This window comes from Lipotes vexillifer, unplaced genomic scaffold (genome assembly GCF_000442215.2).
Source record: "Lipotes vexillifer unplaced genomic scaffold, Lipotes_vexillifer_v1.1 scaffold102, whole genome shotgun sequence".
NCBI lineage: Eukaryota > Metazoa > Chordata > Mammalia > Artiodactyla > Lipotidae > Lipotes > Lipotes vexillifer.
The window spans coordinates 3,318,963-3,391,051 of record NW_006786541.1 but is presented as its reverse complement, the minus strand read 5'-3'; the positions used below and the strand labels follow the sequence as shown (position 1 = coordinate 3,391,051).

General features: G+C 38.8%; 2 protein-coding genes across 2 annotated transcripts; both read right to left on the bottom strand.

Annotated features, from left to right (window-relative positions):
* Positions 1–12,369: 12,369 nt before the first annotated feature.
* On the bottom strand, positions 12,370–19,868 carry GTF2A2 (general transcription factor IIA subunit 2). Its single transcript, XM_007458887.1, has 4 exons — positions 19,748–19,868; positions 18,729–18,833; positions 15,194–15,320; positions 12,370–12,673 (listed from the first exon to the last, which is right to left on the bottom strand). Exons 1-4 carry the CDS (start codon positions 19,817–19,819, stop codon positions 12,648–12,650), a joined length of 330 nt encoding a protein of 109 aa, XP_007458949.1. The 5' UTR covers positions 19,820–19,868; the 3' UTR covers positions 12,370–12,647.
* Positions 19,869–46,172: 26,304 nt separating this feature from the next.
* On the bottom strand, positions 46,173–67,820 carry BNIP2 (BCL2 interacting protein 2). Its single transcript, XM_007458886.1, has 10 exons — positions 67,572–67,820; positions 60,953–61,059; positions 59,763–59,830; positions 59,100–59,276; positions 57,103–57,279; positions 53,254–53,356; positions 52,450–52,581; positions 50,998–51,084; positions 50,782–50,880; positions 46,173–47,391 (listed from the first exon to the last, which is right to left on the bottom strand). The coding sequence occupies exons 1-10, from the start codon at positions 67,764–67,766 to the stop codon at positions 47,340–47,342; spliced, it is 1,197 nt and encodes a 398-aa protein (XP_007458948.1). The 5' UTR covers positions 67,767–67,820; the 3' UTR covers positions 46,173–47,339.
* Between the last annotated feature and the right edge of the window lie 4,269 nt (positions 67,821–72,089).

The following is a 72,089-nucleotide window of genomic DNA, read 5'->3' as shown; positions in this document are numbered from 1 at the left end:
TGAATTAAGACACGTTGTGTTGATATATCTCTTAAATCTCTTAATTGTAGATTCCTCCCTCTACCTTTATTGTATTGGCAGTTTATTTGTTGAACAAACTCGGTCTTTTTCCTCAACAGTTCCCCATATTTTGGATTCTGCTGATAGGATCTCAGCAATATTATTTAATATATTCCTGTCCCCAATATTTCTTGTAAACTGGTATTTAGATTTAGAAGCTTGAAGGGATTCAGGTTTGAATTTTTGTCAAGAAAATTTCATTTTGGTATTTTGTATTTCCTATTCCATCACATCAGGAGGTACATATGTCTGTTTGGTCTGTTTTTTCTTCTTTTTTTTTGCGGTACGCGGGCCTCTCACTGTTGTGGCCTCTCCCGTTGCGGAGCACAGGCTCCGGACGCACAGGCCCAGCGGCCATGGCTCACGGGCCCAGTCGCTCCGCGGCATGTGGGATCCTCCCGGACCGGGGCACGAACCCGTGTCTCCTGCATCGGCAGGCGGACTCTCAACCACTGCGCCACCAGGGAAGCCCTTCTTCTTCTTTTTTAATGTTGGGATTGAACTTTGGGGTTTGGAAGTTGTCAGCCTGATTATACATTTCCCATAACCTTTTTACCTACTCGTTTTAGTAGCCATTGATGATCATCGTTTAGTTCTTTTATTTCATAACAAATTGCAAAATGGTGGTATCCTAATTCTACAAATCCTTTTTTTTTTTTTTTTTTTTTTTTGCGATACGCGGGCCTCTCACTGTTGTGGCCTCTCCCGTTGCGGAGCACAGGCTCCGGACGCACAGGCCCAGCGGCCATGGCTCACGGGCCCAGTCGCTCCGCGGCATGTGGGATCCTCCCGGACCGGGGCACGAACCCGTGTCTCCTGCATCGGCAGGCGGACTCTCAACCACTGCGCCACCAGGGAAGCCCTACAAATCCTTATTTAAAAATTTTTTTAAAGCAAAACTTTTCCTTATCAACAGTATTGCTACTCTGAAGAACAATTATTTCCCATTACCAGTTTTCAGAACAATGAATTGGTTACCTAATGACAAACAAATTTATGTGTATTCATTTAGCACTCAAGAATTGTTAAAAAAAAAAACAAACACAAAACACCACATACTTTATATGCTGTGATTCACTGCAATTATTTGATGAAGCTCAAAATGCTCCATCTTTGGCTAGTGTATTTTTCTATGGCTACAGTACCAAATTATCACAAACATAGTGGCTTAAAACCATGGAAACTTATTCACAGTTCTGGATGCCAGAAGTTCAAAATCGGTTTCACTGGGCCAAGTCAAGGTGTTGGCATGGCCACACTCCCTTTGGAGGCTTTAGGGGAGAATCTGTTCCTTGTCTCTTCCAGCTTCTGGTGGTTGCCAGCATTCCTTGGCTTGTAGCCACATCACTCTAATCTCTACCTCCACGGTCATACTGCTTTCTTCTCTCCTGTATGTCAAATCTCCTTCTGCATCTCTCTTGTAAAAATACATGTGATTACACTTAGGACCTATCCTGATTATCCTATACTTTCCCCACCTCAAGATCCTTAGTAACATTTGCAAAATTTTTACCATATAAGGAAACATTTACACATTCTAGGGATTAGGACCTGATATCTTTGGGGACCATTATTCAGCATATGAAAACTAGTGAGAACCCTTTAAAGATGGCTCCTGTTTCCTTGTGACATGACTCCAGTAATCTTGGTTAACTTCCTTATTTTCTGTTACAAGAAGACTTTCGAAGCTTATTATATTTCCTATCCCTTACCTTTAATCAGCCATTCTCATAGTTTTTTTTTTTTTTTTTTTTAAGTGTGAATGGTATTTATAAACCACAATTTGGGCATTAGGGATGCTCTTTGCTAATGGGTTGTCATTGAATCAAAAGGTCCAGGAATCAAGGGGGTAAGTGAGAATGACACTTGGCAATGTTACATCTAATAACCCACTCAAAGAATTTTTGCTTCCTGTACCTGTAATTTTGGGCTCTGCTGGTTGGGTCCCAAAGGAAGAATACATCCACTAGGAAACCAACAATGCTCCCAGTGAACTGGAAATTGAGACTCCCATTTGAGCATTTAGCGTTCTTGTGCCACTGGACCAATGGGAAAAGAAGGGGGTCATTATATTGACTGGGGTGCTTGATCCTAATTATCAAGGAACATATGGCTGCTGCTCAACAATGTGACTCTCTGGAGTGCCTCCTTAGTGCCCCCATATTCAGTTGTAAAAGTTAAGGAAGGCTATAGCAATTCACTAAAGGAAAATTCACTAAGAACTTAAATACTTCAGGAATGAAGTTTAGGTTCTCCCCACCAGGTAAAGAACCCCAGTCAGCTAAGGTGCTGACTGAAGGCAACTGGAAAATGATATGGGCTATGAAAAGAAAGATCAGTCTGATGGCTATGTAATTTATAAAAATGGGGACTATGCTGTCTGTTCCGTGTGTGTGTGTGTGTGTGTGTGTATAAACATTATATGTTAATCATTTCCCTCTCTCTTCTGTTGTTACATATAAAAGTTTCAGTGGTGACTAATTTTTATAAGTCTTAACAGTACAAAATATCTGCAGAGTGGGTATGTGTGTTGAATTAACTAGGAAAGGAATTAACATCTCTAGCAGATGTTCATAGTGGTAGGAATTTGTGTCTTTCTTGTGGGGGACAGATTAAGCATATTTTGTAGAAGAGATAGTTTGTTGTTGTATGTAAATCTCAAAACAGGCAAAAGGATGGGAATATATGCTGAATATATATATATCCAGCACCTCTCAAAGGAGGGTGCTGGATATTCTCTTTTCTTTCAGATGCATATCAACTCTTCTGTATTTCCCTTTGCACTGCTGTGGCCGGAGATCCACAAGCTACATTTCCCAGACTCCCTGCAGCTGGATTTCTGTTTAGTTCTGCCTTTGAGAGGCACTACTGAGATACTGGAAGGTGAGAAGAAGGGAGAAACTACCTTTCTTAGACATTCTGGTAGTGTCACAAGCAACGGCAGTGACAGCGGCAGTGACAGTAGATGCAGTGGCAGCTGTGGCTGGTTAGTGTAGGACGATTAGTTTCTGATCAGGCACGTGGTTCAACAGTAGCAGCCTCAGTGGCATAGTGACTGTGGGCTCCGAGTCATACTGTTTTCCTTTTTCCTTCCTCCAGCACTAGGGATGTTAGCTGCTTCCTCAGTTCCTATTCTTTAGACACATTTACATTTCATCTGTTGCTCAAGCTGTTTGAACACCTTTGTAACAAACTCCTTCCGTTTGAAATACTTAATGTGGTTTCTTCCGTTTGAAATACTTAATGTGGTTTCTTTTTCCGAGTGGACAGTGACTGATACATTTCCTCTAAAGTAGGCACAGGCTTCCCCGGTGGCGCAGTGGTTGAGAATCCGCCTGCCAATGCAGGGGACACGGGTTCGAGCCCTGGTCCGGGAAGATCCCACATGCTGCAGAGCAGCTGAGCCCGTGCATCACAACTACTGAGCCTGGGCTCTAGAGCCCATGCGCCACAACTACTGAAGCCCACGCATTTAGAGCTGCAACGAAGAGTAGCCCCCACTCGCTGCAACTAGAGAAAACCCGCACGCAGCAACGAAAGACTCAGCACAGCCAAAAATAATAAATAAATTTATTTAAAAAAATAAAGTAGGCGCTAGAGGGGCCCCCAAACAAGCTGAAGACTTGGTCTTTTTCAAGGCTCCTACAGGTTAAGTTTCAAGACAGGTAGATTACATAACACTATGTATGGTGATCTGGGAGTTCAGGGGAGGTTAAGAAACGTGTGAAGCAGAATGGTGAGGAAATCTTAGAAGTGGTGAGGCTTGAGTAGAGCAAACAGATCTGTGATAGGCAGGGAGGAGACAGATTTTTCCCTCAGCATTTTTTATAAGTTTAATAACAGTTGTAAAATAGACATAAAATTTACCATCTTAATCATTTTTACGTGTACAGTTCATTCATGTTGTTGAGCAACCAATCTCCAGAACTTTTTCATTTTGCAAAACCAAAACTTTACACCCATTACACAACTCAATCGGGGCTTCCCTGGTGGCACAGTGGTCCGCCTGCCGATGCAGGGGACGCGGGTTCGTGCCCTGGTCCGGGAAGATCCCACATGCCGCGGAGCGGCTAAGCCCGTGAGCCATGGCCGCTGAGCCTGCGCGTCCGGAGCCTGTGCTCTGCAACAGGAGAGGCCACAACAGTGAGAGGCCCCCGTACCGCAAAAAAAAAACCAAAAAAAAAAAAACCAAAAACTCAATCCTCCAGCCCTCACAGCCTGACAACCACCATTCTTTTCTCCTCTAAAAATTTGACTGCTCTCTATATAAGTGGAATTATATAATGCTTGTCTTTTTTTGACTGGCTTATTTCATTTAGCATAATGTCCTCAAGGTCCATCCATTTTAGCATGCGTCAGGATTTCTTTTTAAGGCCGAATGATATTTCATTGTATATGTATACACAATTTTGTTTATCCATTCAATTGCTGATAGACACTTGGGTTGCTTCCCCCTTTTGGCTATTGTGAATAGTGCTGCTATGAACATGGGTGTACGATATTTCTGAGTCTTTGCTTTCAATTCTTTTGGGTATAAATGCAGAAGTAGAGTTGCTGAATTATATCAAAATTCTATTTTTAACTTGTTTAGGAACTGTCATGCTGTTTTCCATAGCAGCTGCAACATTTTACATTCACACCAACGGTGTACAAAAGTTCCAAGTTCTCTACATCCTCACCAACACATATTTTGTGTTTCTGTTTTTGATAGTGGCCATTTTAATGGATGTGAGGTGGCCCTTTTTAAGCACTTATAAGATTTTGTTGTATTGTTTTCTAAGTACGTAGTTTTTAACAAGAAACCCATGGGTTTGTTACCTTCGTCTCTGTGGTTACAAAGTGACTTTTACCTCTGATTACTTAAAAAAATTTTCTCTTTATCACTGGTTTTTAGCAATGGTATTATGAGGAATGTGGTTATCCTGTTTAGAGTTTATTAAGCCTTCTTTTCTCTGTCGATTTATCATTTTCATCAAATTGGAAACATTTGACTATTTCCTAAAAATTGTTCCTTTCCTTCTTGTGGGGGGAGGGGGGTTGGCACACAATATGTAGAAATCTCCACTTGATATGATCTCGCACATCACTGAGGCTCTTCATTTTCTCCAGTCTTTTTTGTCTCTGTGCTGTATTTTTTAAAAATTGGAGTATAATTGCTTTACAATGTTGTGTTAGTTTCTGTTGTACGATGCAGTGAATCAGCTATATGTATACCTATATCCCCTCCCTCTTGGACCTCCCTCCTACCCACCTCCACCGCATCGCCGTCACAGAGCACTGAGCTGAGCTTCCTGTGCTTTATAGCTTGTTCCCACTAGCTAGCTATTTTACTCAGGGCAGTGTACATATGTCCATCCTCATCTCCCAATTCATCCCCCCCCTCTCTTCCCCCCCCCCCCCCCACCCCGTCTCCACATGTCCATTCTCTACATCTATGTCTCTATTCCTGCCCTATTCATTTGTACCATTTTTTCTTCTCGGTTCCACATACATGCGTTAATATATGGTATTTGTTTTTCTTTCTGGCCCACTTCACTCTGTATGACAGACTCTAGGTCCATCCACATCTCTACAAATGACCCAGTTTCATTCCTTTTTATGGCTGAGTAATATTCCATTGTATATACGTACCACACCTTTATCCAGTCCTCTGTCGTTGGACATTTAGATTCTCCATAGCAGCTGTATCAATTTACATTCCCACCAACAGTACAAGAGGGTCCCCTTTTCTCCACACCCTCTCCAGCATTTATTGTTTGTAAATTTTTTGATGATGGCCATTCTGACTTGCGTGAGTTGATACCTCATTGTAGTTTTGACTTGCATTTCTCTAATAATCAGTGACGTTGAGCATCTTTTTCACGTGCCTCTTGGCCATCTGTATGTCTTCTTTGGAGAAATGTCTATTTAGGTCTTCTGCCCATTTTTGGCTTGGGTTGTTTGCTTTTCTGATATTGAGTTCCATGAGCTGTTTGCATGTTTTGGAGATTAATCCTTTGTCGCTTCGGTTGCAAATATTTTCTCCCATTCTGAGGGTTATCTTTTCCTCATGGTTTCCCTTTGCTGTGCAAAAGCTTTTAAGTTTAATTAGGTCCCATTTGTTTATTTTTGTTCTTATTTTCATTATTCTAGGAGGTGGGTCAAAAAAAGAGCTTGCTGTGGTTTATGTCAAAGAGTATTTTTCCTGTTTTCCTCTAAGAGTTTTAGAGTGTCTAGTCTTACATTTAGGCCTTTAATCCATCTGGAGTTTATTTTTGTGTATGGTGTTAGGTAGTGTTCTAATTTCATTTTTACATGTAGCTGTCCAGTTTTCCCAGCACCACTTATCAAAGAGGCTGTCTTTTCTCCATTGTATGTTCTTACCTCCTTTGTCAGAGATTAGGTGACCATATGTGCGTGGGTTTATCTCTGGGCATTCTGTCCTGTAGCATTGATCTGTATTTCTGTTTTTGTGCCAGTATCGTACTGCCTTGGTTTACTGTAGTTTTGTAGTATGGTTTGAAGTTGGGGAGCCTGATTCCCCCAGCTCCATTTTTCTTTCTGAAGATTGCTTTGGCTATTCAGGGTCTTTTGTGTTCCCACACAAATTGTGAAATTTTTTGTCCTAACTCTGTGAAAAATGCTATATATATAAATATTTTGACAATTATTTATTAATCAGTTTGATTCCCTCAAATCCTGTTTTTCACCTTAGCTAGGGTGGTTCTAAGCTAGAGTAGCTTTTACTCCATTTTAGCCTACTATTGAGGCATGACCCTCTGGGGTCGCACTCTATTTGATGCCTTAGGTGACTACTGAGAACTGTTTACTCTGGTTCCCCACCCTATGTGAGCTTTGGGAATTGCTGTTTATAACTAACTCCCTAGCTACTCTGCTTGGGTTTGTAGGGCGTCATTCTACTTGTGTGCAACCCAAGTACACAGCAAACACTCTAGGGGACCACTGTTTTGATTCCTTTCTAGAATGCTGCATCTTTCAATCACCTCAGCTTTCCTAAACTCTGATCTCAGTGTCTTCTCAACTCAGCAAGGTTGTCAGGCTCTGTTTAGGTTCCCCCCTTCCTGTGTCTATAGTCTGGGTATTTAAAAAGAAATACATATATATATTTATTTGGCTGCATCAGGTCTTAGTTGTGGCATGCAGGATCTTTGTTGTGGCATGTGGGATCTTTAGTTGTGGCATGCAGACTGTTAGTTGTGGCATGTGGGACCTAGTTCCCTGACTAGGGGTTGAACCTGGGCCCCCTGTACTGGGACCCAGTCTTAGCCACTGAACCACCAGGGAAGTTCCTATAGTCTGGGAATTGCCTCCATGCAGTGAGATGGAAGGTTGCAGACCTCAACTATTTCTTTGCCCCCTTTCTCAGTGATTACAGCCTTGTGCTGCCTGTTTTCCAGTGTCTGGAAAACACTTTCATATATTTTGTCTACTTTTCTAGTTGTTGATGGAAGGAAGTTAAGTCCTGTCCTTGTTATTCTGGAATGACTAGAAGTCTCTGAAGATGGGAACTTAAAAAAAAAAAAAAAATTGAGATTAAAACTGACATGTAACATTAGTTTTAGGTGTACAAAATGGTGATTTTATATACATGTATACTGCAAAATTATTATCATAATGTTAATATCCATCACCATACAGTTAGAAATCTTTTTTCTTATGATGAGAACTCTTAAGATCTACTCTCAGCAACTTTTAAATATACACAGTTGACCCTTGAACAATGAGGGGGTTAGGGTTGATCCTCTGCAGTCGAAAATTCATGTATAACTTATAGTTGGCCTTCTGTATATGTGGTTCTTTTGCATCTGTGGTGCCACGTTTGTGGATTCAACCTACTGTGGATGGTGTAGCATTGTAGTATTTACTATTAAAAAAATCCCTGTATAAGTAAGTGGACTCGCACAGTTCCAAGTGGTGGTGTACAACACAGTATTGTTAACTATAGTCACTGTGCTGTACATTACATTCCCTGGACTTATTTATAACTGCAAGTTTGTATCTTATGACCACTTTCACTCATTTTGCTCACCCCGTCACCATCTGCCTCTGGCAACAACCAACCTGTTCTCTGTATCCATGAGTGCAATTTATTTGAGATTCCACATATGAGGTCATACAGTATCTGTCTTTCTTCTCTAACTTATTTCACTTGGCATAATGCCCTCAGGATCCATCTGTTTTGTTGCAAATGACAGGATTTCCTTTTTTAAACGGCTGAATAATCTGGTTCTTGTGGGCCATAGATGACACATTTTCCTTATGCATTCATCCATCAATGGACACGTATTTTCCTGTCTTGGCTATTGTAAATAATGCTGCTTTGAACACAGATGCAGATATCTTTTCAAGATAGTGATTTCATTCCCTTCACATAAATACCCAGAAGTGGAATTGCTGGATCATAAGGTAAATTTTAGTTTTAATTTTCTGAGGAATCTCCATACTTTTCCATACCGCTTGCACTAATTTACATTCTTCCCAGCAGTGCACGAGGGTTCCCTTTTCTCCTCCTCTTCACCAGTGCTTGTTGTTTTTTGCCAGTAGCCATTCTAACAGGTGTGAGGTGATGTCTTACTGTGGTTTTGATTTGCATTTCCCTGGTTAATGATGAGTATAGTTTCATGTACCTGTTGGCTGTATTTATGTCTTCTTTGGGAAAATGTCTATTCAGAACTGTTTTTTAGCTATTGTCTGAATTCTTTATATTTGGGATATAAATCTATCAGGTATATAATTTGCAAATATTTTCTCCTCTTCTGTAGGCTGCCTGCTCATTTTATTGATGGCTTTTCCTTTGCTGTGCAGAGCTTTTTAGTTTGGTGTAGTTCCACTTAATTTTACTTTTGTTGCCTTCGCTTTTGGTATCAAATACAAGAAATTCACTGCCAAGACTGATGTCAGGGAGCTTTACACATGTTTTCTTCTAGTTTTATGGCTTCAGGTCTTAGGTTCAAGTCTAATTTAGTCCATTTTGGTTAATTTTTTGTGTGTAGTGTAAGAGAGTGGTCCAGTTTTCCCAGCACCATTTATGGACAAGACTGTCCTTTCCCCATTGTACATTCTTGCCTCCTTTGTCATAAATTAATTGACCATCTATGTGTGGGTTTATTTCTGGGCTCTCTATTCTGTTCCACTGATCTATGTGTCTGTTTTTATGCCAATATTATCATGCTGTTTTGATTACTACAGATTTGTAATATAGTCAGAAAGCAGGAAGCGTGATGTCTTCTTCAGCTTTGTTGTTGCTTTGGCTATTCAAGGTGTTTTGTGGCTCACTTTGGTAAACAGAATGCGGAAAAGCAGAGGAAGAAAGTAGCAGAGAATAAGAGTTGGGACATTCACGAGAGAATACTGTTGACAGTTTTCTTGCACAATGCTCTCTTGAACTAATGCTGCTAAATCCTTTGCTGTATGTTGCAAAGTTCTTATACCTCTTACAAGGTAGAATGCCTTGCCCCAAACCCCAAGCACGTTCTACCTACCTATGTACTACAAAAATAAGATTCTATTATTACTACAGCATATAAAAAAATAGCTGGATGAATTTTCACCAAATTAGGGGGCATTTTTAGAATGGATTGACAAAACAAATGTTGCAAATTCTTATGGAGAATTTGCACTTTCCCTTACTGTGCATTGTTTTATTGATTCCAAATTTTATAACTATGCTACAAATAATTGCTTCTCCAGTTGCGTGAAAACACACACATATATTCCAATATATGTACGTATCTTACATATTTTACTATTAGTGATTCGATTATGACCCACTCAAAACTGATGATAACATACCTTATGACACTGGGATTGATGTCAACCAAGAGAGAAAATACTTTTTTCCCCCTTACCATCAGCTGAAGACAGATCACTATAAACAAACCAAACAATGACCAGTCAGGCATCAAACCCAAAGAAGCTATTCTTTGTCCACTATTTGGGTGTTAAAGTAGTACTCAGTAATACACTGAGACAGGACCAACTGTACGTTACCACACAAAGCCCAGATTTTACGTTTAGTTCTACTAATAGATGAATTAATGGACTTTTTTTCTTCTTCCACATTAACAGGCAAGTAAGCTTATTATCACTGGAGTCTGTGGCCAGGTGGGAGAGCTTACACCAAAGTGGTGTAAGCTCTGGCCGTGTCTCTCCTGTAATTTCCAGTGAAGTCCAAGTACTGCTGTGGGAAGATTAGAACACCTATATCACTATGCAGATGTTAGCCATGTGTATGCAAGTAATTAGACCTGAGAGGAGGAAATGTCAGGCTATGACTTCTGTACTCCTGCCCAGGCGAAAAGAGAGGTGTGTACATGGTGGCTGTCTACGTACAAGAATTGGTTTCAACTGGTGGAATGTGGTATAATCCCTAGGGTTTACACCTCGGTACACTATAAACCCTAGGTATTCCACACCAGTTACCTGGATGAGTATGAGTGAGTACTGAGAGTGATGTAAGTTCTTCCTGTCCTTTGCTATGTTTTCTCATGACTCCTTTGTTAAGAGCTCACAAGGGAAGAGCTCAATATGGGTTGTACTCAGATACAAGCGGGTTCAAGTTTTGAATGATGGATAGGATCTTGACTCTGAAAGGAAAGTCATGAGAAATGAAGGAAACAGCATAACCAAGACAAAAGAGAAACCTGAGATCTGACTTGTTCCTTTCTCAAATTTAATTGGAGGAGACTATGTGCTCATTGGTAGGGAAGGTCATGAAGAGAACACTGGAATAGACTGTGCACAATGGGCTACAAGGATGAAAGTTAGGTCTAATTTAAGAATCAAGGACTACACTGACATGCTGAGGTAATACTAGGAGCACGAAGGCATCAGTCCAATTAGTAGGTCATGGCAGTCAAGCATTTCCTGTAAGAAACTCATCATCTAGGTCAATGTTACTTTTGTATGTTTGAAAGCACAATCTAGTGACGACATTTATAGGATTTAAAAATCCCCCAAAGTATACACCTCCAGCCCTATACTTTTCTTAAGATCTCAGTGACTGTTAATAACATGAAAAAAGTTTAAACCATAATTTACTCCTTACGAAACAGAAATTTCTACAACCATTGTAAGTTTACTATCAACATAACCTGTCTCCTAACCATTATGTTGAACCTCCAAAATAAAAAGGTATTGATCTTGACTCACTGCAATTAAGAAAAATCCTAATTAGGTAACCTTTGGTAATTAAGCTTCTAAATCTGTAAAAGGGGAACAAAGTTCTTCCAGGGCCGTTGTGAGGATTATCCGGAAGAATATATGTAACACAGCACTGATAATGAAGTTAGTGATGCTGGCCATTGTCTTACATAGATCAGCCCTGAGCACTGATTACTTAAAAATGATGAAACCTATTATATAACATGCTTCTACAACTAAAAAATAGGGGGATGGTGTGCAATATAAGGATCTTTTTTAGTACTTTAATAGGTTTATGAAAAGCTATTTTGCTGACGATTACTGCCAACTCTATTATCTCTCAGCAGAGTGAGAGTGAAAGGACGGCTTCACATTGAAAAGGGTTGAACTGGGAATGACCGCAGGATGGGGCTGTAAAAGCCTAATTCTACTAAATGATAAACATTCTCCCTCTGTGACATTTTAGAAATGCCACTTTCTTCATCATATATTCCTAGATTGACAAAGGAAACGTTTTCCTTCAAGTACACAAAGATATGGGATACATTTAATAGGACTTTTTTTTTTTTTTTTTGCAGTACGTGGGCCTCTCTCTCACCATTGTGGCCTCTCCCGTTGCGGAGCACAGGCTCCGGACGCACAGGCTCAGCGGCCACCGGCTCACGGGCCCAGCCGCTCGCTCCGCAGCATGTGGGATCTTCCCGGACCGGGGCACGAACCCGTGTCCCCTGCATCGGCAGGCGGACTCTCAACCACTGCGCCACCAGGGAAGCCCTTAAGAGGACTTTTTATTGAAAGTCTAGTAACTGGTAAGATGTAGAATAGTCTAAAAATGAAACCTGACTCACATGGACAATTTAAGAAATAATTTACATGTAAAGACTACATGTTGTTGTTTAATATTTCCTAGTTGAGTTCTACTTAGATTTTTCACACCAATAATTACCCTTGGTTTTGTACTTAAAAAAAAATTTTTGTAAGGAAAGTTCTAGTCTGGAATTTTGGTCTTGCCCCTGCTATTGCTTTCATCAGTTAAACTAACAAACAACTGATAAAAACTAACTAACTTTACTGAAATGAATGCATTTTCTAATTTCCTTTGCAAGGAACACGGTGCTCTGTCAAAATGCTTATCTAATATCTCCATATTGCTCAGTAGCTCACATTGAGTTTTAAAATGAATTTATTAAAGAATGGTCTTAGGAAGGCCACAATGTTTGATTTGTCATTAAAAAAAAGTTCTGTTTCTTCATGCTGTATAATAAGGTAATGTAACAAGGTACAGAATTATAAGCTTCTTTCTACTGGAATTCTCTGATAGTACGGCACAGTGTAGTCATTTCTGCAATGCTAGAATAAATTTAAAAAAAAAGTCTCTTCTATGCTTCTCTTCAAAAAGCGATGAACAAAAACAGGATGGCATTAAAAAGCCATTTTTTTCCTATTCATTCTGTAGTATTGGAGCCAGTATCTAGGAAACAGAGGAGAGACACAGTAAATTCAAGCAGCAACTTAAATTTAAATATGTTGAGAAAAGCTTTCTTTCAAAAGTAAAACAGGAACTAATGGTGGTGAAGAAGGGGAGACAAGGGTGGAAAGGAAAAGCTGACCACAGTAATATCTTGTGCACGTAAGTGTCTTTTTACCTCTGCCTTAAAAGGAAAGTTAACACTTAGTCTCCACATTTATGTTGAGAAATCAAGTTATACTACATTTGGTTCATACAGCTGCCATACTTTTTTTCAAGTCCTCTACTGTCCACAGATTTAAAACCACAAAGGACTATAACATAGAATTGTTTTAATTCCTGGCGAGAAAAAGGAATTTTCTCTGCTATCTATCAATCAATCACTTTCTCTGCTATCTATCAATCACTTCTCTGCTTCTCTATTTGGAATTGAACTTTTATTTCAGAAAGCTGACTTTTAGAAGAAATGGGCTTATTTCGCAGTAGTACTGCATTTATCTGGTTACTAAGGAATGGTATTAATTATTACTTAAGCTTCTACCTCTAAATGCCACAACTATTTATACTTTGATTGTATTATTTTCTGCTGACACGAGTGCATGGAACACAATCCAAGCTTTTTTTCTTTGAAGAACAATTACTGTACTGTGCTGTAAGTGGGGCAAGTTCCTCAGAAGCCACTGCAGTAGGTAAGGCTGATTTGTATTTTATATACACTGAAGTGTGAAAAAAACAGATAATCTTATATCTTTAAGAAGCAAGAGAAATATACTCTAAGCAAAATACATATGTTTACACGGACTCTTTGATATTATTAAGTTTGCTCAGGGGCCTTCATACTGACTTTTTGGTTCTTAGCTATGTTTCAGATGATTGATTGACACTCTACTAGTCTACATCTGTGCTGTCCAATGTGGTAGCTACTGGCTAACCGTTACATGTGGCTATTTAAAGTTAAGAAAATTAAATAAAAATTAAAACATTAAATTTCTCAGTTGCCCTAATCCATTTCAAGTGCTTAACGGTCAGATGTGGCTATTGGAGAGTACAGACAGGAAACATTTCCACCAGCATGCAAGTTTTATAAACAGTACTGATCCATATCATTAACTCATCTGGATAGCGGTCTAGAAATTATACATTAATGCTCAAATTCTATAGTCTAGTAAAAATTTGAAAACCTAAGGGTTATAAGGGTACTATTAGCCTATATTATAAGAAAGACATGAAAAAAAGTATACATTATCTGACATACAGAAATGTTATCTGTGATCCAGAAACTATAAAATTATAAACATAGATTTTTTTGCTGTTACAGCAAAGAACAAAGTATTTGGCAATTATATAAAAAAGTCATCTTAAAGTTCTTAGAGTGATTATCCCTAGTTAACCTTCCGAAATGAAATGTATGAGCCACTGTAACATTGCTAGTTTCAGAGACTCTGACATCTGGAAGATACGATTTCTTTAAAAAGGGATAAAGGTATCTAATACTAGGCAGCTATCAAAAATCAGGTTTAAGAGAACAGTTAATGACTTATGTGTGAAAAATGATAGATTTGCACATAAGTACGTGCACACGTATATTACTGTAAAGATATGTATAAAGACTAGAAGGTTATACATTAAGTGATATGTTATCTCCAGATGATGTTACAAATGACGTTTTTCTTCTGTGTGGTTTTCTGTCTTTATATCTTTTCAGTGATTGATAGGGCATTTCTTTGAAACCCAAAACATAAAAACAAAAGAAACCTAACGTACAACCTGAGAAACGGAGGGTTCTGCTTTCTACATTTCTCTTTCTCTTGCTTTTCAAAATTCCCCTTCTTGGAAAGTGACAGTATTGTCTATTTAATTTCAGGAATAGCTGCTTTAAACACAAATTGTTCAGCTTACAAAGTAAAAGTAAGTATAATTTATATATTTAAAATTCAATTAGCAAAAAGAAAATAATCATGGAACAGAAAGCAGAGATGTATCGTTTTTGAAACATTTAAGGACCCGAAGAAGTTCCTAGGTCTGCTGTAAAAATATCTGCATGTAACAGATCAGAGGACTAGATATGTACCATTATGACTGGTAAGGCTCTTACGGTTATTTAAAGTCTTTTAAATAATCATTTTTAAAATGTATAGGTATCCAACTAAAACAGAAACCATAGGATAAATTGTTGAAATTCAACACTTCCTTAAAGAAAAAGAAAAGCTTTAGAAACACTTCAAATCTGCAACTGAAATAGGGAAGAAAAGCTTATTAACATGCTTCCCCCCCCCCCCGCCCCCGCACACAAAGTCAACCTGCGGAAGTAGTCTATGTGTCCTATGAAATGTTTAAAGTTAGTAAGAGGACTATGTGAGATCTGGAATCCAGAATCTAGCTGAGAAAGAAGCCTGGTCTCTCTATCTGGGAGTGGATCACTGGCCATTTTCTCCCTTAATTTCAGATGAAAATTTTCTCAAGACTCATGAAAACAAGATTTCAAGTAGCTTTGCTTTCACAGTAATTAGGGCAAACACTTACTTTTACCATCACAGGCTACAATTTTCACTTTATCCACTTTAATAAGTTCTGTCACCTCTCTGAATTCAACATCATTCAATACAAAAGTCCACACATTATCGCAGAATCTGTATGTATTTAGAGAGCCCTTTAAAACAAAACATTTAGACAAACCATGAAAAGTCATGTTTTCCCCCTCACATTTTTCTCCAGACAATTTAAGAAAACCTAGCTACAAGTACATAATTCTCCAAATAGGATGAAAATTAAGGAAAATCTTAAAAAATATTTTAGTTAGCAGACTATTTTCAGCACTGGAAAAGCCTGCAAATTACTTACCTGAAATATTGAATGGAAATTTGAATCTGTATTTCTACTGCCCTCATGTGGCTAAATTATGAAAATGCATTTGAATTTTTTATATAAATACTTAAAAAAAATACTTTTTAAAAGCAACCGATTTTACTGTGTATGTTGATTCTCTGAATTTGTACAAAAGCAGGGAATTCCTAGAAGCATTCATTTTCACCCTGTGACTTAGCTCAGACGAATTACTGTATTAGCCACTAAAATTACAACATTATTGTCCTGTGCAACTCACATTCTTCTAATTAATACATATTTCTCCTAAAAAAATTTTATCTGAACATTAAAAGGAACTTTTTGAAAAGTGTGATGAAGGTGCAAGGGTGGACACCAATGGAATATAATCAAAACCTGAGAGATAGATATATACATGCACAAGTATTTACATATGAAATTTAGTATTCAATGAGACATTTATATGCCTTCAGAAAAAAAAATTCAGCACAAAACTGTTCCCTGCAGTGTTACTTGTAGTATCAAACACTGAGTTCTCATTAATGGCTTAAGTTAGAATGATTACGGGAATGATAATGGCTATGAATGAATGAATGTAATAAATATGAATAATTACTATTTGTTAGACTATACTAGGCACTGAGGATACAACGGTAAGCAATACACCTATGACCCCTGCCATCCAAGAAGCTTAGGTTAGCAGGGGAGATCACTAAAACAAGTAAATACATAGTGTAACAGTGCTAAGAAAGATTGTTACTGGGTACAATGGGAGTAGAGTAGAGGCATCGAAGTAGGACAGGGAAAGCTTGAGTCCCAAAGAATGAAAAAGAGTCAAGGGAAAGGTGGGACAGCAGAAAGGAAGACAAACACTTGGAATGGGATAGTAAGTTCCTGAAAGGAGAATATGACAGGAGGTCCTAAGGTGAAAGAGAGCATGGAGAACCTTGGGAAAGCTTCTCCCTATTGTGAGGGCATTAGGACGGCAACGAAGGATTTCAAGCAGAGGAGTAACATGATGAGATTTGCATTTTGCATTTTTGGTGATAACATGAACAGACTAGAGGGGAGTCTGACTGGAGGAAGGAGAGAAGCTAAGAAGCCGATAGCTTTTAGCTGGCTGAATCAGACAGGTGAAAGTGGCTGGGCGATAACAGAGGCAAGGGGGTCCAGGGAAGTGGAGAGATTTTAAAAGGTAGATCTGTCAACGCTTGATAACCAACTGGATACGGTAGGGTGGGGAACAGAGAAATCTTTGTTATTCCCAAGTTTCTGGCTTGCTTGTGTAACAATGCATTCATAGAAAAAACTGGTTTGGGAGGAAAGTTAAATTTGAGTTTCAGCTACATCTTACCATATCCAGTAAGCAGCTGGAGTGTAGAAGCAAGCATGGGAGCCTATCAATTTTAAAGCCAAGGACTGGATGACATCATCCAAAGAGAATATGTGGAGCCCTAGATAACCCTTAAGGAAAACCAGCAATTAAGTGATACAAAGTAGCCTGAGAGAGGGGCCAGAGAATAGACCAAAAAAGCCAAAATAGTAAGATTTCAAGGGAAGTATGCGTTTCAAAAGAGACTAATCAATAGTATCACTAATTATGCATTAGATTTGGCAATAAATAACTTGGCACAAGAGAAGTTTCAGTGGAGAGGTGGGAGTAATGCATAGAAAATCACTCAGGACATATTAAGTAAAAAGATGCAGAGTTGTAAATGTTAAAAAAAAATTTTTTTTTCTTTTAAATTAGATCTGTTCCTTGACTAGAGTTTGAGCCGTTGGAAGGCTGAACGACCAAATGCCAACCTCAATGTTCATTTCTGGCTTGTGTATAATCAGTGATCCTGTAAGTGTGTAGGTTACTGTCATATCCAGTTGGTGGCAGATGTGTCAATGATTTGAACCAGGCAAGTCACTGCTATTTATGATTAGCATATGAACATTCAACTATGCTGAAATTCTGTTCTTTATGTTAAAAATTTCCTTCTATATGATAGATAACATGTGGCTAAACTGTATCTTTAATGCACCTCTAATAAATACATATATTTTTAACATATATCTACCGAATAACACTTTTTTAAAGTTAATTTACCTTTAGCTAAAGAGATCCAAACTAGAAACCTACAGTAATACAACTAGAAGACCACTCAGGCCTTGTGAACCCTACGACTCTGATAAGCAGTCAAGCAAATTTTCTACGTGGGCAAGTATGTATCAACATGGATCAATTTAGAATGAAAGGATCATGTTCGGAATGACAAACTAGGCACATTTGTAAGTATGGTTGTACAAAAAGGAAACTTTGCCAGCATTATTACTGTTAAAAATTCAAGAATCCACTGATAAAATTTTATAAAGCCACGTTTTACTCCAGCTAATTGTTAGGCATGTGAAAATCATGTGACTTATTTCTATGAATATAAAATACATGCAGATTTTACCCCTTCACTAAAATAAGTCAAACGGGGCCTGTCTTCTTTTGCCCTGTATACCCAATATCCAGAACAATGCCTCGTATTTAATAGGCATTGAATGTTCGTTGAATAAATGATAAATTTTTCTTTTGTGCTTTTCATCACAAACTAAAACCAAAAACCCCGAACAGTGATGTTCTCTTAAATGCAAATTAACATCTATATTCTTTTCATTTGTTGATTTTCATATCCTGTAATCTGAATTTACCATCGAATTGAGAAAGACAGTTTGTTCAGTTTGGGATTACTGTGCAAAGTACAAATGATTCAAATGAGACCAAGCTACCAGAAGAGACCATTATCTGCCAACAGGTCAGGTCTTTATAAGCCATGTTATCTAAGAGTAGGTGGGAGGCAACGTGAAGTTTCTAGAAGTAACTAACTAACTCTGAACCTCCCTGGTCAGAGTTTAAAAAACACAACTGATCCTTAGAGATTACTCTCACTTACCTTTAATCCTGCAGATAATGTTTCAGACATTTGAAATCTCATAACTCTTCAGCGAAGGTAGCCAAACATACATAGGCTGACTTGTGAAAAACAATGGAATAAGAATCTAAAAACAACTCTGTATCTCACATTAAGTGGATGAACTTAGTATACAGATTTAAACATCAAGCAGGATTTAGTTGTTATCAAACAAGTTCTGAAGTTTGATTAAGCCATCTCTCTTTATGATTACTAAATATGTAGGTGTCCTAAAAAGCACCGTTGTAACAACCATGGTGCAGCTTCTAGATTTAAGAAAATATCCTTACCCTGAAATTGACTCTGTTCCTGACCCTCTGTGCCAACGCTGAATTTATAGCCTTATCAAACTGAAGTAGAACTTGAAGGGCAAGCTGGGGGGTAATCTGTTGAGACTGAGAAAAAATAAAGGTCATGAATCTTCTTAGAGAAGAACCTTGAAGAAAAAATAAAACAAAAATACATGAATTACAGGGCTTCCCTGGTGGCGCAGTGGTTGAGAATCTGCCTGCCAATGCAGGGGACACGGGTTCGAGCCCTGGTCTGGGAAGATCCCACATCCCGCAGAGCAACTAAGCCCGTGAGCCACAACTACTGAGCCTGCGCGTCTGGAGCTTCTGCTCCACAACGAGAGGCCCGCGCACCGCGATGAAGAGTGGCCCCCGCTTGCCGCAACTAGAGAAAGCCCTCGCACAGAAACGAAGACCCAACACAGCCAAAAATAAACTTTTTTAAAAAGCCAAAAAAACAAAAAATCATGAATTATCATCTAAAATTTAACTGAGGTTAACCAGAGCCTCTAAACTAGAATCCCTTATTCTTTTTTGCCATAACTGACAACGAAGAAGCAAAGGCTGACAATATTTTCTTGCATTATCTTGACACAAACATAATTTTGAAAAGAAAACATGCAGTGATGTTACAACACCAGGACAAAACTTTGTCTACCACTCCTTCACAGTATCTGGAAAGAAGTGTTCGATAAATTGAAGGAACCAAGTTTCTTTTAAATAAAAAACTTGGGACCAATAATACGTTAAAAAAAAAAAAAGTCTAATCTTATCAAAGCTCAAAATATATGAAAATAAATGGGAATATGTAATATGTTCTTGGATGAGAGGTTTACATAAAAAGGTTAATTTTCCTAAAATTAAAATATAAATTCAAAATTCTAATTTAAATCTCAAGACTTGTATTAACTTATCCAAAGTTATCTTAAAGCTACGTAGACTAAGCCATTCTCATAAGTATGAGAACAAGAATTATTATCGATCCACCAAAATAAAAATGTTGACTTTTAGTCCCTCACCTGTATAAGCTCATCGAGGCTCTCCTGAAGACTGTTTCCCAAAGTGGTATTTCTGTACAACTGATATGCCATGGCTTAGGAGGGAGAAATTCTTTTTCTTATTCAGGCTTGCATTGATATCCTAAAAATTTAATATGAAAGTATTAAAAAAATTATAAATTACATATGTAACACAGTCTACTTCATATTTTCTAATATATACTATGAGCATACTATATAATAACTGAGGAATTGCAAGGAATAGTTAAAAATAGTTTTTCCATTTATTTTTTCTATTATTTCGACATAGGCATTTATACTCCTTTGTACAAAGTATAGATATATATATTAAAATGTACACCTTTACCGTTTCTTTCAAATATCTACCTTTTGACCTAGTCTAGAATTTACCATGTACCATTCTTTTCTACTTACTGTCAAGTCACTGATCCAGACAATCTTCAGCTCACATTTGAATGCCTTCCCCTTCATTTTCCTGTTCTCTTAAAATTCAGTATTTATAGAGTGCCTACCCAGAAGATAATAGCACTGTGATGGGTACCATGGAGAGGAAGATAAATAAAGATTACACTTCTGACCCTAAAAAATTTATACTTTAGAAAAGGTAACAGACACATAAAAAAGTTAAATAGAGAATAAGAACTGTGATAGAGATTATATACAGTTATTATGGAGGCTGCCTGTGGACTGAATAAGTTGGCTCACAAAAGCTTCCTGATTCTTCACGTTAGACTTTAGCCAAGCAAAGCAGGAAAGTCATCTTAGGCTGAAAAAATAAATAGAATGAGTAAAGCCATAGAAGGATGAAATAATACAGTCTGTAGATAGAACTATAAATTGTTCCATATTAAGGTATAGGTATGAATAGGAAGTGGTAGGAGATGAGGCTGAAAAAGATGACATGGATGGATTTGTCAGATGTGCCAGGATTTTATAATGGAGGTAATGGGGAGCCCCTGAAAGCTTTCTAGACAGGAAAGGTCAGACAAATGGGCAGCAATGTAAACAATGTACTCAAGTGCAAGATTAGAAAGAGATGAGGGATGAGGGCTCGAAGAGGGTGCCAGTAGCACATACTCAGCAAATACTGAGCTTTTACCTACATGTCATGTATTAGATACCCGACCTCATGGCACTTTCAGTTTAGAGATGGACAGAAGGAGACAGGTATATTCAGGAGTAAACATCAGGTAAAAACTCAGCAAAAATAACAGTTATCAGTCTTCACATTACACACCTAGTGAGCATTTGACACACCTGATCACGTCTGCCTTCTTGAAGTCTTGTCTTTGGCTTCTGGGACCCCACACTCAGTTTTCTCCTCCCACCTCACTGGATAGTACTGTTTCTTGTTTCCTTCTGTTGGTTGCTCCTCAGCAATCTAACTTCTAACTACTTGAGTGCCCCAAGGCTTCTCATGTCTTCTCTATATGCTTTACTCCCTTAGTTACCTCATCTAGGCTTATGGCTTTAAATATGTTCTATTTATCTGCTGATGATGTGCAAACTTACATTGCCAGTCCTGACCTTTTTTTTTCTTTTTGCAGTATGAGGGCCTCTCACTGTTGTGGCCTCTCCCATTGCGGGGCACAGGCTCCGGACGCGCAGGCCCAGCGGCCATGGCTCACGGGCCCAGCCGCTCCGCGGCATGTGGGATCTTCCCGGACTGGGGGACGAACCCGTGTTCCCTGCATCGGCAGGTGGACTCTCAACCACTGCGCCACCAGGGACGCCCAGTCCTGACCTTTTATATGCCCCTGTTGCCATATATAAAACTGCCTACTTGACACACTGGATGGAAACACAAAGTGGTAGATCAAATTAAATTTGTTACAAACCATATTCTGGATACTCCTCCAAACCTTTTAGGCCCTCGGTTTGTCCACCTCAATGAACAGTAAATCTAGTCTTCCAGTAAGACGGCCCCAAAACCTTATAGTCAAATTCTCTCTCACCCTGCGTGCAATCTGTCAGCCAATCCTTTCAGTTCTTCCTTCTGAATATAACCAGAATCCAACAACTTTGACCATCTCCACTGCTAGCACTAGCTCACCATCAATCTGTCACTTAGATTTATGGTGATAGCCAAGTAAGGCGTTTCCTTCTTTCTACCCTTGTCTATCCCACCCCTGCCCCCAGAGAAGCCATGCTGAGCCTCTTAAAACACAAATAAAATCACATCACTCATCTGTTCGAAACCTCCCAAGGCAGCATCCTATCTCAGAGTAAAAACCAAGGTCCTCCTAATGGTTTACAAGGCCTGCATGATCTGGGCACCCCCGCCTCACTACCTCTCTGAACTTGACTTCTTCCACCTACTCCCTCATTCACTCTGCTTCAGCCATACTAATCCCTTGCTCCAATATGGCAAGATGTTCTTGCTTTAGGGCCTTTGGACTGGCTGTTCTTTCTGTTTCAAATGTACTGCGCAGACACCTGCAGGGTTTACCTCTCATCCGATTCAGATCTCTGCTCAGATGTCACTTCATCAGAAATGACTTGTGACCAACCTGTAAGAAAGAACTACCTCCCTTCCCCTTTACACTGCTTTATTTTCATTTATGTCACGAATCGAAGCTGACATATATATGCTTATTCTATTTCCATCCACTAAAACAGACGTTCCCTCAAGATAGGACTTTTGCTCAGTTATATATTTACCATCTAGAACAATGCCTAGTATGAATTCAATAAGTATTTGTTAGTGAATAAATAACCTGGTGATATGTCAAAATGCTAATATCAAACTGTATTGCACTTAGATACATTTAGAATAGGTTTTCTACTTTACTGAGGAAAGTGAAGCAATGAAAACTTCAACTCTCAAAACTACATCTAACCACCTACCAATATCTACACCCACATACTCTGCCTGTCACTGTAGTCAAACTATCCATGCTGTTACCTAAATACAATCCTTCTAACTGTGGATCTGGTCCTATCCCCCCTGTTACGGACAGGATATTTTTCCAACAATTCAATTATTCCTTCCATCCCTATCCTATTTCCCATCTCTACGGATCCTTCCCATCAGCAAACAAACAGGCAGCACTTCTCCCATCTTAAAAGAAAGTCTCAACTCGCTCCTCTGGCCAGCTACACTCTATTTCTCTATTCGTCTTTGCAGCAAAAACTCCTGAGTTGTCTGTACTCACTGTCTCTCTTTCCTTTTCTCAAATTTTCTCTTCAACTCACTCCTTACACAGTTTTGCCTCAAGCACTCAAATGAAACGGTGAAAGTCACCAGTGGCAATGCTAAAACTAATAATCCTCAATTCTTAGTTCTCACCAGACTTAATCATTTGACATGGCTGATTACTCCCTCCTCTTTGATAAAGGATCTTGGCTTAGCTTCTGGGACAGTATACACTTTTTGGGTTGTTCTCTTAAACGCACTGGTTCATCCTTCTCAATATTGTTTGTTGGTTGAGGCTCTTCTCCCTTAACTCTTAATGTCACAAGACACCTCTTCGGTTCTCTGCTTTCTGTCTACACTTGTTCCTTGGTGATATCGCTTTGTGTCATGGTTTTACACACCACTGCTGATGATTCCCAAATTCATATACTAGAACCGACCTTGCCCTGAACTCTCACTCCTGGATCCAACTGCCTACTCAACATCTCTATGTGTTGTCCTTCCCATCTCCGTTCATATAACTCCATACCTCTATGGGCTTAGGCAAAAACCTTCGAAGTTATTCCCGACCACCCCTCCCTACCCCCAGTCTGGCCATCTTACCTCCACATCCAATCCCTAGCATAACCTGTAAACTCTACCTTCAATATGGATTCAGAATCCAACCATTTCTCACCATGTCCATTGTTATCACCCTGCTATGTGCCACCATCACCTGTCATTGGGATTCCTGAAATAGCTTCCTAACTGCTTTCCCTGCTTCCATGCTTGCCCCCAAGATTCTAATCCCAATTCAGCAGTCAGGTAATCTTTCAAAACACAGGTTAGAACATATCTCTTCTCTGTGCAAACCTCCCATGGTTCCCATTTCATTCAGTCCTTCTAATAATCTGGCTACCCATTATCTCACTGACCTCATTTGCCATCTCCCCCTTGTTCTTGCCCTTCTCCAGACAAACTGGCTTCTCGTTGTTTTTCTTAGAACATGACAGACATGTTCCTGCCTATGTAAGCCTTTGTAAAGGCTGTCCTTTTCACCTGGAATGCTCTTCTCCCAGATATCCTCTTGTTTTTCTTAATTCCTTCAAGTATAGCACATACTTAATGAGGCCTAAACAGACCACCATATTTAAAACCCCAACTCCCACCTCCGCTCTGGAACTGCCCAATCCCCCTCACCCTGCTGTCTCTTTGATGGCACCATCACCTTCTAACATGTTATATAGTTTCCTTAGTTTATGTTTATTTTCTGCATCCTTCAATAGACTGTACAACCTACCAGGACAGGGACTTTTGTCTGTTTTTGTTCGCTGAAGTAAACCAGGCATCTAGAACAAACACTACCTGGGACGTAATAGGAGACAATGAAATATTTGTTCAATAAATAAATGAACACAAAAAAATCAGTTAGTAAAATGTATGTGGGTAGCTGAGGGGGGATAAAAAGGGCAAGAAGGGGTCCCAGTAAGAAGATATAAATTTGACAAAGTGAGAGTACAGAATCTTGTGTCCTGCCCATTTAACAAAAGTCTAAGAGTCACCAGAAAATAGCTGTAAGTTAATATTGAACTATCAGAAAGAGAAATAATCCCATTTACGATTGCATCAAAAAGAACAAGATACTTAGAAATAAATTTAGCCAAACAGAAATAAATTTAGCCAAAGAGATGAAAGACCTGGACATTGAAAACTATAAGACGATGAAAGAAACTGAATATGACACAAATAAACAGAAGGAAATTCCATGCCCGTGGACTGGAAGAATCAATATTATTAAAATATCCATACTACCTAGAGCAATCTACAGATTCAACACAATTCCTATCAAAATTCCAATGGCATTTTTCAAACAAATAGAACAAACAGTCCTAAAATATACATGAAACCACAAAGACGCCAAAATGCCAAAGCAATCTTGAGAAAGAAGGACAAAGCTCGAGGCATCATGTTTGCTGATATCTAATTCTATCACAAAGCTATAGTAATCAAAATAGTACTTTACTGCCATAAAAACAGATGTTAGGTGAATGGAATAGAATAAAGAGCCCAGAAATAAACTTACACATGTACGGTCAAGTAATTAACAACAAAGGAGGTGAGAATGTACAATTGGGAGGGCTTCCCTGATGGTGCAGTGGTTAAGAATCTGCCTGCCGATGCGGGGGACGCGGGTTCGTGCCCCGGCCCGGGAGGATCCCACATGCCGCGGAGCAACTAAGCCCGTGCGCCACAGCTACTGAGCCTGCGCTCTACGTAGAGCCCCCGCACCACAACTACTGAGCCCGTGTGCCGCAACTACTGAAGCCTGTGCACCTAGAGCCTGTACTCTGCAAGAGAAGACACCGTAATGAGAAGCCCTCGCACTGCAACGAAGAGCAGCTCCGTCTCGACACAACTAAAGAAAGCCTGTGTGCAGCAACGGGAGGGAGGGAGGGAGGGAGGGAAGGAAGAACAATGGGGAAAGGACAGTCTCTTCAATAAAGGGTGCTAGGAAAACTGGGCATCCACATCCAAGAAAAAAGACACTGGACCATTATCATACACTGTACACAAAACTGAACTCAAAATGGATTAAAGGCTTGAAATGTAAGACCTAATACCATAAAACCCCTACAACTCCTAGAAGAAAACATAGGTGGTAAGCTCCTTGACACAGGTCTTGGTGATGATTTTTTGAATCTGACACCAAAAGCAAAAGCAGTAAAAGCAAAAATAAATAAGTGGGACAGGATCATACTAAAAAGCTTATGCACAGCAAAGGAAACCATAAAAAAAATAGGCTACCTACTAAATGGGGGAAAATATTTGCAAATCATGTATCTCATATGGCCCTGATATCCAAAATATATAAAGAATACATAAAACTCAATAGCAGGGCTTCCCTGGTGGCGCAGTGGTTGAGAGTCCGCCTGCCGATGCAGGGGACATGGGTTCGTGCCCCGGTCCGGGAAGATCCCACATGCTGCGGAGCGGCTGGGCCCGTGAGCCATGGCCGCTGGGCCTGCGCGTCCGGAGCCTGTGCCCCGCAACGGGAGAGGCCACAACAGTGAGAGGCCCGCGTACCACAAAAAAAAAAAAAAAACCAAAAAACAAAAGAACTCAATAGCAAAAAACCAAACAATCCAATTAAAAATTGGACAGAACATTTGCAGCAACATGGATGAACCTAGAGATGATCATATTAAGTGAAGTCAGACAGAGTAAGACAAAATATCATACGATATCACTTACATGTGGAATCTAAAAAATGATATAAACTTATTGACAAAACAGAAATCAACTCACAGACAGAAAACAAACTTATGGTTACCAAAGGAATTGGGGAGGGGAGGGGGCAGGGGATGAATTAGGAGTTTGGGATTAACATATACACAATACTACATATAAAATAGGTAAGCAACAAGGACCTACTGTATAGCAAAGGAAATTATACTCAATATCTTGTAATAACCTATAAGGGAAAAGAACTTGAAAAAACATATATATTTATAATATATGTATAAATGAATCACTTTGCTGTACACTTGAAACTAACACAACGTTGTAAATTAACTATACTTCTATAAAAAAAAAATTGGGTAAAAGATGTGAACACTTTTCCAAAGAACATACACAGGTGGCCAACAGGTACATGAAAAGCTGCTCAACATCACTAATTATCAGGGAAATGCAAATCAAAACCACAGTGAAATATCACCTCACACGTTAAAATAACTTATCAAAATGACAATTAATAGCAAGTGTTGGTGAAGATGTGGATTAAAGGGAACCCTTGTGCATTGTTGGCAGGCATGCAAAATGTGGTGCAGCCACTATGGAAAAGTATGGACGTTTCTCAAAAAGTAAAAGAGAACTCCCAAATGATCCAACAATTCCACTTTGGAGTACTTATCGGAAGAAAAGGAAAACACTAACTGGAAAAGATATGTGCACCCACATGTTCACTGTAGCACTATTCACAATAGCCAAGATATGAAAACAACTTAAGTGTCCATCAAAGGATGAATGGATAAAGAAATTGTGGGATGGGAGACAAGATGGCAGAGTAGAAGGACATGGGTTCACCTCCTCTCACAAAAACACTGAAATCACAACTAACTGCTGAACAACTATTGACAGAAAAAGACTGGAACCTACCGAAAAAGATATCCTATATCCAAAGACAAAGAAGAAGCCACATTGAGATGGCAGGATGGGCACAATCGCAATAAAATCAAGTCCCATACCCAATGGGTGGGCGATCCACAAACTGGAAAATAATGATTACCACAGAGGTTATCTCATAGGAGTGAAAGTTCTGAGCCCCACATCAGGCTCCCCAGCCTGGGGGTCTGGCAATGGGAGAAGGAGCCCCCAGAGCATCTGGTTTTGAGCGTCTGTGGCGTTTGATTGCAGGAATTCCACAGGACTGGGGGAGACAGAAACTCCACTCTTAGCACACACAAGGTCTTGTGCACACCAGGACCCAGGAGAAAAAGCAGTGAACTCAAGGGATCCTGGGCCAGACCTACCTGCTGCTATTGGAGGGTCTCCTGTAGAGGCAGGGAGCAGCCGTGGCTCACTGCTACAAAAACACAGGTGGAGGTAGTTCTGGGGAGTACTCATTGGTGTGGGCCCTCCTAGAGGCCGCCATATTCTCACCAACAGTCGGCCCCACCCAACATCCTCTAGGCTCCAGTGCAGGGACACCTCTGGCCAAAGATCTGACAGGGTGGGAACACATCCCACCCATCAGCAGACAGGCTGCCAAAGGTCATCCTGAGCCCACAGCTGCCTGCTAAACACACCTCTTTTTTTTTTGCGGTACGCAGGCCTCTCACTGTTGTGGCCTCTCCCGTTGCGGAGCACAGGCTCCGGATGCACAGTCTCAGCAGCCATGGCTCAAGGGCCTAGCCGCTCTGTGGCACGTGGGATCTTCCCGGACTGGGGCACGAACCCGTGTCCCGTGCATCGGCAGGCGGACTCTCAACCACTGCGCCACCAGGGAAGCCCTAAAAACACCTCTTGACACAGCCCTGCCCACCAGAGGGACAAGACCCAGCTGCACCCATCAGTGGGCAGGAACCAGTCCCTCCCACCAGGAAACCTGCAAAAGCCTCTTAGATCAGCCTCATCCACAAGGGGGCAGAAGCAGAAGCAAGAAGAACTACAACTCTGTAGCCTGTGGAACAGGACCACAATACAGAAAGTTAGACAAAATGAGATATTGGAGAAATATGTCCCAGACGAAAAAACAAAATAAAGCCCCAGAAGAACAACTAAATGAAGTGGAGATAGGCAATCTACCCAAAAAAGAATTCAGAGTAACTATGGTAAAGACAATCCAAGATCTCGGAAAAAGAATGGAAGCACAGACCTAAAAGATGCAAGAAATGTTTAAGGGCAAGCTAGAAGATCTAAAGAAGTTAACAAACAGAAATGAACAATAAAATAACTGAAATGAAACTACACTAGAAGGAATAAATAGCAGAATAAATGAGGCAGAAGAACGGATAAGGGAGCTGGAAGACAGAATGGCAGAAATGACTGCCACAGAACAGAGAAAAAAGAATGAAAAAAAATAGGACAGTTTAAGAGACCTCTGGGACTTTGTTAGATGCACCAACATTCACATTATATGAGTCCCAGAAGGATAAGAGACAGAAAACACCTGAGAAGATATTTGAAGAGATTAATAGCTGAAAACTTCCCTAACATGGGAAAGGAAAAAGTCACCCAAGTCCAGGAAGCACAGAGTCCCATAAAGGATTAAACCCAAGGAGGAACACACCAAGACACATAGTAATGAAACTGACAAAAATTAAACACACACAAAAAATATTAAAAGCAACAAGGGAAAAGCAACAAATAACATACAAGAGAATTCCCATAAGGTTATCAGCTAATTTTTCAGCAGAAACTGCAGACTAGAAGGGAATGGCAAAATATATTTAAAGTGATGAAAGGAAAGAACCTACAACCAACAATACTCTACCCAGCAAGACTCTCATTCACATTCGACAACAAAATCAAAAGCTTCACACAGGCAACAGCTAAGAGAATTCAGCACCACCAGACCAGCTTTGCAAAAAATGCTAAAGAAAGTTCTCTAGGTAGACAAGAAAAGGCCACAATGAGAAACAGGAAAATTACAAATGGAAAAGCTCACTGTTAAAGGCAAACATACAGTAAAGGTAGGAAATCATCCACACACAAATATGATATCGAAACCAGCAATTGTGAGGAGAGCACAAATACAGGATATGGGAAATACATTTGAAATTAAGACCCGCAACAAAAAACAATCTTGTTTATATATAGACCGCTATATCAAAACCTCATGGTAATCACAAACTGAAAATCTACAACAGATACACACACAAAAAAGAAAAAAGATCCAAACACAACACTAAAGTTGGTCATCAAAAGAGAAGAGAACAAAAGAGGAATGGGAGAAAAAAGACCTAAAAAAAAAAATCCAAAACGATTAAGAAAATGGCAATGAGAACATACATAAAGATAATTACCTTAAATGTAAGTGGAATAAATGCTCCAACCAAAAGACAAAGACTGGATGAATGAATACAAAAACAAGACCCCGTATACACACAGTCTACAAGAAATCCACTTCGGACCCAGGGGCACATACAGACAGAAAGTGAAGGGATGGAAAAAGATACTCCATGCAAATGGAAATTAAAAGAAATCTGGAGTAGCAATACTCATATCAGATAAAACAGACTTTAAAATAAAGAATGTTATAAGAAACAAGGAAGGACACTACATAATGATCAATCCACGATATGACAATTGTAAATATATGTGCACCCAACACAGGAGCTCCTCAATATATGAGGCAAATGCTAACAGCCATAAAAGGGGAAATCAATAGTAACACAGTAATAGTGGGGGACTTTAACACCCCAGTTTCATCAGTGAACAGATCATCCAGACAGAAAGTCAATGAGGAAACACAGGCCTTAAATGACACATTAGACTTAACTAATATTTATAGAGCATTCCATCCAAAAGCAGCAGAATATGCATTCTTTTCAAGTGCACATGGTACACTGTCCAGGATTGATCACATCTTGGGCCACAAAGTGAACCTCGGTAAATTTAGGAAAACTGAAATCATATCAAGCATCTTTTCTGACTACAACGCTATGAGATTAGAAATCAACTATAAGAAAAAAACTGTAAAAAACACAAACACATGGAGGCTAAACAATATGCTACTAAACAACCAATGGATCACTAAAGAAATCAAAGAGAAAATCAAAAAATACCTAGAGACAACTGAAAATGAAAGCACGATGATCCAAAACCTATGGCACGTAGCAAAAGCAGTTCTAAGAGGGGAGTTTATAGCACTACAATTTTACCTCAGGAAATAAGAAACATCTCAAACAACCTAACCTTACACCTAAAGCAACTAGAGAAAGAAGAACAAACAAAACTGCAGGTCAGTATAAGGAAAGAAATCATAAAGATGAGAGCATAAGTAAGTGAAATACAGATGAAGAAAATGACAGAAAAGATCAATGAAACTAAAAGCTGGTTCTTTGAAAAGATGAACCTGATAAACCTTTAGCCAGACTCATCAAGAAAAAAAGGGAGAGGGCTCAAATCAGTAAAATTAGAAATGGACATAGTGAGAGAGTGGCATGGACATATATACACTATCAAGAGAACCTAGGGTTGAAACAGGAATAAAGATACAGACTTACTAGAGAATGGAATTGAGGATATGGGGAGGGAGGAGGGTAAACTGTGACAAAGCGAGAGAGGCATGGACATATATACACTACCAAATGTAAAATAGATAGCTAGTGGGAAGCAGCCGCACAGCACGGGGAGATCAGCTCAGTGCTTTGTGACCACCTAGAGGGGTGGGATAGGGAGGGTGGGAGGGAGGGAGACGCAAGAGGGAAGAGATAGGGGTACATATGTATATGTGTAACTGATTCACTTAGTTATAAAGCAGAAACTAACACACCATTGTAATGCAATTATACTCCAATAAAGATGTTAAAAAAAAAAAAAGAAATGAAAACCGAGAAGTTACAATGGACACCACAGAAATACAAAGGACTGTAAGAGACTACTACAAGCAACTATATGCCAATAAACTGGACAACTATATGCCAATAAACTGGACAAGTTCTTGGAAAGGTACAACTTTCCAAGACTGAACCAGGAAGAATTAGAAAATATAAACAGACCAATCACAAGTAGCGAAATTGAAACTGTAATTAAAAACTTCTAACAAACAAAAGTCCAAGACCAGATGGCTTCAGAGGAAAATTCTATCAACCACTTAGAGAAGAGTTAACACCTATCCTTCTGAAACTATTCCCCAAAATTGCAGAGGAACACTCCCAAACACATTCTATGAGGCCACCATCACCCTGATAACCCAAACCAGATAAAGATACCACAAAAAAAGAAAATTACAGGCCAATACGACAGATGAACATAGATACAAAATTCCTCAAGAAAACACTAGCAAACCAAATCCAACAACACATTAGAAGGATCATACATCATGATCAAGTGGGATTGATGCCAGGGATGCAAGGATTCTTCAATATCCACACATCAATCAGTGTGATACACCACACCAATAAATTGAAGAATAAAAACCATATGATCATCTCAACAGATACAGAAAACACTTTTAACAAAATTCAACACCCATTTATGATAAAAACCCTCCAGAAAGTGGGCATAGAGGGAACCTACCTCAACATAATAAAGGCAATATATGACAAACCCACAGCAAACATCATTCTCAATGGTGAAAAAGAAAGTGGGCAAAGAGGAAACCTACCTCAACATAATAAAGGCCACATATAACAAACCTACAGTTAACAACATACTGAATGGTGAAAAGCTGAAAGCATTTCCTCTAAGATAGGAACAAAACAAGGATGTCCACTCCCCCCCTTTTTTTTTTTTTTTTTTTTTTGCAGTACGCGGGCCTCTCACTGTCACGGCCTCTCCCGTTGCAGAGCACAGGCTCCGGACACGCAGGCTCAGCGGCCATGGCTCATGCGCCCAGCCGCTCCGCGGCATGTGGGATCCTCCCGGACAAGGGAACGAACCCGTGTCCCCTGCATCGGCAGGCAGACTCTAAACCACTGCGCCACCAGGGAAACCCAATATATTCAGTTTTTTAAGGAACCTCCACACTGTTCTCCATAATGGGTGCACCATCAGTGTAGGAGGGCTCCCTTTTCCCCTCTCCAGCATTTATTGTTTGTCGATTTTTTTGATGATGCCCATTCTGACCGGTGTGAGGTGATACCTTATTGCAGCTTTGATCTGCATTTCTCCAATAACCAGTGATCTTGAGCATCTTTTCATGTGCTTCTTGGCAATCTGTATGTCCTCTCTGGAGAAACATCCATTTTGATTTTCTGCCCATTGTTTGGTTGTTTTCTTTGTTTTGTATATTGAGCTGCATGAGCTGTTTGTATATTTTGGAGATTAATCCTTTGTAGATCGCCTCGTTTGCAAATATTTTCTCCTATTCTCTGGGTTATTTTCGTTTTGTTTATGGTTTCCTTTGCGCAAAAGCTTTTAAGTTTAATTAGGTCCCACCTGTTCATTTTTGTCTTTATTTTCATTACTCTAAAAGGTGGGTCAAAAAAGATATTGCTATGATTTATGTCAGAGAGTGTTCTGCCTATGTTTTCCTCTAAGAGTTTTATAATATCCGGTCTTATATTCAGGTCTTTAATCCATGTCAGGTTTACTTTTGTGTATGGTGTTAGAGAGTGTTCTAATTTCATTCTTTTACATGTAGCTGTGTAGTTTTCCCAGCACCACTTACTGAAGAGACAGTCTTTTCTCCATTGTATATTCTTGCCACAACAGTGAGAGGCCCGCATACTGCAAAACAAAACAAAACTGAATATAGAGCTGCCACATGATCCAGCAATCCCACTCCTGGGCATATAATTAGAGAAAACTGTAATTTGAAAAGATACATGCACCCCAGTGTTCATTACAGAATTATTTACAATAGCCAGGACACAGAAGCAACCTAAACGTCCACTGACAGAGGAGTGGTTAAAAAAGATGTGGCATATATACAATGGAATATTACTCAGCCATAAAAATAGAATGAAATAGGGAGAGAGGGGGAAGATGGTGGAGGAGTAGGACGTGGAGATCACCTTCCTCCCCACAGACACATCAGAAATACATCTACACGTGGAACAACTCCTACAGAACACCTACTGAACGCTGGCAGAAGACCTCTGACCTCGCAAAAGGCAAGAAACTCCCCACGTACCTGAGTAGGGCAAAAGAAAAAAGAATACACAGAGACAAAAGAATAGGGACGGGACCTGCACCAGTGGGGAGGGATCCGTGAAGGACGAAAGGTTTCCACACATTAGAAGCCCCTTCGCGGGCAGAGACTGCGGGAGGCGGAGGGGGAAGCTTCGGCGCCGCGGAGGCGAGCGCAGCAACAGGGGAGCGGGGGGCAAAGCGGAGAGATTCCCGCACAGAGGATCGGGGCCGACCGGCACTCACCAGGCCGAGAGGCTTGTCTGCTCCCCCGCCAGGACGGGCGAGGCTGGGAGCTGAGGCTCAGGCTTTGGTCGGAGCGCAGGGAGCGGACTGGGGTTGGCGGCGTGAACGCAGCCTGCAGGGGGTTAGTGCGCCACGGCTAGCCGGGAGGGAGTCCGGGAAAAAGTCTGGACCTGCCGAAGAGGCGAGAGACTTTTTCTTCCTTCTTTGTTTCCTGGTGCTCGAGGAGAGGGGATTAAGAGAGCTGCTTAAAGGAGCTCCAGAGACGGGCGCCAGCCGCGGCTGAAAGCGCGGACCCCAGAGACGGGCAGGAAACGCGAATGCTGCTGCTGCCGCCACCAAGAAGCCTGTGTGCGAGCACAGGTCACTCTCCACACCCCACTTCCGGGGAGCCTGTGCAGCCCGCCACTGCCAGGGTCCCGGGATCCAGGAACAACTTCCCTGGGAAAACGCACGGCGCGCCTCTGGCTGCTGCTGCGTCACACCGGCCTCTGCCGCTGCAGGCTCGCCCCGCACTCCGTACCCCTCCCTCCCCCCGGCCTGAGTGAGCCGGAGCCGCCGAATCAGCGGCTCCTGTAACCCCGTCCTGTCTGAGCGAAGAACAGACGCCCTCTGGCAACCTACACACAAAGACGGAGCCAAATCCAAAGCTGAACCCCGGGAGCTGTGAGAAAAAGAAGAGAAAGGGAAATCTCTCCCGGCAGGCTCAGGAGCAGCGGATTAAATCTCCACAATCAACTTGATGTACCCTGCATCTGTGGAATACCTGAATAGACAACGATACCTCAATCATGCCAAATTGAGGAGGTGGACTTTGAGAGCAAGATTTATTATTTTTTCCTCTTTTTGTGAGTGTGTATGTGTATGCTTCTCTGTGAGATTTTGTCTGTATAGCTTTGCTTTCACCATTTGTCCTAGGGTTCTATCTGTCCGTTTTTTTTACTTAAAAAAATTTTTTTTCTTCTCTTTCTACTTCTACTAATTCTTTCTTTCTACTTTTTCTCCCTTTTATTCTGAGCCGTGTGGATGAAAGGCTCTTGGTGCTGCAGCCAGGAGTCAGTGCTGTGCCTCTGAGGTGGGAGAGCCAATTTCACGACACTGGTCCACAAGACACCTCCCAGCTCCACGTAATATCAAACGGCGAAAATCTCCCAGAGATCTCCATCTCAACACCAGCACCCAGCTTCACTCAACGACCAGCAAGCTACAGTGCTGGACACCCTATACCAAACAACTAGCAAGACAGGAACACAACCCCACCCATTAGCAGAGAGGCTGCCTAAAATCATAATAAGTCCACAGACACCCCAAAACACACCACCAGACGTGGACCTGCCCACCAGAAAGACAAGATCCAGCCTCATCCACCAGAACACAGGCACTAGTCCCCTCCACCAGGAAGCCTACACAACCCACTGAACCAACTTTAGCCACTGGGGACAGACACCAAAAACAACGGGAACTACGAACCTGCAGCCTGCAAAAAGGAGACCCCAAACACAGTAAGATACGAAAAATGAGAAGACAGAAAAACACACAGCAGATGAAGGAGCCAGATAAAAACCCACCAGACCTAACAAACGAAGAGGAAATAGGCAGTCTACCTGAAAAAGAATTCAGAATAATGATAGTAAAGATGATCCAAAATCTTGGAAATGGAATAGACAAAATGCAAGAAACATTTAACAAGGACCTAGAAGGACTAAAGATGAAACAAACAATGATGAACAATGCAATAAATGAAATTTAAAATACTCCAGATGGGATCAACAGCAGAATAACTGAGGCAGAAGAACGGATAAGTAACCTGGAAGATAAAACAGTGGAAATAACTACTGCAGAGCAGAGTAAAGAAAAAAGAATGAAAAGAACTGAGGACAGTCTCAGAGACCTCTGGGACAACATTAAACGCACCAACATTCGAATTATAGAGGTTCCAGAAGAAGAAGAGAAAAAGAAAGGGCCTGAGAAAATATTTGAAGAGATTATAGTTGAAAACTTCCCTAATATGGGAAAGGAAATAATCAAGTCCAGGAAGCACAGAGGGTCCCATACAGGATAAATCCAAGGAGAAACGCGCCAAAACACTTATTAATCAAACTGTCAAAAATTAAATACAAAGAAAACATATTAAAAACAACAAGGGAAAAACAACAAATAGCACACAAGGGAATCCCCATAAGGTTAACAGCTGATCTTTCAGCAGAAACTCTGCAAGCCAGAAGAGAGTGGCAGGATATATTTAAAGTAATGAAGGAGAAAACCCTACAACCAAGATTACTCTACCCAGCAGGGATCTCACGCAGATTTGATGGAGAAATTAAAATCTTTACAGAAAAGCAAAAACTGAGAGAGTTCAGCACCACCAAACCAGCTTTACAGCAACTGCTAAAGGATCTTCTCTAGGAAAGAAACACAAGAGAAGGAAAAGACCTATAATAACGAACCGAAAACAATTAAGAAAATGGGAATAGGAACACACATATAGATAATTACCTTAAATGTAAATGGATTAAATGCTCCCACCAAAAGACACAAACTGGCTGAATGGATACAAAAACAAGACCCGAATATATGCTGTCTATAAAAGACCCACTTCAGACCTAGAGACACATACAGACTGAAAGTGAGGGGATGGGAAAAGATATTCCATGCAAATGGAAACCAAAAGAAAGCCGGAGTAGCAATTCTCATATCAGACAAAATAGACTTTAAAATAAAGACTATTCAAAGAGACAAAGAAGGACACTACATAATGATCAAGGGATCGATCCAAGAACAAGATATAACAATTGTAAATATTTATGCACCCAACGGAGGAGCACTTCAATACATAAGGCAAATACTAACAGCCATAAAAGGGGAAACTGACAGTAACACATTCATAGTAGAGGACTTTAACACCCCACTTTCACCAATGGACAGATCATCCAAAAGGAAAATAAATAAGGAAACACAAGCTTTAAATGATACAATAAACAAGATGGACTTAATATTTATAGGACATTCCATCCAAAAACAACAGAATACACATTTTTCTCAAATGCTCATGGAACATTCTCCAGAACAGATCATATCTTGGGTCACAAATCAAGCCTTGGTAAATGTAAGAAATTTGAAATTGTATCAAGTATCTTTCCCGACCACAATGCTATGAGACTAGGTATCAACTACAGGAAAAGATCTGTAAAAAAATACAAACACATGGAGGCTAAACAATACACTACTTAATAACGAAGTGATCACTGGAGAAATCAAAGAGGAAATAAAAAAATACCTAGAAACAAATGACAATGGAGACACGACGGCCCAAAACCTATGGGATGCAGCAAAAGCAGTTCTAAGACGGAAGTTTATAGCAATACAATCCAACCTTAAGAAACAGGAAACATCTCGTATAAACAACCTAAACTTGCACCTAAAGCAATTAGAGAAAGAAGAACAAAAAACCCCCAAAGTTAGCAGAAGGAAAGAAATCATAAAAATCAGATCAGAAATAAATGAAAAAGAAATGAAGGAAACGATATCAAAGATCAATAAAAAAAAAACCTGGTTCTTTGAGAACATAAACAAAATTGATAAACCATTAGCCAGACTCATCAAGAAAAAAAGGGAGAAGACTCAAATCAACAGAATTAGAAATGAAAAAGGAGAAGTAACAACTGACACTGCAGAAATAGAAAGATCATGAGAGATTACTACAAGCAACTCTATGCCAATAAAATGGACAACCTGGAAGAAATGGACAAATTCTTAGAAATGCACAACCTGCCAAGACTGAATCAGGAAGAGACATAAAATATGAAAAGACCAATCACAAACACTGAAACAAACTGTGATTAAAAATCTTCCAACAAACAAAAGCCCAGGACCAGATGGCTTCACAGGCGAATTCTATCAAACATTTAGAGAAGAGCTAATACCCATCCTTCTCAAACTCTTCCAAAATATAGCAGAGGGAGGAACACTCCCAAACTCATTCGACGAGGCCACCATCATCCTGATACCAAAACCAGGCAAGGATGTCACAAAGAAAGAAAACTACAGGCCAATATCACTGATGAACATAGATGCAAAAATCCTCAACAAAATACTAACAAACAGAATCCAACAGCACATTAAAAGGATCATATACCATGATCAAGTGGGGTTTATTCCAGGAATGCAAGGATTCTTCAATATACGCAAATCAATCAATGTGATACACCATATTAACAAACTGAAGGAGAAAAACCATATGGTCATCTCAATAGATGCAGAGAAAACTTTCGACAAAATTCAACCCCCATTTATGATAAAAACCCTCCAGAAAGCAGGCATAGAGGGAACCTTCCTCAACATAATAAAGGCCATATATGACAAACCCACAGCCAACATCATCCTCAATGGTGAAAACCTGAAACCATTTCCACTAAGATCAGGAACAAGACAAGGTTGCCCACTCTCACCACTCTTATTCAACATAGTTTGGAAGTTTTCGCCACAGCAATCAGAGAAGAAAAGGAAATAAAAGGCATCCAAATCGGAAAAGAAGAAGCAAAGCTGTCACTGTTTGCAGATGACATGATACTTTACATAGAGAATCCTAAAGATGCTACCAGAAAATACTAGAGCTAATCCATGAATTTGGTAAAGTAGCAGTATACAAAATTAATGCACAGAAATCTCTGGCATTCCTATACACTAATGATGAAAAATCTGAAAGTGAAATCAAGAAAACACTCCCTTTTATCACTGCAACAAAAAGAATAAAATATCTAGGAATAAACCTACTTAAGGAGACAGAAGGCCTGTATGCAGAAAGTTATAAGACACTGATGAAAGAAATTAAAGATGATACAAACAGATGGAGAGATATACCATGTGTTTGGATTGGAAGAATCAACATTGTGAAAATGACTCTACTACCCAGAGCAATCTACTGATTCAATGCAATCCCTATCAAACTACCACTGGCATTTTTCACAGAACTAGAACAAAAACTTTCACAATTTGTATGGAAACACAAAAGACCCCGAATACACAAAGCAATCTTGAGAACGAAAAACGGAGCTGGAGGAATCAGGCTCCCTGACTTCAGACTATACTACAAAGCTACAGTAATCAAGACAGTATGGTACTGGTACAAAAACAGAAAGATAGATCAATGGAACAGGATAGAAAGCCCAGAGATAAACCCACGCACATATGGTCACCTTATCTTTGATAAAGGAGGCAGGAATGTACAGTGGAGAAAGGACAGCCTCTTCAATACCTGGTGCTGGGACAACTGGACAGGTACAATGTACAAGTTTGAGATTAGATCACTCCCTAACACCACAGACAAAAATAAGCTCAAAATGGATTAAAGACCTAAATGTAAGGCCAGAAACTATCAAAATCTTAGAGGAAAGCATAGGCAGAACACTCTATGACATCAATCACAGCAAGATCCTTTTTGACCCACCTCCTAGAGAAATGGAAATAAAAACAGAAATAAACAAATGGGACCTAATGAAACTTCAAAGCTTTTGCACAGCAAAGGAAACCATAAACAAGACGAAAAGACAGCCCTCAGAATGGGAGAAAGTATTTGCAAATGAAGCAACTGACAAAGGATTAATCTCCAAAATTTACAAGTAGCTGATTCAGCTCAATAACAGAAAAACAAACAACCCAATCGAAAAATGGGCAGAAGACCTAAATAGACATTTCTCCAAAGAAGATATACAGACTGCCAACAAACACAAGAAAGAATGTTCAACATCATTAATCATTAGAGAAATGCAAATCAAAACTACAATGAGGTATTATCTCACACCGGGCAGAATGGCCATCATCAAAAAATCTAGAAACAATAAATGCTGGGGAGGGTGTGGAGAAAAGGAACACTCTTGCACTGCTGGTGGGAATGTGAATTGGTACAGCCACTATGGAGAACAGTATGGAGTTTCCTTAGAAAACTACAAATAGAACTACCATATGACCCAGCAATCCCACTACTGGGCATATACTCTGAGAAAACCAGAATTCAAAAAGAGTCATGTACCAAAATGTTCACTGCAGCTCTATTTACAATAGCCCGGAGATGGAAACAACCTAAGTGTCCATCATCGGATGAATGGATAAAGAAGATGTGGCACATATATACAATGGAATATTACTCAGCCATAAAAAGAAACGAAATTGAGCTATTTGTAATGAGGTGGATGGACCTATAGTGTGTCATACAGAGTGAAGTAAGTCAGAAAGAGAAAGACAAATACCGTATGCTAACACGTGTGTATGGAATTTAAGGAAAAAAAATGTCATGAAGAACCTAGGGGTAAGACAGGAATAAAGACACAGACCTACCAGAGAATGCACTTGAGGATATGGGGAGGGGGAAGAGTAAGCTGGGACAAAGTGAGAGAGTGGCATGGACATATATACACTACCAAACGTAAAACAGATAGCTAGTGGGAAGCAGCCGCATAGCACAGGGAGATTAGCTCAGTGCTTTGTGACCACCTAGGGGGGGGGACAGGGAGGGTGTGAGGGAGGGAGACGCAAGAGGGAAGAGATATGGGAACATATGTATAACTGATTCACTTTGTTATAAAGCAGAAACTAACACACCATTGTAAAGCAATTATACTCCAATAAAAATGTAAAAAAAAAAAAAAAAGAATGAAATTATGCCATCTGCAGCAACATGGATGGACCCAGAGATTGTCATACTGAGTGAAGTAAGTCAGACAAATATCATATGGTATCACTTATATGTGGAATCTCCAAAAATGGTACAAATGAACTTATTTACAAAACAGAAACAGAGTCACAGAGGTAGAAAACAAATTTATGGTTACCAGGGGGAAACGCGGGGGGATAAATTGGGACACTGGGATTGACATATACATACTACTATATATAAAACAGATAACTAATAAGGACCTACTGTAAAGTACAGGGAACTCTACTCAATACTCTGTAATGACCTATATGGGAAAAGAATCTTAAAAAAAAAAAGAAGTGGATATATGTATAACTGATACACTTTGCTGTACACCTAAAACTAACATAACATTGTAAATCAACTATATCCCCCCCCCCCAAAAAAAAACCCCCAAGAAGATACATGCACTTTTCTTTCACTGCAGCATTATTTACAATAGCCAAGATACACAAACAATCAAAGTGTCCATCCAGGGATGAATGGATAAAAACAATGCGGTATATAGAATGGAATATTATTCAGACATTTAGAAAAATGAAATCCTGCCATTTGGGACAATGTGAATGGGCTTTGAGGTCATTACACCAAGTGAAATAAGTCAGAGAAAAAAAACATCACATGATCTCACTTACATGTGGAAACTAAGAAACAAAAGAGAAGAAAATTAAGCTCATAGATAGAAGATTGGGGGTTGGGGAAAAGGATGGGTGAAACTACAAACTTGTAATTATAAAATAAGTCAGTCATGGGGATATAATGTACAGGACGGTGACCAGAGTTACTAATACTGCATTGCATATTTCAAAGTTGCTAAGAGAGTAGATCTTAAAAGTCCTCATCACATGAAAAAAAAATTTTTTGCAACTATGTTTGGTGACGGATGTTAACTAGACCTATTGTGGTGATCTTTTCACAATGTGTACAAATATTGCATCATTATGCTGTACACCTGAAAGTAACGTAGTTGTTATATGTCGATTATACCTCAATGAAAAATAATTTTAGAAACAGCTGTGTTATTTAAATGTTTGTTTAAATTACTTGCTTTAATAATCTCAGATTTCTCAAAATTCCTTGTGAAATGTTTAATTCTTTCAGATGTGGTATGAGCCACGTAAATCTAGTACTACTCCATTTTGCAGTTTAGAAAATTAAAGTAGAAGGCTCCACATTCGGAAGTAACCTCATAATCCTAGTCTTTCTTGAGCAAACCATCCAGTTTAAATTCATTCCGGTACGAGTTCACATGAGATTGGAAAGCAGACTTCAAGCACAGAAGACACACAACTTAAAAAACCCCCCCCCCCCCCGCAAGCCCGCCCCGATACTGCGGGGAAAAATCACCATGTAAGCTTTAAGACTTTCATCTGGCTAAAAATACGGTGCTGGGCTGAGGACCGCTGCCCCCCAACCCCCCACCCTCCGGACTGTCCACATGGCGCCCCGAGTACAACAAGCCTCCCGGCCGTCTCCCTTTCCTTCCCTTCCCACCCCGGGAAGCGCCGCGAGGCCATCCCGGCAGCGAAGTCGGTAACTGGCCGAACCCAGGCCGAAAAGGCCCTCGCATAAGACCCAACGGACGCAATGCCTGCTCTGAATGGTGGCAAGGAGCGCGGGCCGGCTCACCCAGTACCTGTGGAAAAGGCGCTTCCCGCCTCGGAGGCAACAGAAGTGGTTCAGCCAGGAACCCAGCAAGAGCTACCTACTTCGCCAGAGTACCTCTCGTTCCGCCGCAGAGAAAGCGGCGCTAGGTCGACGGCCCGGAAGCACTCGCAGAAGCTGGAAATGACGTAGGCCCGCGAGCCCCGCCCATTCCTGATCCCGCCAGCCACTCAAGTCCTGCGAGAGGGGAGGGATGGGGAGAGAGGAGCGTGGGGCCGCAGCTTTCAAGCCTCAGACCGCTAAAGAGGCTTAGCTCCCAAGTAATTCACCAGGTTCGCTAAATCGTTAATAAGAGAATTACAATTTTACAGACTCTTCTCTACTGTTAGACGCACAATTAGAAAATGTAAGGCAGTCACATTTTACGCCGCAAGTGTGTTCAGCGTAATACTGTTGAAGACCCAGTAATACAGAATTGAAGACAAATTCTGAAAAGTTGATAGCCAAGTATTTCTTAACGAAACAGGGCGGCAATTCATTTAACTCTGCAAGCGTTTAGTTTGTGAATCACAGAATTTCAATTCGGGAGAATCTGTATTTAAAATTTATGCTTAATGCAAGACAAATACTTCAGTTTGTATTTGCGTTTACGTAATCCCAAACGGTATCCTGACTGGATTAAAGGCAGCAGTAATGTGCACAGCTGTTTGCCGTTCGTTAAGCAGTTGAACAGTGATTAAGGAGTAAATGCAAAACAACTGCAACCAACGTGAACCTCTGCGCAGGTCCACAGAGTAAACAGGTTATTTTTTATGCCATGTTTTCAGCCACTTATTGAACTGATTTCATTGGTGGATTCCCCATAACTAAAATAATTCTAAACTATGAAATACAAAGTGTGCTTATAGTTAAGATAATGCTTAAAATTGAAGCAGGATGAACTCTTCACCCCCTTGAATAGGAAGCAGCACCCAAACTACAGAAACAAAAGGTTTAAAACTATTTGAAAAGCTTACAAGATAAACTTTGTAAAAATTTAGTGAAATGGGAGACAGAAAAATGTGACAAATGAGTCAAAACCAAAACTTTCCAGTTAATTTATTTAAATTCATTAACGTTGCAAAAATACCATGTGCAACAAATCAGGACACAAGTTATTGTATTCCTAACGAGTCAGAGAAAAAGAAAATATTACATCTTCTTAGTAAATCAAGACCAACCTTAGTATTTCTTACAGGGACCACATCAACATCTTGCACACACAGTCTTCAGAACTGAATTTCTCTCACTGTAAAAGGAGAGCACTAGGCTATGCAACATTATCTGAACAGTGGTAAAATGATCACAGTACATTAACTGTGTCTAAATGACAGCATGTGAATTTATGGTAAGAAAAATGTATTAATCTTTGAAATATATACCAAAGTGCATTAGTGTCTAACGAACTCTGAATTGTGTTCCATGTGCCCCAAGGGCTGTGCAAGTCAGTGCCCTGAACACCACAAATACTTACTAGCTAGTTTATGTAAATAAACTGTTTAAGGGGCATAACTTCAGAAAATTCAAATACAAATAGTGCAGTAGAGTAGCTAATTAACATTATTTTCCCAGTTCCTCCTTAGCTACACTGAATGTGAAAACGCATAAAAATTTCAAAATGCAAATGTTTTAACCTCTTGTAGAATGTCGTATAAAACAGAATTAGATATTATAATAATTCTTTAGTAACATGAAAGCATTAAACTTTGATTTTCTTCTGGTGTTTGATGTGTTATATTAAGTGCTTCATGTAAACTTTTCATAAAAGTAGTTCTCAAAACATAAGAAATTAAGTAGATCTATCATATATAGCTGCAACAAAGTAACAGTTCTGTTCACATTTTAGTGTCACTCCTTGCTGGTCCACACATTATTTTCAATTACCGTTGAGAATTTTAAAGGATTACATTACTGGGACTCACCACTGATATGATTCTAATTCATTCAGAATCTTGGGATGGGAAGAGGGGGATGAAAGACTCTCCAGGTAATTCTTCCTTACTATTAGGATATTGAGAATCTCCCACTTCTCTTACCAGCTGACCTTCTCATGCAAGTCTAAGTCCTTAACTCTTTCTCCCAGCAATTCAAATTACACAATCCCTGTTCCTACAAGATAAACTCTAACAGAATAGTTGGTCTAACTTTTAAGTACATTAATTCCTCTAGCTATCCCACCCTTCTGACATTTGTGATCCACTTCTCAAATAGCTATACAGGATGAGAAAAAATAGGCATGAAAACAAAACAGAATGTGGTAGCCATATCTACCTATTTTCAGTCTATTTCCTCCTCCTCCTGTAGGAGCAATGTTAGCAATTTTCCACATATCACATGGGGAAAAGGATGAAGCTACTGTCACCTTATATACAACTTTACCAATCTCATTAGGAAACTGGACATATCCTAATGCTAATTTTTAACTATCAATTGAAGAAATCTAAAAAGCCCCTTCTCCTTTAATTCAAACACTTTCAAATTCCCTGAGCAATCACGTAAAAACAGCCAGAGTAACACAGTCATTTAAAAGAAGACTATCAAAAAAGCAGATTCCTTACCTTTTTAAATTCTGGAATTGCAGTTGAAGAAAGTCTAGCAACCTATATATACCTGTCAATCAGCAAATTTCAGTATTCAGTATAGTTACTGAAGAGTGATGTCCATTTTGGAACAATACATTAAAGGTTTACCAGCTATGAATGTCAAAAGTAACGTAATCCTACACTTTAACCTGAGCATTGTTAATTGCTGACCCTTCCTGTTTAAACTTCCTTTTGTATGAAGAGACAAAGCAGAGGAAAATATGAATTTTCATTGTAAGTATTACCAGCCTTTGCCCCCTTCACTCCACAGTCTTATTCACATATTCTGTATGTAGCCTGCAGGTTTTCCTGATTGATACAAGAAATGGTACCAACCGCTGCCATATACAGCACTTCCCTTAACAAGGACACATTCAGTGGAATCTTAGCTAACTCATTATCCCTTTATAGTTTTCTTTCTCTTACTTCCTTGTTTTGTTATCTTCCTTTCCAGGTCCTGCTAGGCCCCACTTGGAATCATTTCTTTATACTCCCCCCACCCCCAGTTAAAGACTATTAAGCTTAAACTGTGGGATCAATATAGTATCTTCCCTTGGTGCTAATAAGGAATATGACCAAGGAGAACACAATCAGATTACTTTATAAGAGAAACTTTTGACTAAAAAGAGGCACTCAGAACCTAAACACAACAAAAAATAGTGGCATAAGCATCAAATTAAACAAGTTAGAACCATGATCCCAGCAGAAAGACAAAATAACACAATTATATGTACTTTCACCTCAATCAGTAATGGAAAATTAAAACTGAATGATATGGGGAAAATGTCACATAGCTAGTAATTACAAACAACCAGTTTAATAAATGCTTTTCCTCTGACCTACTTGTTATGATCTTAAGTCTCACAGCTATGAAACATTACGGGGCAAGTCCCTATACCAGATTTCGTCGAGGTATAGGTTAGAACAGGTATTCTTTTAAATCTAGTGATTCACAGCACATCCCTTTGGTTATATCCCAAATGTTATCACTGTTCCCTCTAAATTTTAATGTTCTGATAGAATACAGGCTACCTCTACTTTAAAAAAATATGTAGGAAAATGCATCGCTTTCGCAACGAGTTGTATCTGTAATCAGGGACAATGCTTGCAAATGCAAAAGTCAATAAACAGTAACGTGTTGAAACTGAAGAACTGGGTACTTAATGTGGAGGAAAGCCACCTATTTAAAAAGCTCAGCCAGGTTTGACCGAGACACAAATTATAGATGAAAGACTACTTTTACTGATGAAAGGTCACTTAAAGCACTCTACAAATACAGACTCTAATCACAATTAAATTCAATATGATCTTTTATTCGTAAATTCAGAAGGAATGCCTAAACTGTTACTGTTAGTTTGCTTTTTGAACACAAAGTATTTCTAAGATCTGAGCAAGCAATAATGGTTTTAGCTTTATTGACTATGATGACATTAGTTCAGGATCTGCCTACTGCAGCTGGATCCAAGTGAAGTCAGGAGGCTGCTAAGGAAAGTCTCATCCTGGGTATCCTCCAGCATCTGCCATAATTGGACTTGGGTTACTGTGTCAAGTTTATGACTGAGGAGGAAAAAAAGTAAAGGAAATTCTCTTTTGTAATAGAAAACTTTACACTAAAAACAGCAATGATAAAAGCCAGTCTAGGATAGAATAAATCCTAGAGGTTTAGCTCCTGCACTTCAATTTTACTACTCTTTTGTAAATTACCTTATAAGAAGGGCTGGAGTGTGGTGTGACCCTTAAATCAGGCAGGTACTAAGTTTACCAAATGTATAAGTCACACAAGTATATGACACAGTATTAGACCAACCTGTTGTTTTTGAATGATTTTGTGGGTAATTAAGTTCTATCTGGGGCATAAATACAATTTCAATGTAGAGTCAAGGTACTTACCAAATTAAACAAGGAGTTTATATGCTTACACCAAACGCAAAACACCATAATATGATGACGCTCTAAGACTTACAAAATAACTTAATTTACAGTACTGTCAACATAATTCAACAGAAAATGGGAAAACACACCTTATCTGACTGGGTCAAACACCTGATATGAAAGCATTTTGGTAAAGTGCCCACATTGAAAGTAGTTAAAAAAGCAGCCCCTATTTTCTAAAGAAAAGTAGTGACAGTGAATAACTCATCACATTCTCTGAAAATTACACTGCACTCACACAAATTCAGGAGAGTGATACCCTGGACACACAGCTTATTTCACATTAGTGAACAAACCTAAAATTTTTATGAAGTTCTGACTTTTGGCCAGAAGATAAAATGTCTGATATATACATATATACAAGCCCCAATTCTTAACCTCTTAAATTCTCTAATTCTAAAAATGGCTTTTTGACTTGTCTTTATGTTTTTAAAAAAAAAGTGTGCAATACACTTGTATTTGTGTCTGAATTAAGAAATAAATGTTAAGTGAGAAAAAAACTCAGAATGGTACTAATCTACTTAGATTATGTATATGACCTTTGGGTATTCATGAGAACCAGTTTAACTGTCCCTCACCTTATGAGCATATTTTCTAAGTGACCCAGGAAGTGTATTTAACCATTTACAAAAACAAATATTTTAACATGCATTTTACAAAATCATGGTCTTATTTACCTGCATATTCTTCCATAAGAAAGGTATACATTAAAAAATATTGCTCAAAAACATAAAAATATATATTATCTCTTTCCTTTTCCATTTAGGCATATAAATATTTTACTGAAGAAAATGCATCATTTAATAAACAAATGCAAAAACTGCTTTATATAAAGTGTGGTTCTCTGCTATTTAGCAATATAAAATATAAAATGATTACAATATAATTAGCTAGTAAAGAGCTAAATTCAAGAGATCTGCAAACCAGTACAGCAGTGAACAGTCCCTTATACACAAGTCCATCAAGAAAAAGTCAAGTCAGTTTTGTAACAGGTTACATAAAAATCAGGACCAATAAATGCATTATAAATGCAAAAAAGCACTGCTTCATCAGCATATTCTTCAGTGTTTGGACCAGATGCCAAACTTACTGTTCACTTTTCGGTTCATCTTGTTTTCCATTAAGCTCTTGATCAACTCTATTTAATGAAAAACAATACAGATAATAAGATATCAGCAAATGAACAATTCTCTTTCTAAAAATAATGGCTAGTTTTACCACAGATTATTATTCTGTTATAAACAAAGCTTTGCAAAGAAGCAGACATAGTAAAAAGGTTACCAAACATTTTCCCAACCAGGAGAGATAATTTTTAAAGGCAAGAGGACACTGGCAAGAATGTGACTATTGTTTTTTTTTTTTTTAAAGATTGTAGGATACTTTATATACAAATGCATATAAACTTTATTAAAAGTTCAAATTACAACAGGCATATTAAAATGTTGAACTGTAGCATGGCTGAGGCAAGGAGCTAAGTGATCTGAGTGGCAGGAAAAATAATTCCCTCAAAAATGATGTTGTTTGAAATATTTAAATGCCAATAATGCCATCAACTGATCAACTTTTAAGTTCAGTGGTAAAAGTACAAATTTATGGATGCCATAATTGTTCTCCAGAATTTATTGGTACACTTAGAATGTGAATACTTTTGATTTATCTTGATAGTAAGAAGCCACAGAATTTAATAATCAGAAGTATCTAGATGTAGATTAAAAATATGACTGGATCAGGAGTGGGATGCATAGAGATCACATCAAAATTTAGGCAAGTGGGGATTAGAAGAATTATGTAATTACCACACAAAAATTATAGACAACCCTTTACAGATAAGGTACAACAATCTCTTACTATTATGTTTGTGTATCTACATTTGTAGTAGTTCGAATCACTGATGGAGGAGAGTTTGAAACAACTTGGTATGTGATATACGAAGATACTTTTCACACTTGTTTCCATTACTACCATCACCTGAACGTTAGTGAATCGGACCTAAAAGCCTTGGCCTGTGGTAAAGCCAGATTGACAACATTTTAAAATAATTTTTATACTGGTAACAAAAATTTGAAAGGTACATATTCTTGATAAGGCATGCAAAACACATCAATCTTTTCAACATGTGAAATATCGGTATGAACTAATTTCATAATCACTTTATTTTTAAACTCTGTTCAAATATTTTAACAATCAACATCTCCCTGGCTACACTTGCACTGAGTCATTTGAAACAAACATCTAAAACATTTAAAACTGCTATATTTCAGCACACTCAGTTTTGAATCCTTATCACCAGTACTCACAGAAATTTCACCTTGGGTAATAAGCTCCCCCATGCAGTTTCTGTTAACTTGGTTTTAAAAACATGCCCTTCTAGTTTTAAAACTTGAGCGTTAACCCTTTTCGAGCTGACAAGGATTTATTATTTTTCAAGGCTAAAGAAACTCTGTACAAAAACTTAGAAGTGCCTAAAAGATATATGTAATGATTCTATTTAAGATTAAATGAAACAAAAGTAAAAAAAAAAAAAAATCAAGATAAAATAATACTGGTAGGTTTCAAACAATACATTTAAATAAAAAGTACAATTCTACTTTTTTTCTGATGCCTAAGTTACTTAACTAAGAATTTTGTAAAAAGGCACAACATAGCAGATTTCATCAACAAAGGCAATTCATTTTGAAATCCATGAAGCAGCTGGCTTCAAAATATTCTACAATTACAGACTACATTTTAAACTTCAGCCTCTTGTCTGGCAAATTCACACCAATGTCTTGAGAGAAATGAGAAATTAGCAAGATTTTAAATCACTGTCCTTATCTCTATCTAAAAATGTTTAGCTGTAAAGTGTCACATAGAAATGTAAAGCTATGACTCTATCACATGGTCAACTGAATTCTTGCTCATCAACAGAGCCAAAATGTGTTCAAATTTAAGAATATTCCAGCTCCAGTTCCTTAGAATGGTCCAAATGATAACTACATACAAATCTCTCACCTTAACTCTTATGAGACTGTATCAATCTGTTTTGCTAATTTAGTTGTTAATATTTTAAAAATCCATTAACAAGTTAGATCTAAATCCTATAATTTTCTAAATTACTATATAAAATGGTAACTATTTTATACACTTGCCTTTCATCTTCTATGCCAAGATATTAACAGATGACAGTCTGTTATGCTCAAAGCAGAAGTATTCAAAATTAAATTAAAGATGGAAAGCAGAGTGTTTAACTATTAAATGGTACATTGAACTTTTAGGTATTTTATCACATGTAGAATTTGACTAGTTAGCAGGCCATTTAAGCATACGAGAAAATCAATGTTGGTTAGCCAAAGAACATGTGCATTGCAAATATAATCATCTACCCCAGGGGGGAAACCTGATACATTAAAAAAGTGCACAAATATTTCAAAAGCACAAGTTAGAGATTTAAAGTATGGTGAAACTGGTAAGGTATTATAAATAATTGGTTTTCCAAATAGTATTCTTAGGAATTTACTGTCAGTATTTATACCAAAAGCAGGGAAGAGGAGGTGTGGTCTCTATTTTGTAACTGGCATTATTATGGTGTTAAAACAGAGTGAATCCAAGCCATACTCAGCATCAGGAACTTTGGATTCACTCTACATTTGAATCCTGGGGTATATTTATATTTACAAATGCTATTATCTTTGTCTACGAGCTAACCAACCAATAAGGAAGAGTTAGTCTGTGCAATGCAAATGGACTAGTCTAGATGCAACCCAGTCAAGGTGTGCATATACCTTTTCTGTTTCTTTTTAAACTTTTCTTCTTCATACCTTGGTAGGGAAGAGTTATTTTAGTAAACATACATGTTATGAAGATGAACAAAAACTCAAAAAAAAGGCACTAAAAATAAACTCAAAAGTTTGCAGGCAAACCCAAAAATATTTAACATACTATACAGGAAGTCAGAACTGACTTAAGAAATGTGGTTTTGACACATTCAACAGACTAAAACCTCACATTAATAGAACAAAGAAACATTTTTCTATGTTATAGCACTGTGATACTCAAGTAGTTATGTTAACAGTCTTCTACCAATTCCTTTTAGAAGTTAGATAAGTGAATTTGGTAAACAGAACAAACTCCAGCCACTGGAAAGTATTAAGGTTAGACAGATATAAATATTTTACTTCCCTAATAATATTATTTGATGCCATGACAAGCTTACTCAAATTTGGAGACCAGCATGTTCAAGTCTGGAGAATGTTCCTTAGTACTAACCAATCAAGAGACCACCTCTTAAGACTGTAACTATCTTTAAAAATATAAATGAACCAAACCAGAAACAATTCCTCCTACTCAACTGATAGCCTGAAGAAAATGGTGACTTATGGGGAAAGTGTTGGAAAGTGTCCTCTTCCCCCTTTTCTTTGTTATAAAAACAAGAGCAGTTATAAAATAATTATAATATATGAAGGGAGAAAGAATGGGTACTGAAATATTTACCTCTTGCACATCAAAATATAAAGATCCAATACAATTAAAGAAATGAAACAAAACATACTGTTTTATGCATTCTGGTATTCCAACATATTCCATGGGGACAAGTTCCGCTAGTTCTGCCAAATTAAAGACGTATCTAATTTTTTGGCTGAATTTTGAGCTATGGAAAGAAATAAAGATAATTACCTTAATATTTCTGACCAACAGAACTGACAAGAAATTCATACAAGGAGTCTGTGGGGGTTTCTTTAAGAGTCAATGGTTCTCAGAAAATTACCTAATAAATGGTCTTGTAACAGCCAGAAGTGTTCTGATAAACCAAGAGGGATGTACAATGATGAGAGACTTTAGGTTTTTCCGTAACCTGGAGTTTAAAACAAAAAGAAAAATTTTTAGGTTCTACAAATTCCAATGCTAGAGGAAAACCTAAGACATCAGTAAGTATGTGCAAGTCTATACAAAAAATTGAAAAAATCCTCATTCAAGAGCTGTCATTTGGATATGATATTCCTAAAGACAACAAAAGATAACAAACAAAAGAAAATGCACTCCTGAATTCCAATGGTCCTTCCCACTGCCACGAAATGAACTACTTCATTTGCCTAAATTTATGTTCACAGTGTAGCCTGTTATTAAATGTCTCCTAATGTACATTCACTTGTCTTCAAGACTGTCAACCAGGGGTAGAAGCCAATACTGAATATACAAGTAAGCTCTTCTCATTTTTCAGGATGGAGGGGAAACTGTTATTAATTTCTTCAACACCATGAAAGGCACTGGGCAGGCAGAAAGGTGAGAGGAGAGATTACCACAGGAACAGGCAACATGAATCAGATCTAATGTATTCTTATGGAGTCTAAAATTTTGATTAGAAGTTAAAAGCATTATCCTAGGGCTTCCCAGGTGGCGCAGTGGTTGAGAGTCCGCCTGCCGATGCAGGGGACGCGGGTTCGTGCCCCGGTCCGGGAAGATCCCACATGCCGCAGAGCGCCTGGGCCCGTGAGCCATGGCCGCTGAGCCCGCGCGTCCGGAGCCTGTGCTCCGCAACGGGAGAGGCCGCAACAGTGAGAGGCCCGCGTACCGCAAAAATAAAAAATAAATTAGTTAATTAATTTAAAAAAAGCATTATCCTAGACAACTTAAAATGATGAAATAAAAACTGCTGTTTTTATCATCATATTTCACACTTACAGTGATGACTAAGTATTAAAAAAAAAAAAATCACAAGAACCAGCCACTGTCATGTTCAGGTATGAAGAGAAACCTGTTACTGGACCTGAGTTGATTAAACCTAGTTTGAGTTAGCTGTGGTCAAAGCAAACCAAAGAGAGGATCAAATTCCTTTCATTAGCATGGATGACTAACTCCCAGGAGAATACATTTCTAGAACTCATTCCAAAGAAAGATTACAGCTAAATAAGCACCTTAAGTAACAAAATATACTAAGCACTATAAATGAGGCAAAATCCAGAATGTAATAAAATAGGAAATGTACTAAATTCTCCACCCTTTCCCAAAATGTAAATTATAGGAAAATGTTTGATGTGGTACAAAGGAGAAATGAAGAGCTATTTTATAAGTTTGAAAATAGAAACTTGTTATGAAATTAATAAATGTAATTTCTGAAGAAATACATGGTGACTTTAAGTGGCAACAGAAAATAAAATTTAATCTAATAAGGACATAATAAACATTATTCAGACTAGCTTTCCACTTGCATTTACAATACCTTCTATCAATTTGTTGATAGCATTTCCTGAGCCATCCCAGACTGGGCATTTTTCTTCGAGTTGTTGCACCATTTAAATAAACGATCATGTAGTTTTCTGCTACTAACAGCTCCAAAGTGCCAATAACGTACCTGTAAAAATAAAGTCTTAGAAACATTGCTATGCAGAACCAAACCAGGTTATCCAAATACCGCAATTCCCTTCCCTCCCCTTCAGTGAGAGCAAAAATTTAAAACAGCATTAGTTGGTATTATGGTTATTTAAAGAAAAAAAGTTCTTTTCTTTTAGAAATACATCTTAAAATGTTTATAAATGATATGATGTCTGGGATTTGCTTCAAAATTATGCCATGGGGAGGTATTCGTGGGAATAAAGTATAAACTGATAATTGTGGAACCGGGTGATTGTTACACAAAGATTTAATATTACTTCTCTCTGCCTTTGTATATGTTTGAAATTTTCCCCAATAAAGCACTTAATGTGTCCTCAAGTGTAAAATGAATTTGGAACACATAATCTGTAATATCTCTTCCAGTTTTAAAATGACAATTCTTCTGTTGAGTTGGAAAATGGATAGTTTTTATAATGCCAAGGGATAGACGTAAGGAATCAGAACTAGGATTATTTATATTGGGTTGGCCACAAAGTTCCCTCAGGTTTTTCTGTAACATCTTATGGAAAAACCCGAATGAATGTTTTGGCCAACCCAATAATTTCTACCCAGCTAAATAAAGTTCTCTTCCTTAAACTGGAGATCTAACGTACCCAATTCTGTCCAAACATTTTTGTGATGATCTACTTACTTAAAGAGATTGTCCATCAGGTATCTATAGTTAGGTTGACCACTTTCAGGCATGAAACAGACAGCAAACACAACAATGGCATTTAATCCATCCCCATAATATCCTGAAAAAGAAACCAGCATGATTATACTCTGAAGATGTTTCAGGGGATATCATTTATGGTTGATAAATTATAGTGGTGCATGTTCCACACATTTCTGAATCAAAAAGTATGGTTTTTTTTTTTTTTGTTCTGACCCTGTATAGTCTTACAGAGATCTTTAAATCCTCTCTTCTCAAAAAGAGAACAATAAAATTTAAAGATGAAAGAGTGGGCATAAAAACCAGAAACCCACTTAAATTAGCATACTCAGAAGGCTGCCTTATTTTAGCAAGTAGATAGATAATAATCCAACCAGATACAACATCTGCAATAAAACATTCTTATGCAACTTCTGCTTAAAGTAGTTGCTCTTTAAAAAATAATTTTACATTCAATGATGCCTAGCATTTTGTAGCTTTTAGGGTATTAAAAAGTAAGAAAAGATTATGTCTGACCTAAGTCTAAGTGAAGAGAGACAGCACTAAAATATATGTTTTAATTACAATCTCTGAAATATAAATGTTTTAATTCTCATATAGATATTAAGCTGTAACCAGCAACAAATACTTCTGCTTTAACTTTCATTCCTATTGTTTACAAACATGCACTAAAAAGGAACATTTCAAGTACATTAGAATATTCACTACCTTTCTTAATCCCTTAGTCACAAAGCACCTTGCGGTAACTCAATAGGATAAAATGGCCCTAATTAAGTTCTCCTAAAAAAATAAAGTGCTATTTCTCAAAAATATTAGGTTTAAACTATGAGGCAGGTCTCACAACTTGCTTCCAATGAACTAGATGAATTAATACATGTCTGGACTTCGTGATCCATATTATCCTGTTTTCTTCACTGAGTGAGACTAAATTAGGCAGAATAACGTAACTGCAAATATTCAAGAAATTTGCTTTCAGATGAATGAAGACTACAAAAATAAGCAGAATGCATTTGGCAGAGAGTAAATTAAGCAAAAATGACTATGTGAAAAAACCAATCTGCTTGACCTATGTGGCCCCCTGTCCTGAATTAGGACGATTTCAGGTAGTATGACATGCTCTATAGAGTTGTATTTTGACTACCACTAACATTCTGGTGCTATTTACACAGTGACTATGTAAATTTCTACATACAAGACCGTCAGACTAATAGATGTTATAACTGCACTTCATAGCTTTTCCTATTTGACTTGTAAATTTCTTAAGGAACAAAGCCTTATTTTTATATATTCCATAAATATGCAAAGTGGGTGTTCCAAAAAAAATGTGGAATGAACGGTCTACTTTGTGGTAAAGCTAAATGATTTGTTCAGGGTTTTAAGGCAAATTAAGATTCATATTTTAAAGGGCCAGGTTGTATTTATAAGCGCAAAAGAGTATAAGAACGTTCACAGGGGACTTCCCTGGTGGCGCAGTGGTTAAGAATCCGTCTGCCAATGCAGGGGACACGGGTTTTATCCCTGGTCCTGGAAGACCGCACATGCTGCGGAGCAACTAAGCCCGTGCGCCACAACTACTGAGCCTGCGCTCTAGAGCCTGCGAGCCGCAACTACTGAAGCCCCCGTGCCTAGAGCCCGTGCTCCACAACAAGAGAGCCCACCACAGCGAAAAGCCTGTGCACTGTAACGAAGAGTAGCCCCCACTCGCTGCAACTAGACAAAGCCTGCGCGCAGCAAAGAAAGAAACCTGTGTGCAGCCCAACACAGCTCCCCCCGCCCCGCCAAAAACAAATGAATGGCAAAGACAAAAAAAAAAGTGTTCACAGCAGTTTTAATAATAATAGCTCAAACTGGAAAATAACTCACAAGGCCATCAAAATAGTGATGGATAAGCAAACCGGCAGTAACAAGAAATGAACTATGGATACATGCAACAACATGGATAAATGTCAAAATCATTATGCTGAGTGAAAGTAGACAGAGTGTAAACTATGATTCTAGTTACATGAAATTCTTTAACAAGCAAAACTAATCATGGGGTAGGCATTAGAATAGTGGTTATTGGAGAGAGGGTACTCATTGAGAGGGGGAACCAGAGAATTTTCTGGGGCAATGAAAATGTTCTGTCTGTCTGGGGGTGTAGATTTTAAGTGTATATAGTTATATGGGCATTCATCAAAATTCAGTGAACTGTACACTTAAGATTAGAGCATTTCTTGTGAAATAAGTCAGACAGAAGAATGACAAATACTGTATGTCACTTGTATCTGAAATCTAAAAGAGCTGAACTCACAGAAACCGAGACTAAAATGGTGGTTACCAGGGGCTGGGGGTAAAGGGGAGATGTTGATCAAAGTAAAAACTTCGAGTTAGAAGATGAATAATTTCTGGGGATTAATGTACCACATAGTGACTATAGTTAACAATACTGTATTATGTACTTGAAAGTTGATAAGAGTAGACTAGACCTTAAATGTTCCCACCACAAAAAAGAAATGGTGATTATGTGATGTGATACAGGTGTTAGCAAATGCGATGGTAGCAATCACTCCTAGTATATAATGTATCAGGGACTTTCCTGATGGTCCACTGGTTAAGAATCTGCCTTCCAGGGACTTCCCCGGTGGTCCAGTGGTAAAGAATCCACCTTACAATTCAGGGGACTCGGGTTTGATCCCTGGTCAGTGAACTAGGATCCCACATGCTGTGGGGCAATCCGCGTGCCTCAACTAGAGAGTCTGCGTGCCGCAAACTACAGAGCCCAGGCGCCCTGGAGCCTGCTCACCACAACTAGAGAAGAGAAAACCTGCACGCCACTGCTAGAGAGAAGCCCACGCACTGCAACGAATGATCCCGCATGCCACAACTAAGACCCAATGCAGCCAAAAATAAATAACAAATAAAACTTTTTTTAAAAAAAAGAAAAAGGAAAGAAAGAAAGAAAGAAAAAGAATCCACCTTCCAATGCAGGGGACGCATTTTCGATCCCTGGTTGGGGAATTAAGATCCCACATGCTGTGGGGCAACTAAGCCTGAGCCCTCTAAAGCCCACATGCCACAACTGAGCACAAGGGCCACAACTAAAGAGAAGCCCACATTGCAACGAAAGAGCCCACGTGCTGCAACAAAAGATCCCATGTGCTGCAAGTAAGACCCGAGGCAGCCAAATAACTAAATAAATATTAAAATTAAAAAAAATATATATATATATAACATATCAAATCAACATATTTTACACCTTAAACTTATACACTATGTCAGTTTTATCTCAATGAAGGTGGAAAAAAAAGGAATATGCAAATGCTACAAAAAAAGGATTAGAGTAGCTCACTGTATATAAATTATAAATGGGTAAAAAAGGGAGAAAGTCCCAGTTTAGGGGTGTCTAGGGATAAGGGTGGAAGGAGACAGTTTTCACTGTACACTCTTACACCTTTTGAACTTACTGTATGCACGTGTTAACAATTTTTAAATGTTGGCTTTAGCCTTTTACTTCAAACCTGTTACATTTCTAAAAGGACATTATGTTTATTATGCTTTCAAAATTATGTAATACCTCAAAGGAGAGATTCTCTTAAGCATTCAGATTTCTGATACTGTATTAAAAAATCTAAAAAATCTGGGGCTTCCCTGGTGGCGCAGTGGTTGAGAGTCCGCCTGCCAATGCGGGGGACACGGGTTCATGCCCCGGTCCGGGAGGATCCCACATGCCGCGGAGCGGCTGGGCCCGTGAGCCGTGGCAGCTGGGCCTGCGCGTCCGGAGCCTGTGCTCCGCGGCGGGAGAGGCCGCGGGAAAAAAAAAAAAAAAAAAAAATCTTTGGTAACCGTTACCTCCATGGCTAATAACTTTTTTATAGGGTTCAATTGCTTTCATATCAACCCTGTGGTCCTGTTCTCCAATTCTGAACATACGCCAGCGTCGTCCATCTTCTTTTTCCTCTGCTGCTGTATATTCAGTACTTGAGCCTTTCCTAATAACTTCAGTAGTCTTGGGTTTCGGAAGATCATCTGTCAAAATAAAAGGTTTTTGAATCACAGATTGAACAATCAAATAACATGTTAACCACTTTACTATCTAATTAGATTGTTCAGAGAATTTTTTTATTATACCTTCTGTGGAATTTTATTTATTTTTTAACTTTTTAATTTACATTGGAGTACAGTTTATTAACAATGCTGTGATAGTTTCAGGTGTACAGCAAAGTGATTCTTTTCCCATTTAGGTTGTTACGTAATACTGAGCAGAGTTCCCTGTGTGTGGAATTTTAAATATTTCTTCCATAATAGAGGAAAAGGCTTATTCTTAATATAAGGCCATTTTGTTTTTGGAAATCGTGGTTCTTTAACTTTTTTTGAATTGCTTAATTCAGAAAGGACCTAATCGCAGTACAACGTACATCCACAAATTCAGAAATGATAATTCATACAGCCATCAAAATCTTAGTACACTGGCCCTACAATGCCTTTCCAGATTCTATTTACAACACTGTCCTTGACAGACAGTTACCACTACAGGTTACTTAAAGCAACTCTCTGGGAGCCAATGTTTTTTGTTGTTGAGCACATATATTATTCCCCAAACATTATAATACCAGATAGAAAGTGGTTAACGAGTCAATGATTATTTCTCATTTGATCAGTTTTATAAAGCAGAAAATTACTGATAATATTCTGAAGTGTACATGCAAAAGTCTATTTTAAATTGACATTAGTCAAAGCACAAGCACCAATGATTAGGTATAATTTACATTTTAAGATTGCACTTTAGCTGATTTTTAATGAAGCAATGATTTTCGAAATTTTAGTATCATAGTCCTTACCAAAAGATGGGGGAAGGGGAAACCTACTGTATGTTAGTTGTTTGTTTCCAAGACAAAGCTGTTAACGGAAAATATCCTTCCAGGAAATGACTACAGCAGCATTAAAGAAAGAAGAGACAAAACACATAGGCAGAAAACTATTTCAGTATCTTTATAAAATATTGCTTATTACCGGATTGCATATTGAACCAGTGAAACAGGGAAGAAAAAAGGAACAGAAGATAACAGCACATTAAGGATCTTACTCTTTACTGCAGATAACATACCTAGTGATAAACACTGCTTTGAAATAAAAATCACTTTAAAGATGAACTAAACATATATAAATTATTAACAACTATAAAGATACTGTAGACAGCAATTATCTAATTAAAGAAAGCATGCAAAGCAAAACACATGCCAATTCCTTTCAATTCCAAATAACTAATGATAAAGAATATAAGGGTGGAGGCTAGGAGAATACATTAATTCAAGGTAGTTGTTTACAAAGTGCAGCACTATCAGGCAAACCTATTTTAAAAAAAAACACCCTCAAAAAAAAAACACTCCCTTCAGAACTCCCTCTCTGCAAATTCTTAACTACTTTTAGCACATTCCCTAAAGCATAAGTTTCTTCAAAGCTTTTCTTCTTAGTTATCTACTGAATAAAAGAACATGCCATAGTTATCAAGCAATATTGGGAGCAACATGGAAAAACAAGTTTACAGCATTGGGCAATTAAGAAAAAAATAGAGCCACATGTGTAAATCTACTATAAACAGTTTTGAAAGCCATCATATTCAGTGTTTAGTCGAATGTCATATCTTTGCAACAAATATATGAACTTTAGAAAGTATAACATTTCAACAAAATCCCTTAGCCATTGATTTTTTCAACAAACTCCCTTAGCTGGTTCCGTGATCAAGTTTTAAGTTTTTCCAATTATCCTAATATGAAAATGCTACTATATATGTATATAAACACGAACATTCATTAATAAAAGTCAGGTAAAAATAATGAAACACTTACCTTCCCACTCAAATTCATTACTGTCCTCCGATGGTGTATCTAAGTCATCTAAGTCAATCTCCCCACTTTCATCCAAATCATCTGACCACACAGAGCCATCACTAGGATCCAGGGTTAGGCTAATGTCAGGAGCCATTAGTTTCTTTCTCACTTTATTGCCATTAACTTCTAGCGAGCCTGGCATGGGTTAAAAAAAAAAAAAAAAAAAGTGAAAGATATATTTAGAAAAAATGCTTAGATGTATAAACTGAATAAGAGAAAAACTTTAATCACTTTATTCTTGAGAAAATAACATTAATTAAACACAATTCCAAAGCACTTATTTACAAACTTTGGATTTTGATCACTATTGCTTCTGTATCACAGCAAGATGACACATCCCAGCAAGGATATGCCTTTTAAAATAACGGCAGCAGACCTTATGGTCACCTTTTACTATTAAAAACGATCTCCTCTCACCCCCTTATGGTTGAAATTTCTAAAACCCAAAGGTATGTTTCTGAAAAGTATTCCAAAGCAATCCAAAAACGCTTTCCTAAACATTCAAATTACCCTTTGGCACCCTATGATGGAATAAAAACTGAGTATATTTTTTATCTAGACAAAGAAATGTGTTCAAAACATAGCACAGTTAAAGTCTATCACTAAGTGTCAAGTTCTTACCAGGCTGACTCTCTGGTCCAGTTACAGCTAATATATCTGCTTCAATACTATCATCTTCCGGTAAAGGTCTAGAACACACAGACACAATTTTTAACCCAGAAATTTTTTAAAAAAATTTTTTGAAGTTCAAAGACCTATTAAAATAGCTTATAGAAACAATTATATGGAAAACTGAATAAACCAATGTTTCTTAAGGTTTAGTAATTTACAAACCCCTGTCAAAGAAAATTTTCAGACTGTCTGAATTGACTTACATATTTACATAAGCAACACATAAAAGTAGATATATATTCCTTATGTAACTGCTCTTAAATACAACTGCAAAACAAATTAAAAAATCATTAATCTACAAAACAAATATATTTCAAATGAATTTAATGTGATGCATGATACAATGTATAATGAAGCTGAATTGTCACTCACAATGGGAATATGGTAATGATGATTACATATTTTGAGCTCTGCATTTCTTTATTACTATTATCATGCTATGCTATGCAATGACTCAGTACTCTCACCAGCTGTCCATATTCCAACTGCTAAGGAACCTTCTTATGCAATGGGATGGTCTTCTGACCAAGATGGCATGGAAGCATCACTTAAATATAAAGTCTGCCTTTGCTCTTTTTCTCTTAACCCACCTGGTGCCAATACAATTGTAAACACAAATGCAAATGTGTCAAGGTAGCTCGCCAGATAAACTAGAAAGCTCTTCCTTGTTTACTTAACAAGCTTTTTCTTAAAATAAAAGCATACAACTTAACAATTCCTATAGACTTCTAAAGACCATCCTCCCCTAGAAACCCCTCAGACTCTATTACCAGTATTAAATGAATACTTTGCAACACTGGGTTTCTTTAAGAAGCCTGATATTCATTTAGTAAGTCAGCAATCCCCAACCTTTTTGGCACCAGGGACCGGTTTCGTGGAAGACAATTCTTCCACAGACAGAGGGGCAGTGGGGGGATGGTTCAGGCGGGAATGCGAGTGATGGAGCGGCACTGAAGCAGCAGATGAAGCTTCACTCACTCGCCCTCCGCTCACCTCCTGCTGTGCGGCCGGGTTCCTAACAGGCCACAGACCGGTAGTGGTCCGTGGCCTGGGGGTTGGGGACCCCTGTAGTAAGTGACATCTCAATAAAGAAACTGTGAAGTTTTGTTTACTTGTTTTCATTTAAAAGCATTGCTCACATTGGAAAATCTTCATCTTGCCATTCTTCCTTAAGTTCAACACCTTCCATCCTCAGCCTGGACTCAATGTCAACTACAAGCTCCTGATAATCCAGAGAGCCAAGGTCCTGTAAAAGACGAAAAAAAATTTATAGGCTTATTTTTCACTTTATCTGCTGAAAAGATGCAATAATCTTATACCTTAGTTCATACTTCCACCCTGATCATGAAATAAATTTAGTTGGTTGCAACTACAACTTTTTTCCCCCAAGAATTAGAACAGAAAACAGAGTGTATATGTTCTAGTAATTAGTGTTTGTAATGAGGGTATTGTGCAGTGAAGTACCTGCTTCCATTTGCATATATGCATGTGTGCCCCAGGATATGATTTAAAATTTATTAGGTACTGTAAATTATATAAAAGCAACTTGTGGGATGGGGGGGGCACAAGTAATAAAAGTAAATAAATATATGCTCTATTCTACACCCATAATTAAATTTTCTGTCCTTTGGGGAGAGGTTAATTCTAGAAATTGAACACTAGGTAAACAGTATTTACACTCGCTTGATTCAGCAGAGTCCAAGTGGTGTGCTGTGTCTTATATTACTTTTCTACAGTTCCAATGACATAATTCCTGAGCCACTTAAAGAAGGCTATTCAGTACCTGTCCAGTAAATGAATTATGCTACGTTCTGATTTGCTTCATATCTATAACAAGCTTTTCTCATGTAGTTTAGCATGAGTTTTCAGACACTGTATTTGGTGAATATTTCTATTCACACAACTCCATGTTTTAACAGTTTCAGTTTTTCCAAGAAAGGATGTGGGTGTCACTATCCTCAGTTTACAAAATGAAGGATCTAGAGTTTGGTATGGTTGATGGAATAAGAAATACAGGTTTAAGTATATTATTTAAGAAGTCATTAAGATCAACTGGTTAACAGTGCAACAAAAATCGTGACAACTTTAGGGGGCAAGAGGTATAAACGGAATATTTAGTTCACTTACATTAGAGTAAGTCAACAGATGTCTAAAGTTATCTTTTAAAAAAGAAGTAAAACATAGATGTCTTAAGAGTTATAAAGTATTACTAGTTATCACTAGCAGTTTTAAAACAAAGTTAAAAGTGGTTGACACCAGTGGAAGAAGAAATAAGGTGGGAGGGGGAGAAGATGCTATTCATGGTAAATCCTTCTAAATTATTTAACTTTTAAAACCATGTATGTATAACTTGTGGTCATATTTTATGGTTGCCTTATCTGCTGTGTCATTACAACATTCAAAAGATACACAAAGTTGTACCAAAAAACCATTATGTTCCAGAACAACAACAACAACAAAATTACATTGGAAATTTTCTAAAGTGTTAGATTCCACATAATAAACTACATTCATATCTCTGCCAAGACTGGGAGGCTTTTTTCCCAGTTTGAATTCTTACTTATGCTCAAGAGATTTCAAACATTCTCAAAAGGTCTAAATTGTTGAGGAACCACTTGCAAATAGAAAAAAGCAAATGCTATCTTTTCTTCACCAACATGTTTGCTGGGAAAAGTCAGTTAATTTATACATAGGAGTAAGGCATTTTTAATTCTCCGGGAAAAACTGAGCCAGGCAATTTTGAGAAATGAATGGAAAACACACTTAAAATATAATCATCTTGACTTATTTAGCAGTTTCTCTGTTTCTGATACATAACCTATAAAGTAATCTGACACACCTTCAAGGACCACTTCATAGACTGTTCTCTGACAGCAACTCTTACTCTCTGTAGAGACGAAAACAAACAAAAAAGCGATACCTATTTTGACGAATAATTTTCTATTTAGAACACAGAATTATTAGAAAAGACCCCCAAATTATGATCAATAAAACCCAAATACTTAATACTTATTACTCTAGAATTCATGTTCAAGTGAGAGTGCAGCATTCTATTACTAAAGGTTGAAAACTGACAGTCTATTCCAACTTTTATAACTTTTTTTCTTTTTTGGCTGTGTTGGGTCTTCATTCCTGCGCACGGGCTTTCTCCAGTTGCAGCGAGCGGGGGCTACTCTTTGTTGAGGTGTGCGGGCTTCTCATTGCAGTGGCTTTTCTTGTTGCGGAGCACGGGCTTCAGGAGTTGTGGCTCACGGGCTCTAGAGCGCAGGCTCAGTACTTGCGGCACACGGGCTTGGTTACTCCGCGGCATGTGGGATCTTCCCAGACCAGGGATCGAACCCATGTCCCCTGCACTGGCAGGCGGATCCTTAACCACTGTGCCACCAGGGAAGTCCCTCAACTTTTAAATTCATTACACTTCTCAGTGTTTTTTCAAAACTTTGATACTCACTATGAAGTGAATTAATGTTTTTTCCTAGATTTAATAATCAGAGCCTTCATTATTTAGTTTCACATTTTTACTGGGTGTTGGAAAAATAATAGGATGTTCTGAGTGTTTTTTTCAAATACCCCACATACTCAGAAAAACATTTAATATTTCAAAAATATAAGCGGTGACTGGAAGTTGCTACCACTATACTCTCAACATCTAGCACAGTGTCCGGCACATAATGGGTCTTTAAACATTAGCTAAATTTAAAAATAAACATTTAATTGTAAGGTTTAACACTGAATAGTAACCATTTGTTTTGCTCAACCTCTTAAGCTTTTTTTTTTTCTAATTAAACTACATAAATAGTCTTCCTGTTAAGTTTTACCCCTCAAAAAGAGTAGTGAAAATATTTGGGGCAACCTACATACAAGCAGTGTCTATTTCTGTTGGTAAAATTATTCCTTGTTTGTAAGAGAAAATACATACCTTGTGAAATTCTAAAAGATAAACCATGTCTTTTAGCTGCTTTACCACTTGAACAAGTCAACCACGTGAAAATACTTCTCTAAACACAGGCAGCCAGAGTCTGTCAGCTCATTTAGCTGATTCATTCAACTTTTACTTTAATATCATTGAGTCATGTGATGTTAATACACCCCAGCATATGGACATGGATATTTAGTTTGGGGATAATTAATTAAGCTAGTTAAACGAAACCTAGGAGGAGAGAGAAATATAGATTCACTCTTAACCATTTCATCACAAATTTTAGGGGAAAAGTACACTAGATAAAGTTTAAACGACAGAGAGAGGACTGTTCTTAGAAGCACATTATCAGCAGCCGTAAGAACAGGAAACAAGACAGCAGCAATATAAGCACAACTACTCTGAAGGAAATCAGGATACTTGCTGATTCACAAGTTAATCGTGGCTGTTTCCCGTTTTTTGTTCATTGATTTGGTAAATCAGAATGGGGAAGTAATACTTTAAGATGCCAAATGTTAACCAAATGCAACAGGAATACCCTGATTTCTCAACAAATGTGTGGTAGTGGTGGTACATCATTACTTATGCCAGTTAGCAGTGGAGGTCACAGAGACAAATTCAAAAACAGTAGTTGACCTCAGTGAGGTGTGGTGGTAAATTCAACCAAGATGGAAACGGGGATTTCCCCATGCAGCCTAACAATAAAAGCAAAAATTAAATATTAAGATCATATTTAGAACTGCCTGAATTATAACTTAGAATTTTACATGACAACTTTACTATTATGTAGTTTAACCTAGATGCTGGAATAGGTGCTAATAACCAACATGTATGCTGAAATCAATCTGGCAAAAGGAAATGCTTAGGCAAGGCTTTCACATCCCCATTTAAAGGAAAGGGCTTCATTCTAAATATTTATGTTCACTTTTTCCTATGAAGCTGGCAATGCTGGTAGCACTACAAGAAAATACTTTAGGCCCAGCCTATGTGTTTAGGAAGGTCACCAAAACACCTGTAAAAATCCTATATGCTTGTCATTGTTTCCTTGAGAGCAGAGTCATGCAGGTTTTTAAGAATGAAATGACACAAAGATATCATATCGCCTCACACCTTAGAACAGCTATTATCAAAAAGATCAGAAATAACAAACGTTAGCGAGGATGAGAAAAGGGAATCCTTCATGGGAATGTAAACTGGTGCAGCCACTATGGAAAACAGTAAGAAGGTTCCTCAAAAAATTAAAAACAGAACTCTCATATGATCCAGCAATTCCACTTTTGGGTATTTATCGGAAGAAAATGAAAACGTTAACTGGAAAAGATATCTGTACCCTCACATTCACAGCAGTATTACTTACAATAACCAACATATGCAAGCAACCTAAATGTCCATCGATGAATATACACACACACACACACACACACACACACACACACACACACACACACACACAAGCACGCAAAGGAATATTATTCAGCTATTTAAAAAAAACTCTGCCATTTGCAACAATACGGATGGACCCTGAGGGCATTATGCTAAGTAACGTAAGTCAGACAGAGAAAGACGAACACCATATGATCTCACTTATGGGTAGAATCTTAAAAAAAAAAAACTCAAAAAACAAAAAAACAGAAAAAACCCAACCCCCCCCCGCCCCCCGAAACCAAGCTCATAGATACAGAGAACATACTGGTGGTTGCCAGAGGTCGTGGGGTGGGAGGTGGGTGAAATGGATGAAGGCGGTCAAAAGGTACAAACTTCCAGCTATAAAATAAGTCAGTCCTGGAAATGTAATGTACAGCATAGTGACTATAGTTAATAAAACTGTATTAGATATGTGCAAGCTGCTAAGAGAGTAAATATTAAAAGTCCTCATCACAAGAAAAAAAATTTTGTAACTAAGTGTGGATGTTAAGTAGACATATTGTGGTGATCATTTTGCAATATATTCAAATATCGAATCATGATGTTGTACACCTGAAACTAAAAAAATGTCATGTCAATTATATATCTCAATTAAATGTGACACCCTATCAGAAACGTTAACACAAAATTCAAGAGAAATTACAATAGTGCTGTTTCTCAAAATTGTGACGATAAAGCACAGGATAATTATGCCAACTATACAAGGTACATTATATTATCAGTATGCAGAACGTACTGGAAATGCTCTGAGACCTTTAAGAAGATTAAAGTCTAAAAACTGATCTGTAACACTTTGCTGTGGAGTTACAAATATTGGATGTAACATAAAATTATAACTTTGGAACATTATTATCATCACATTATACTAGCACTCTGCTTTATAGGATGCAAACTTCACATGGCATCTTCTGATCCACTATCAGCCAAGGTTAAATGATCAGATCAGGCCATACGTATACTTCCTTTCTTAGATGCCTTTCTCCACCACTGCTCCTTCTACGAGCATTACACCAGGAGAAGGAAGAGAACTACTTTCCCAAAGCGCCTTTCCCCTTTACTAACCACTTGTACATCCATCATCTCATGTGTCCCACCCAAAAACTTTGTGTCGTATAAAACACTGATGTTATTACCCCCATTTTATCTTATACATGAGGCAAATAACACTACATTCTGGTTTCCAGATTAGACCTAGACTGTTTCTAATACAGCACACCATCTCCAGTTCACTGGAAACTTTCTACAGAATAAGCCTGCAATGCCAGATATGGCTACACTTAGCTTCAAAGGTCCTGTAATGCCTAAAGACTACAATAGCACAGACTTATGATGATCTAGTTCAAAGCCCCATGTTTGCAGAAGTGGACCTGTCATACTTCCTGTCTAAACCCAACAATATTAGGCTGCAATAGAGGAGATCATGAAAATCAAAAAGATTGTGTGGAGAAAATGTGAAATGATAAGAACTAAGGAGAAGATATGCAAAATCATAAGAAAATAGTCTGTAGGGTAACTAGACACGGTAACTTCAGTTATAATTTTGAGGAAACAACACCCATTTACAAATGGCAGAAATTCTTATATAATTTTAGAGAAAAAATACGTTTAATTTTAAAAATTAAGTAATTAATCATTAGGAGAAATAGCCTGATTCTTTTTAAAAGTGCGAAAAAAAAACCCCCCACCAAAGCACAATCACACTTCATTAAACTAACTATACGCAAGGCGCTACGACTACCTAGATGATAAAAGCCGTGTTCTCAAAGAGCTGCCCAGAACAGGGAAGACCAAGGGGGTTTCAAAGCAACGTAACAGACCCAAATACATTCCTGATTTAACAGGAGTTGCTCTAGTAGATCTCCAGTGGCATCAAGAAACTCAAACCACTTTTGCCAGGTACGGAAGTAAAAGGCAGTGTCTGAATCCACGCAGGAACTGGACCTTCACATATCAAGGTCCATTAAAGCCCTCATTACAGATGCCGCTTCCGTGTCTATATTCCCGGAGAGTGTGGAGCACATTAGACGTCCAAGTTTCTTTGTTCTGCACCAGGACCAACGCTGGTGACAAACAAGGGACCAAACGTGGCCCAGTCACTGCCCCCAGAGCGAGGAATGTGCAGAGGGGCAGAGAAGAGAGCACCACCCCTACAAACGGAAAAGGGGTGGGAGAAGGGGGGACGCAAGGGTGGCAAAAAGCAATCAGAAGCCTGGCCAAGGGCGGGGGCCTAAGCGGGGCGGGGATCCGGGAAGCGCCTCCGGGCAGTTTCCGCGGCGCCTCCTACAGCGGATACCGCTCTGGGCTTCCCTTGTCGGGCGGTCCGGGATACGCGCCCCTCGGACGTCCCCCCCGTCCACCCCAGGACTGTTCCCAGCTCAGACCCGCCGTGCCCAGCCTTCCCGAGTCGCACTGACCCCGGAGGAACCCTTGGCCTCCTCGTCTTCTTCGCCCCTCCAGGCCGGCGACGCAGGGCTGACGGCCAGGTCGCAGAAGGTGGCGCCGAGCGGATCCCGCTCCCCTCCGACGGTGAGACCCGGGCCCAGTCCCTCAGCCACTGCGGCAGCAGCCGACCCGGATGCAGAGAGCGGCTCCGGAGGAAGTGACAACATCCCGACCTTCTCCAGACGCCGCAGCTGGAGGGAGCCGAGGCGGAGCCGTGGCGTCTTCGGGAAGCCTCAGGGTTCCTCCTCCCGACCACACCCTCAGCCGTGGGGTGGGAGGAAGGGAGGGAGGAGCTAATGCCTGCGCGCAGGCGCCCGCGACTTGGCCCGCGGGGCTGTCAAGCGTTTCTGTTCGGCAGGCGACCTGTTACACACCCCTGCGGCCCTTGAGGGGGTACCAGGCGCTTCCTCGCCCGGCGCAGGACCACCGCCCTCGAGTCTCAAGAAACCATTTTTATATTCTTTATGTTCGCTTTACTGATCATTATGATAGCGCTATATAATAAAAATAGATGCAAAAAGAGGAGGAAAAATATCAGATGTCTCACTGGGGAAGTTAACCTCAGAAGAAATCCTTAGAGTTTGGTAAAATTGTCCCGGGCGAACAGCTTTATAACAGTGTGCTTCTCAAATTGTTACCAGAAAATTGGGTTCACCTCTTAGAGGGAGTTGAGCCAAAAGACAACCAAGGTAAAGATCAGGAGAAGGAAGGATTTATTACTGGCACCAAGTAAGGAGGAAGCTGGGGAATCTTTCCCAAAGCAGTGTCTGCCAAGCAGAGAACTTGGGGAAGTTTTAAGCTAAGGGTTCATGCACATTCATGAAGGGGCTTGAGCAGAGGAGACTGTGGCATAGAATTGGGGTAAAGCTTGACGGAGTCCAAGCTTTCGTTGATTGAAGTCACTTGAGGCTGAGAAAAGGTCAACATCATCATCTCTTAGGTTCCAGTTGATCTGGTGGTTGAGTGCTTCCGGCTAATCTTCACCATTGAAACGGAGCTGGGAGTCTTCACAACTGATTTATTATCTTTGCTATTGTTTCTTCTCTGGCCAGATAACAGTCATTTGTTCTTTTGTTCCTTTAAGGTCCTTATTACTGACACCTGTTCAATGGCAAGCATTGTGGCCAGGCTTGGATCACAAAATGGCTTAGGCCTAAAATGGCTTCTCTTATGTCAAAAAAGCTGGATCTAGTTCTTTTTCTCCGGGGACCCACTACCCTATCTGCTTACAAAAGTATATGTAGAGAACGATCAACTTATTATTTTTACAAATTTCCAATTAGTTGTGGACCATGCTTTGGTAAGATAAAAAATTAGAAACATTTCATCATTAGAGTCAACAGCCATAAAATTGCCTGCAAAATCGCCGTAAAGTTTCCTAAACACTTATTCTCAATTTCTGTACTACCTGTCTCGCCGTGGACCAGTAACAGTTCTCTGAAGGGCTCAGGTCAATGGGCCATATTTTGAGTAGCAACACTGCTCTACAGCTTCAAGGAACTAAGATTAGTTTGGAGAATGTAATGATCCCTCTTAAATCCCAAACACTAAATCCCTGCAAAGGCCCAGCAGTCAACTCTTTGGGTAAGGCATTATGGAATGGTGGGGTTTGAGGGAACTGAAAAACTCAAAATTTTAAATCATTGACCCAGAATGCAGCTCCCGGGTTCACATTGCTTTGGCAACATTTACTGCTAGCAGGGGGTTAAACTCCCTGTGTCTCATCTATAAAATGGGGAAAAAGTAATACCTACTTCATAGGATCTTTGAGAGATAAAGTCCTATGTATATTGGAACAGTGCATGGCATTGTAATTATATATGTTAGGTATTATTATTTTCCTCCTATCAATTTTGTTAAGTAGCTGGCACAGTGAACAAACAAAACTGATCAACTAATAAACAGAGGGTTTTTTTTAAAATAAATTTATTTATTTAATTTTGGATGCATTGGGTCTTTGTTGTGCACGGGCTTTCTCTAGTTGCGGCGAGTGGGGGCTACTCTTCGCTGAGGTGCGCGGGCTTCTCATTGTGGTGGCTTCCCTTGTTTCGGAGCAGGGCTCTAGGCGTGCAGGCTTCAGTAGTTGTAGCATGCGGGCTCAGTAGTTGGGGCTTGCGGGCTCAGTAGTTGGGGCTTGCGGGCTCTAGAGTGCAGATTAAGTAGTTGTGGCGCATGGGCTTAGGTGCTCCGTGGCACGTAGGATCTTCCTGGACCTAGGGCTTGAACCTGTGTCCCCTGCACTGGCAAGCAGATTCTTAACCACTGCGCCACCAGGAAAACCCTAATAAACCGACCTTTAAACAACTTCTTGGGCCATGCCCCTAGACAACAATTTCATCTTCAGTTAGATTTTTCATAGTTCCATGTCCTGCAATGAGCAGGATTCTCCACAGGGTGGCAGAAAATCATTTGAAATCGTATACAGTTATGTGGTTTTGCAATCTTTAGTTTCTTTTTCATTTCACTAACTTTATTGTTTAAATAAGTTTGGTCAGTATTTGCTTTGGTTTTGAGTAAGCCATTTTACTATTTGACTTTTTATCCCCATCTCATGAATTATCTATTCTTATTGCTGAAACATCAGAAACTCAGATAAGGCAAGAAGGGTAGTCACTATTATCACATTTATGTATATCCTTTCAGATTTTTGTATACATATAACTATCAAAATAGCATATATTTTATAAAAATAAAATAATTTACCTAACAGTTTATAATCTCATATTTTCTTTTCATTTAAAAATATATCCTGGGCACTTCCCTAGTGGTCCAGTGGTAAAGAATCCGCCTGCCAATGCAGGGGACACAGGTTCAAGTCATGGTCTGGGAAGATACCACATGCCACGGAGCAACTAAGCCCGTGTGCCACAACTACTGAGCCTGTGCTCTAGAGCCCGTGAGCCACAGCTACTGAGCCCGTGTGCCACAACTACTGAAACTCGCGTGCCTGGAGCCCGTGCTCCACAACAAAGAGAAGCCACCGCAATGAGAAGCCCGTGCGCCGCAACGAAGAGTAGCCCCCGCTCGCCGCAACTAGAGGAAGCCTGCGTGCAGCAATGAAGACCCAACACAGCCAAAAATAAATAAATTAATTAAAAAAAAAAAATCCGGCTTGCAATGCAGGGGACACCAGTTTGATCCCTGGTCAGGGAACTAAGATCCCACATGCCGTGAGGCAACTAAGCCCGCGTGCTGCAACTACTGAGCCTGTGCTCCACAACTAGAGAGAAGCCCTGCACCGCAACAAAAGACCCTGGATGCCACAACAAAGACCCAATGCAGCCAAAAAATAAATAAACAAATAAATATTTATAAAATATGTCCTGAATTCCTTTTCAGGTCAATACGTACATTTCAACACCATAATTTTTATTATGGATAATTTATGTACTAACAAGTCCTTATTGAACATTTAGGTTGCTCAATTTTGGATACTCTATGCACTGTTAAAGACAACACTGAATGGAGTATCCAAAAGGTCAGAAACATAGGACTCACTTATTTTCAAACAATATACTAGTTATATTTTCAAATAATACGCTCAATATATTTTCCTTCAACTTTTAGGTGAAATACCTTGAAGCAATGGGTTCAATCATTAATCTGAAAAAAGAATAATAGACACTATTTTCCCTGTGTTTCCAAAATTTTGGACAACCTTTAGTGTATTGTTACAACCACTTGTTTTTCCTATGTGGCTCCTTGAATAGGCAGATATTTAGACTCTTAAAAATTGGAAAATAATTCAGAGGTGCCAACTAAAGAATGTTGCTAGCCATGTGGTCCTACAAGGATTGAGTCATTAGCCATTGCAGTTGCTGACTTTTAACAGACTGAAAGGAGTTCAGGGCAGAGATCAGGAATGAGGCACTCTGTGCTAAAAAACTAGCAGAACAGGCCTTTAGATAATTACATATTTTCAGGAGAAATTTTTTATGAACCTGGATTGTTGCATCTGCCTATACTTAGAAAAGCACTAAAACCTTTAAGATGTGTGTTCCTCGTGATTAGCAGCAAACTTCTCCCAAGATGTGTGCTTCGTTGCACATACCCCCTTTGCCAAAGTCACATGTATACTGACCTCCCCCTTTACCTCTTTGGAGCAGTTTCTCAGAGCTATCTGAAAGGCTGTCTCCCAGGTTATAGTCTTCAGGAAGACACTGAATAAACTCTACTAGCAACTTTTACATTGTGAGTCTTTTTAAGTCCACAAAGGAAAAAAGTATGTCTTCCAGACCCTAAGCAGAAAGTGATACATTTGGAAAATGATACATTAGCTCAGAGCCACCATCAATCTTTTCCTTTGTGGTTTTTGGTTTTGGTGCTATGTTTAAATAGGCCCTCCTCACCCTAAAATTATACAAGTAGTCATAGTGTTTAGAGTTCATCTTTTTAAAAAATACGAACATTAAATCCAATTGGAATTTTGTACATATGCTTATGATATGAGGTAGGGAATCTGATTTTTACTTTACTTACAAAATATTCCA

Coding starts and splice junctions, on each gene's coding strand:
- GTF2A2 (XM_007458887.1), bottom strand. CDS start 19,819: ATGGCATATCAGTTGTACAGAAATACCACTTTGGGAAACAGTCTTCAG. Junction 15,321..18,728: donor GGAACAGAGTCAATTTCAGG/GTAAGGATATTT, acceptor TTTGTTTTAAAG/GGCTCTCTAAATACATACAG. Junction 12,674..15,193: donor TGTAGCCTGTGATGGTAAAA/GTAAGTGTTTGC, acceptor TCTGTTTCCTAG/ATACTGGCTCCAATACTACA.
- BNIP2 (XM_007458886.1), bottom strand. CDS start 67,766: ATGTTGTCACTTCCTCCGGAGCCGCTCTCTGCATCCGGGTCGGCTGCT. Junction 53,357..57,102: donor AAAAGTTATTAGCCATGGAG/GTAACGGTTACC, acceptor TTTCTTTTTCAG/GATATTATGGGGATGGATTA. Junction 52,582..53,253: donor CTGATGGACAATCTCTTTAA/GTAAGTAGATCA, acceptor TTATTTTTACAG/GTACGTTATTGGCACTTTGG.